The sequence below is a fragment of the Cuculus canorus genome, chromosome 12 (genome assembly GCF_017976375.1).
Source record: "Cuculus canorus isolate bCucCan1 chromosome 12, bCucCan1.pri, whole genome shotgun sequence".
Lineage (NCBI taxonomy): Eukaryota > Metazoa > Chordata > Aves > Cuculiformes > Cuculidae > Cuculus > Cuculus canorus.
Window position 1 is genome coordinate 13,473,552 of NC_071412.1, and position 61,818 is coordinate 13,535,369.

At 48.6% G+C, this 61,818-nt stretch overlaps 1 protein-coding gene across 1 annotated transcript; it reads left to right on the forward strand.

The window, feature by feature from the left end:
• The first annotated feature begins 18,179 nt into the window (after window positions 1–18,179).
• PLEKHO2 (pleckstrin homology domain containing O2) lies at window positions 18,180–43,856 on the forward strand. Its single transcript, XM_054077728.1, has 6 exons — window positions 18,180–18,314; window positions 23,572–23,724; window positions 30,347–30,463; window positions 37,468–37,572; window positions 40,038–40,136; window positions 42,605–43,856. The coding sequence occupies exons 1-6, from the start codon at window positions 18,306–18,308 to the stop codon at window positions 43,841–43,843; spliced, it is 1,722 nt and encodes a 573-aa protein (XP_053933703.1). The 5' UTR covers window positions 18,180–18,305; the 3' UTR covers window positions 43,844–43,856.
• Window positions 43,857–61,818: the final 17,962 nt, after the last annotated feature.

A 61,818-nucleotide genomic window follows, 5' to 3' on the forward strand; every position in this document is an offset into this window, starting at 1 on the left:
CTGCACCCTTCCTCCCATCCCCAGGGCTTCTCCCCTGAGCTATCCCCATCCCCCATATCCCCAGGGCATCTCCCCTGCACCCCTTCCCACTATCCCCCATATTCCTGGGCATCTCCCCTGCCCCCTAAATCCCACGGGCATCTCCCTTGCACCTCCATCCCTCCCTGTCCCCCATATCCCCAAGGCATCTCCCCAGCCCCCCCCCGCCACTGCTCCCCATGTCCCTGGGCATCTTCCCCGCACCCCCACACCCCCTCCCACTGCTCCCCATATTCCCAGGCATCTCCCCTGCACCCCCAGAAAACCACAGCCAGCTCCTTATGGGCTCAGACCAGAAGAAAGTGGCTGATGGGGAGGGTTTGGGGACACAAGGGGCACCCCGGGCAGCTGTGGGCGTGGGCAGAGGTGATGGTCTTTGCCTTTCACAGCCAAAGTTCAGGGAAGAGCTGAAAGCTCATGGGATATTAGAAAATAGGCTTTGTTAGGGAGAAGGCAGCAGCACGTACAAAGCCTGAGCTCCGGAGCAGGTCAATGATGCTCTGTTCCACAGCCATCCCTGCCAGCGCAGGCAGGGGCTGGCGGGAAGCAGACAACCGCCCCAAACGAAGCAGTGTTTCACTCCCATCACATCAGAGCTTCAGAAATGGCCCTGCACAGCCCTCCCCAGGGCCTCGCAGGGCCCCAGCGATGAGCCATGAGCTGTGCCAGGCTCTGTGGCTGCAACCACAGGCTCCGTCAGGGATGGCCTCGGGGCGGCTGCGATTCCCGAAGCTGGTGTTTGTTTTCCAGGCCCTGAACAGATTTGAGAGAGATTTGGGGCACAAGTCACCACTGCCCAGAAAACACTTACAATATGCCCCTTGTGGCTGCCCCAGCCTCATCCAGCTGAATGCAAACCCCTTGCCATGCCCCAAACAACTTTGCAAAACCCACCTGGGTTTCCATCCAGAATGTGATGCCAACTACAAGGAGATGGGTGGAGGGCGGCACCGAGCGCATCCTACATCCCATCACCAGAGCTGGAGGGGAAACCCACAGTCTCATTGGCATCAGTTAGTACTGGCCTTGCCAGCGACAGGCGAGCTAGTGACAGCCGGGGTTAACAGGGGAGTTCCCCAGCTCCGTGGCAAGGTTGAACCAAGGGATTTGGTGGCGTTGTGTGCACGGACAGAGGGCATGGTGCCACCACTGGGATGGGACAATTTGCTGGCAGAGATGAAGGGGAGTTTGGTGACTCTGCATTCGCCATAAGCTGTCGCTCGTGGGAAATCTCTGCCAGCTTCAGTCATAGAGTGCAGGGATGTCACAGCCGTGTGCTTTCCATCCCAGGAACCCTCAAAAGGCTGCTCTGTGTGTTGTGTAGGCAGAGCGATGGGTTTGTGCACGGTCATTTCTTCTCATTAGGTCACGAAGGATGGGTTCCATTGGTACAAGCACGCTGTGAACCCAGTCCTCGTTTCCTATATGGCTTCTGGGCTTTTCCTCCGGTTTCCCGTAGGTTAAGGTGCATGAGATGGATGAGCAGGGCTGGCGGGTGCCGTGCATGGTGTGTGTTCAATGCACATCAAGAGAGACACAGAGCCGGAGTAAAGGTGAGAGCAGATGAAAAAAACCCCACCCCTTCAGTCTTGCAACATCCACCTTGCTCTGCCCAGACAGGTCTGCGGGGGCTGCCCACTGCTGGCAGGGGCTGCAAAAGAGGGAAAAAATACTGCCACAGGGAACAGAGGAAGAATGGGCTCAGGTGGCAGCAAGGGAGGTTTTCGGGTTTGATGGTGGGAAAAGGTTTCTCATAGCAAAGACAGTGAAGATGAGAACAGAGTTGCCGGGGGTAGGAGGGATGCAAAACCTCATTGCCACTGCATGAGGTGATAAAACAATGCACTAATCCCAGGACTGCTGTGCCAAATCTGCACCCAGGAGCACCTCTGCGTCCTGCAGGCAACACAACCTGGCTGTATCCTGAATCCAAAACCTGTCCAGAGGCCACTGACCACAACTGCTGATGTATCAGCTCAGGGGAGAGTTATTGTCACTGCTGAATCCTTGTGCCCCTTCACGGGTCCAGCAGCGCCCAGCACAGCCTGCAGTGGGGGGCGAGGTGGGTGAGAGCCTTGCTCAGACGCTGACTGCAATGCTGGAACCCGTGGTTTGGTGGCCACCAGTCCCCGCACTCCTCCTGTCCCCTATATTGCTGGCACGATTGTGAAATTCAAAGCATATCCTCTTATGTCCTGCGTGGCAATTTTCCCAGCTGAGCCCATGGGATTTACCACCAATGTCAGGGAAGCCAGCCTTTGGCCCCACACGCTTTGCGTTGAACACACACTAAGGCAGGGGCTGTATTTTAACTCTCTGCTCTGGGATTATTTGAAAACCCAGAGAATTATTGCGAGGCATGGGCCACGCAATAAATTTTGTGAGCTGAGCGACTAAACGGAAGCTACTGCAAAGACAGCGTGGAAAGAGGCGCTGCTGAACCAGTAATGTTCAAACCCTGCCAAGTAAAATTTATAATAAACCTGGCAGTTTTAGATCTATCCATGAATTACAGTTAAAATCCCACTACGTACCATGCACGCTTCTTGCTTCATACTGCAATAAGACTACAGCGAAGGCAGGGGAGAACGTCAATTAAATGCCAGTTCTTTGAAAACTGAGCCTTCTATATCTTTTTAAGGCAAGTTCAGAAAAGGAAAGTGCAAATAAAGCACCCGAAAGCTGCTATTTTTTGCAGGGGAGGGCTGGCAGGGCTGGCTCTGGGCTGCCTGCCCTGGGTAGCGGGACTGTCACCCTGTCCCGTCCTGCGGCCACGGGCAGGCAAAGGGAACAGGGCAGCAGGAGCTGTGCCTCTGCTGGCTGAAGTGCAAGAAGTTAAGCAAATAAAAGCCATTTTGCAAACACACACGGCCCGGAGGTGCCCCTTGGGGTGCTGGAACGGGGCAGCTGCTTGGCTCAGGGACATTGTCCAGCCGGACACTCAGCGTGGCTGTGGGGAGCTGCCCCGTGAAACCCTGCAGGGCTCTGGCTGGTTTTATCCTTTGCGTGATGAGGGCCTGTCAATGCAGAGATTACAGCAAAAATCAGGTTAAAACCCATTTATCTGACCCAAGCAGAGCCCGTGTGTGTGTGTCCCACGGATGTGCAGAGGCATGGGTGGGACCATCGCAGTACTGGTGGCTGCAAACCTGCGCCAGCCAGGGAGTCCAGCAAACCCAGCCGCATGGCTGCGTGCAATGTTAATAAAGGGCAGGCGGTAATTAAACCAACGCACCTGGAAATAGCTCTTTCTGTAGCTCCCAGGCTTAACCAAATAAGTGAAATTTGCACTGGCATAATTAAAGTGATGTGGTTCATGATCATGTCTGCACCAGGGAGTTACTCTGCAGCTTGACTCTTTGCTCTCCATTTAGAGCCCAGATGGAAAAAACCCGGCCATGTCCAGCTCTATCCCCCCTCCCAGCTCCCGCGCTGCCTAATGAGATATCTCACTATCAGGGTACCCATTAACACAGCCCATTAACACCAGTCTTCCAACCGGTTGGGCAGCCCCGTGTCTCCAGCACCCTCCAGCACACAGCAGGTGATGGCAAAGCACAGGGCCCTCAGCTTCTGTCACCACTCTCATCCAAGGACTTGTAAATCAGGAGGAGAAATCAGTATTTTTGCTTTGATATTCCTGTCAAATAATTTATTTTTCTCTGTTTGTCCTTTTAGGTGTTAACCCCAGACTCACTCACAGGTGGTTTGGTTGTGTTGTACTAATAGTAAAATCCAGCACACGAGTGAGCTGCCGGTGAAGCTTTGCCAGCTGAAACTAAGATTTGGAGCCACTGTGAAGTGGCATCCGCACAGCAGCACGCAGGCACTGGCAATGCCACCTCCACTGCCACCACTCGGGAAACCAGCCGCTGGGTGAATTACCAGGAGATTCACGCTTAATGGAAAAATATTGCCCCTGCCTTTTTCCTTTCCTTCCTAAATCTGGATTAAACCGTTTTCAGACCAAAGGGGCAACGTAAAAATGTGATGGAGAGGAAGGAGGGGATGCAGTCGAGGAAGGTCCAACGTAGTACGGGATGAGTGGCAGGGGGATTTAAATTGGAGATTAGAGAAGCTGCCTGCCTGTGATGATACTCAGGATACGGAGAGCAGAACATCCCCAGCACCAGAGGTTTTTGCTGTAATTAGACCAACATCTGTCTGGTGACGGTCAGGGCCTGCGCAGTTACTGTGCTGCTCCAGGTTGGGTTGGAGATTTCCTGCAGGCTCCTCCTGCTCTGCTTTTCTGTAATTTCAGAGAAATGTGGAATTTTTTTTTTTTTTCTATCCAATACATTCTTTCTCTCCAGAAAGATTAAACCTTGATTGTCAGGAATAGGTGTAGTGGGCAAGAAGATTTCTCAGACTAGTCTAAATGTCACCCTAGTAAAAATGCTAGCAATAAAAAAATTAAAAGAAAGAACCCACTATGGACCCAGACCTGTTAAAATATCCAAAAGATGGATCTGGAAGTTTAGAAACCATTGAAGCTCAGTGGGAAATGGGTACTCCAGGGACTGCCAGGCCCAGCACAGACGTTCACAGGGGGGGTGAAAAATCAATGTTGAAAAAAAATTGCCTGTGTGCTTGGTCTTGAATTAAAAGAATGGAATAAACCCAGAGTTTTTCACTCATGTCAAATATGTTTTTTGTTTACTGTTATTATTGGAAATTAGAGCAAGGAAGGAAATGCCCAAGTGAGAGGTAATGGGATGGGGAGATGCTCCAGCTCGTGCTGCACCCCTATGGGGCTGCACTGGGGCTGTCCTGGCTCCCATCTGCTGTGTTTTGGGATACTTGGGGTGCAGGAGGGTTTATTGCCAAGGAGGGGTGCTGGGGTAGGAGGGGGACCCCGAGTGGGAGTCCTGGTGAAACACATCCTGTATGACACTGCCCGCACGTGGGGTAGGAATCCTTTCTCCTCTCCTGGTCCCCACCGCCATCCCGCTTCATCTGAGATCACTGTACCGGAGCCAAGAGGGAGCTGGTCATAAACCCAGGCCAACCCCACCCCACCCCTGGAATAGCAGGTCTTGGAAAAGCCGGTTATGCTGGCGCCACGCTGGGGCTGTGTCGTCACCACGCAGAGCAGGACACTTCAGGTTGCCCCCAAAGGAAGCACGGCCACCGGTCACTGTTAGGACGGCAGCTCCGGGGCTGAAATTGGGTTCAAAAACTGGAACCTTGAGAGGGCTTGGGGTCACCAGGCAGGGACAATCTCCAGCCTCTCACTGCAGTGGCTTTTGCAGATCAGATGCAACTCTTTTACTTCATCCCCAGGTTGGGTGATGTCTCTGAGGACCTGGCTGCCTCTGGCACAGGATGAGATTCCCCCAGTGCATTTTCACTCCCCAGGAAATGCTGCTGCATGGGAGCAAGAACCCAGAGCAGGAACAAGCAGGGAGAGAGAGATGCAAAGATCAAACCAGCAGCGATTTCAAAATAAAATCTGACAGCCCAGGGAACACACGGCGTGCCCTTGCCGAGGCTGTCATTTGTGCCAATTAAAAAAAAAACAAACAAAATTGGCATGGCATGAAGGAGCGTGGTGTGGTATTTCCTGAAAAGGGCGTGGGGAGCATCCTTGGAAAGCCTTCCCTGCACAATGCGCTTGCTGTTTCCAGAAAAATAAAGTTTACTGTGACCCACCTGTCCTTGAAAAGCAGTTATTTAGGGCTGTAACATGGGCAGCCCGGAGCCGGTGGCTGGGTCTGTCCTCACTGCAGAGCAGCTGGCACCTCCACCAGGCTCCAGGGTTTGGCTGTTTACCTGCAGCTCTTTAATTGCTGTAAAATGCCTCGGAAAAAAATGCAGGAGAGCTGCCCAAGCACCAAGCACTCCCAATTTAAGGTGTTTCCTCCCCAGCTTTTGGCTGGTGGCCATTTACCCACCCCCTGCCAGCCCCCAGAGCTGTGCTTGGCAGTGCCACGACAGGAGGGGGTTTTCTCCTTCAGCACTTGTTTTGGGGAGAGTTTTGATTCAGTTGGGAATCTAGGGGTTCAGAGCCTGGTGGGCAGCAGCTTTGGGGTTTTCCAGAGGGATGGCTGTGGGAGCGATGAGTGGGCACATCCCCATGTGCCATGCAGGGGCACTGCTGCCTCTTCCTTCAGGAACAGACAGGTTTGGGCAGAGAAGGGGGTGTCCTGCGTGTTAGTGTCATATGTGCCCCCACATCCCAGGGCAAGACAGGGCCAGGACTCTCCATCCATCCCTGTAGCAGGGCATGCTTCGGGCTCACCACAAGCGTTCCTGGAGGTTTGGCAGGGTAACAAGACCTGGCAAAGCCTGATCTCCAAGAGATCTTATCTTTGACGTGGTATTTCAAAGTGGGAGCACGGAAAACAAACACAAACCCACAGCCTGGGTGGGTTTCTTTTTTTGCCTGAACTCTGCTCAGAAGCTGCGGCCAAGCAATATTTGGGTAATCAAACTAGATCCAGCATTTTCTGGCTGGATGCGATGCTGAAGAGAAGCAGCTCCACCTAGGCAGGCACTGGTGCTAGAGCAGAGCCGACCTCAACCACCAGTTCAACCATCAGCCATCGACCACCAACCATCACCTGTGCCAGGGAACACGCCGGCGGCAACATCTGCTTCACCAACACCAAGGTTCCAAGTCATGGGGTCAGTTTGGGCTGAGAATTCAAAGTTTCCCTTTTGCGCATTCAAAACCCTTCCAATGTTGATTTTCTTGCCTGATAATGCTGGAAAACTGGGGGTAAAAACACCTGTCTCCAGCAAATCACTATTTGCATCCTACAAAAGCACCCTGAGACCCATCATGGGGGGCAAATCCTGCAATAAACAAAACTCTACAGCAATAAAAACCTATCCCAAGTGGAAAAAGACCATTAAAGAAAAAGAGTAGTCAAAGGCAAAGCAGGGTTTTATGAAGCTCTGGACGTGTCTGGATTAGTCCCATAAAAATCAGCATCAGCCGCTGGTGGTGAATATCGGCTTTCCCGTAGCAGACAGCGGGAGAGACGCTCACCTGGTCTCATTTTGAAAGCTGCTTATTAGTCCTCATCAAACATAATTATCCTTCAAACCAAAATGAGGTGCTCACCTAAATTTTGAGCACACGTTCATGTTTTTAAGGGAGGGGAGACAAAGCCCCCCAACATTTATTGAATCCCAGCCAGGCTCTAAGTGTTAAAACAGATGTTGTTAAGGGCTGTGGGAAGGAGGGGGCTGCAGCTTCTTTGCAGCTTTGCCAATTAAATGCTTATTACTGACCAATTAGGCACAAAACAACCTGGTTTTAAGTGATACTTGATTAAGTGGGTCCTGCAGATCAGCCTCAGTTGTTAACCGGGGCAAAGAACCGCTTTGTCCTTGCCAGCCCCCTGGGATGCTCAGGCCAGGCAGGGTTTCTGCCCACCCCGCCCATGAAAAATCCCCTTTTCTTTCAGCCCTGCCACTCTCCTGGGGGAAACACATCCCAAGGACCAACCTGAGCACAACAAAACCTTTCAGAGCTGGGAAGGAAATGGGAAGGAAATGAGTGAAAAGGGGAAAATTAGCCACACACAGAGGGTGGCTTCTCTCTCTGCTCCACTCAGCAGGTTGCTACTGCCCGGCACACGCTGGGCCATGCCCATTTACAGGCTTTTCTAAATATTATCCCAATATTTCCTTTTAGTTCCTAGATAAATGGGCCTCTTCAGCAGATTTTAAGCCTGCTCTGTTCTGACATTTTCTTTAAGGCAGCAGAGGAAACACTTGGGTCGTGCTGTGCCGAGATGCTGAATCCCGGTTTCAGGGCTGAGCTGTGAGGTTTTCCAAGACAAAATAGGGGCAGTGTTAGGTTTTTCCCTTGTTTCATTGGGAAACACAAGGGAGGCCACATCTTCCTTTCTTTCTGTCTCCTTTCCCACACTGTGTTCCATCTTCCCCATGCTTTCCTGTGGTCTTCACAGATTTCTGAGCACGTTTCCAGCTTTCCAGCTCCATTCAGAGAGGACACTTTGCAGTGGCCACCCCAAGACACGCTTTCTCCACAGCGGTCTTTGGTGCCTGAAGTTAAGTAACACAAATAAATCCCTCAAACACCCCCTTGAAACATCAATCCAAAATGTCTTCCCTTGCAGTTGCGTTTGTTCGGGTGTCTCTGAGTTCAAGCTCTGAATTTTCTGTTTTGGCTGGAATGAGAGAGGAGAGGTTTTCAAGCCCAGCGAGACACAAACCACAGCCACGGACCTGCTCCCAGCCTGGTTTGTCATTGCAAGCAGCAGATCCCGCTGGAATGGCCAGCACTTGTTGGAGGCGAACACGTGATGCTGTGATGTGAGTGAGCAGAACATCCTCCCCTTGCAGAGCAACCCCCCTCCCAGAGCATCCCCAGGGGAGCCTGCATCCCTCCTGTGGGCCTGGGGCAGCAAACCCACAACATCTGAGGAAGCCAAGGTGAGCATCCATGAAACAACCAAAGGGTTGAAAAGAGAGGGCAAAATAAGCCAAATTTGGGGAAAATTCAGTGCAAAGAGCAATTATATAAATAAGACTCCCCAAGGACTGGGTGAAGCAATCTTCAAAGGCTCCTTCCAATTGAAATTATTCTGGATGGTGCAAACCCAGGAAGTGTGGTGTGGGTGAGCAGGGATGATTGCTCACTGCCTTGTCCCAGGCGAGGAATAGGTGTCACCAGATGACCCGGGGTGGCTCAGCTACTCCAAGGGAGGTTGCACTGTACCCGGGCAGGCTGAGCAGCCCTCAGCCATGGGAGGGAAAAAGGGTCCTCTGAGGCTTCCCTGCGGCTCAAGGGATGCTCTGTGGGGGGATGCTCTGCAAGATGTCCTATTTGCCCACAGGAGAGGCATCTTCAGGGAGAGCATTGCTGGGTCCAGAAGTCAGAGGATTTTTCCAAGCCATTCCCGCAGGGACCAGGGATGGTCTTGGCCATCAGCATCCTTGGGGAAACTTGGAGGTGCCTCCAACAAGACTTGGACAGGCAGACGGGCAGGTCTTTTCTTTCTGGGGAGCAACAGGGTGAAAGAGTGGAAGGAAAATTAAAAGATGTTGTGGGTCTGGGAGTCTCCGTTGGGCCGTAGAGGGGCAAGGGGAGATTCGGTACAGAGGGGTGATGCTGAGGGCTTTGCCTGGCCTCGTACTCTGCCCTACTACTGGTCCTTACAGGGCTTGGGGGTCAGAGGAAGGCAATGTTCTCCAGGCACTGAGACACATAGGGTCCATGGGGATGTGTCTTTGTGAAATGCCACCTGAGGTATGCAGAAGCATCCCTGGAGCGTTGTTCAAGGGGGTGCAGCCCCAGGGCTGGGATAAACTCAGTGGCCAGGGGAGGATGTGGCATCGTCCCTTGTCCCCAGATGGGCTCCTGCTACAGGAGAAGAAGGCAGGCATGAAGGAGGGCATGAAGGAGGGCATGAAGAGACAAAGAAAGCCCCACGGGATGTGGGTCTCCATGGTGGTCCCTGCCCATACCCATCCTTCAGAGTGATGTGCATCAGCCTGTTTCCATCCACCGCCCACTCATCCCGGAGCATCCTTTGGGACCAGGGCAGGAAAATCCCCGCTCCCCTGGGGACCTCGGACACCCCAGAGCCCTGACCCTGCCGAGCCCGAGGGCTGCAGCCCTGCCTGCACCCCGACACCCGCCGGGCCGGCTGTGCGCCCGGCCGGCACTAGGTGGGGATGGCAGCCCGCAGCCCGGAGGAGGGACCGCACCGGGGCTGCCGCCGGGGAGGCTGCTGGCGGCTCTCCCCGGGGCAGCAGCGGACTGCGAGGGGCGGAAGGGAGAGGATGCCCGAAGGGGTGAAGTGGGGGCTGCAGGTGGAGGTGTGGCAGGGATGCAGGAGGTGGTTTGGTAGGAATGCAGGTAGTGGTATGGAAGGGATGTGGGTAGGGATGTCGATAGGAGCGTCGCAGGGTTGCAGGCAGCGGCATAGCAGCAATGTTGGAGGCAGAAAGGCAGCGATATTGGAAACAGAGCGGCAGGGATGCTGGAGGCATTTATGAGCCCCTCTCAGGGGCCTCAAGCTAGGGCGAGCATCTGTGAGCCCTTAGGTGTTGCCTACTGATACCTCCTGGGACCAAGGTGCTTCCTTGGAAAGAATCAGAGAGGATATGGTTTATAGTTGATGCTATTGGGTCCCCTTTAGGAGAGCCCACCCACTATGCCACCCTCCCCATCATCACAACCAAGGGATGAAGGCAGGGAATGGGCTTGTCCTACCTCACTGGCTCTCATTCAGCAGAGACTGCAGAATGGAGGCTGCTGCTAGCCAGGAAGAGCCCAGCCCAGGCTCAGACCTAATGAGTTTCCACATTTATTACTGGCGTTAATTACATTTTACAGTTTCAGAAAGGAAACTTTTCCTATGAGTGCTTCTCAGCTAGACCTTCTCCCAGGCCCACAGCTTGTTTCGTCACATGCGTTTGCTCTGGATCCTCACGAAGTTGGGACATGGGCGAAGCAGCAAGCCAGGCAGTCAGCTGCCAAGATCCCAGCCTCGTTGGAAAGGCTGGGACATGGCAGCAGCGAGGGGAGAGGGATGTAAAGTGCTCGTGGTCCCAGCACTGCCTCACTGCAAAGTTAAGGAGGGATGAACACATGGCTTGAGAAAAACTCTATTGCAGGAGTGTGTTTCACACCCGCCTTCTTCACCTTGGCAGCTCAGCCATGGGCAGTACCTTCAAAACCTGTCTCAGACACAGCAGGCCAACGCAATAAAACCTTCACGTGAAAGAGTTTAGTTCCCAGCACTCGCTGTAAATCTCGCTGGAATCCACTTGATCCAATCCTACTTCCTGAGTCACCACAAAAACCAGAGCATGGCCAGGAATCTCACCGCCTTGCTGCTCATGCCAAGGCTCAGCTTATGTTCACTGCCTCTGCACAAGGCATCTTCAGGGAGAGCATCACTGGGTACAGGAGCCCTGCAGGGATCAGGGATGGTCTCAGCCATCATCATCCTCAACAAAACCCAGAGGTGGCTCCAACACAGCATGGATGGGCAGATTGCACCCACATCCCACATTTCCCTGGATAATAAGTTTGCACATCATAATAAGTTTGCACCTCTGTGCACTCACCTGGGATGCTGTGCTCCCCCACCACAACCTTTCCCCAGCAGCAGGACATGGAGCTCAAAACCTGTGGAAAGCACCCGCCAGAGCCAGATTCAGGAGCTGATGCTGCTTGAGTGAAACCACTTCGCAACCGCAACGACCTTGACATGTTCCACCACCCACACATCTCGGTTCAAGTGGGGTGAGATTTTGGAAGCATGCAGTCAGCTCATCGGGAAATGAATGATTTGGAACCCCCGCAAAAAAAGCAGAGGTGGGAGATCAGTCTGTTTCAACCATGGAGCTCTCCTCTGGGCACAGGGCAGAGGATCAGGACCCCCACGGCAGCTGGTGAGAAGGTGGTCAATCAGCAGGGGAGTCCTGCCTGGATATGAGGAGCTGGTAGGACCAAGGTGGGTTGAAGGCAAGAAGCAGGGACCAGGTATGGAGGCAGGGATCAGGGATGGAGGAAGACCCTGCAGAAGTTATAACACAGGGAGGTGTCCCAGGGCCGGCTATTGTCCACCCGCGGCATAGCAGAAGCACATCCAGCATCTCTGAGCCAAAGATCCCAGTACAGGGACCATGATGCACCTGAATGACCAAGGCTGGGAACTAAGGAGCCAGGATTAAACCTTGGGCCGAGTGGCACTGGGAAAGGCAGAAGAAGCAAGAAGTGGGGCCAGGAAAGAGCCTCCTGTGCCCCCAAAATAAGACGAGCAGTGAGAAGCAACTGCTGAGACTCCTTTTTACACCCAGACTCAGGTAGCCGGTCTCAATAGCTCTCGGTACACAGATCACAGCCACAGTCAGAACGTTTCTTCATTATAGCTTCCTCCCCTCTAAGTAAAATCAGCCCAAATCCTGCAGTACATCTGCCAAAATTCATGTTCACAGCAGAAACAGTGGCTCAGACTCAGCCACCAGGGTCCATGCCCTCAAACTGGAGGGCAAAGGAAAAGGCATTGCTAGGACAGGAGCTTAAATCCAAGTATTGATTTAAACATAACTATTAATTTAACCCCTTCTGGTGCTTTCCTGCATTCCCCATGTGCTTATCCACATGACAGAGAACATCATTTTAGACAAACTGCGTGGTCAGTTGCTGTGCAAGTCATCAGTCCCCAAATCCTTTGGGTCCCTCTGTGCTCAGGGATGGTTGACATGTCCCTGGCTGTTCCCACACCAGTGTGCACCGAGGGCATCTGCTGGCCTCAGAGGTGTTTTGCTGGGCAAACTGGGAGGATTTGGCCCCTGGAATCGGGCAGGGTGGCAGATAGGGATGGCAGAGTTACTGTCCAGGAATGTCCTTGAAAGCAAGAATGTGCCCAGCAGCATCACTTTAGCTGGAGACATCAATGATGCTGGTGCCAGATTACACCCCTTTGAGGGCTTGTTTCTTGCCATAGCTAGGAAAATTCAGATTCTGAGGGTATTATCGCATACATATATATACACATTATATGTATATATACATAGAATCATAGAATCATTAGGTTGGAAAAGACCACCAGGATCATCGAGTCCAACTATTCCTATCAACCACTAAACCATGTCCCTAAGCACCTTATCTACTTGTCTTTTAAATATCTCTAGGGATGGTGACCCCACCACCTCCCTGCGCAGCCTCTGCCAGTGCACAATGACCTTTTCTGTGAATTTTTTTTTTCTGATGTCCAGCCTGAATCTCCCCTGGTGCAGCTTGTTCTCCAGCCCCCTCACCAGCTTCATTGCTCTTCTCTGGACATGCTCCAGAGCCTCAACATCCTTCTTGAAGCGAGGAGCCCAGAACTGAACACGGGATTCGAGGTGAGGTCCCACCAGTGCCCAGTATGCCACTGGCCTTCTTGGCCACCTGGGCACACTGCTGGCTCATGGTCAGTCGCTGACAAGCAACACTCCCAGGTCCTTCTCCTCCGGGCAGCTTTCTAGCCACTCTTCCCCTAGTCTGTAGCACTGCACATCTACCAGTGGCGCAAAGAGGACCCTGCTGGCTGCATGCACAGCATGGAGGAAAGCTAGTGGCTGCAATGCACCCAGAGATGCTGCCTTACCTTAAACTCTCCCAGAAAAATCCCTCCAGCACCTCTGTGGCTGCAGCCTTCCCATCATGAAGCAGTGTAGGCACGGCAGAGGTATTTTGGGGAGCTCCTCTGCCTAGACAGAGCAGGGAGCCAGTGGGAGATTGGGGCTGGGGTGCAGGAAACACCTGAAACTTGGAGAACATCAACACTAACAAAGAGTCAGTGTGTTCATATCCCTCCTTCCCATGAAAGTAGCAGAGAAGAGGGATTATTTTGGGCATGTTCGGTCACTGTTGGAGATGCTGGTGAAGGTCAAGAATGGTGCAGAGCTTTTGGGACAGGCCAGAGGTCACTGACCTAGGCACAAGGCAATGCAGTGAGGGATGCAGGAAGTCACTCCTAACCCAATTACACAGGGACTGGGTTTAGCCTGCAGGATGTGTGGCATATCACTTGCTTTGAAAGACCCGGAGATTAAAAGCAGCATGGACTGGGATAACCTGTCTGAAGGCTGAAGAGCCTTTCTGAGTCCTCACCCACCAGGTGCTTCATCCCTTACCACCCATCCTGCTCATAGACCGGTGTGACTGTCACCTGGACACCAGCATCACTGGGCACCAATTCCAGCCCACAGCCATTGCCTTTCCACAGAGCTTACTGCTAACGGCCAAGTACAATAGGAAAGAAGAAGAAAACATAGTGTAGCATTGCTCATTCCCCACTTGCTATCACGCCACAAGGCTTGGCCATGTTACACCAACTCACTGCTGGTTTTAAGATAGACTGCTCATCCTCCACATTTTGTCCCTGCAAGTGACCTTCTTTCCCACAGTTCTGGATCTGCTTTGTCCCTCCTGTGAGCCCAGGCTGAAATCCATGGTCATTGTGGCATGCCCAGATGTCCTCTACAGCAAGGATTTCTTTTCCTTGCAAGATCAGCAAGGAAAGCACATGAGTTCTTGCAACAACTCACAGGCTTCTGGCTTTGGCAGATAGCTGGGTCTTTTCTTTCAAGCATATCACTGAAATACAGAGCATGAGTGGCAGGAAAATCCAGGTTTGATTTAGGCAGAAGCTTGGACTAGTATCGGCCAGGAGGAAAGCAGGTAAGACCAGGAACTTTGAAGGTCAGAATCTGCTGGGTAAACCCCAGACAAGGTGTGCTAACTCTGAGTGCCCCACTGCAGCAGGGAGTGTGGCTGGGAGCACCATTCTTTCACACGGCTTGTCCGTAAAATGTAAGATTTAAGCCCAGAAAGCAGGCAAGGATGTGAGAATAGCCTTTTTTTCCATGCCAGCCCCACAGCCTTTGCTATTGCTAATTCCCCATGCAACACTTTAGGTTGGGGTGACCTGCCCATTTCTTGTTTAGCATGGGTAGTTTAGAGGACTGCGCTCCACCCTAGAAGTGTTTTTTTTCCCCACAAACACGCTGCAGCCACAGGGAGAAGGGGCATGTGCTCTACATGGCATCAATTCATCCCTCGCCTTGGGCATCCACTCAGAGCCGGTGATTTCTCGGGGCTTCTTTATTTTACTGGATCGATTAAATTAAGAACATCCATGTTAATCTGCTGTGCACATGAAGAGGCTGAAGCCCCCTCCTCCAGCTGAGGGCAGGAGCACCACGACTGCTCTGAGCCCAGTGCTGGGTCCTGGCCTTGCTGGAGTGCCCCCCTCCTCCTCCTCACTGTCGAGTAGACAACAGGGCAACTGAGATAACGAGCTCTGCCCTTCCAGCCCTGCTCAAAGTGTTTAGTGAAGACAGGCACTAATGAACTAGGCTCACAGGCCCCAGAGATGGGTTATTGCCATCTGAGGTGGAGGAGAGCAGAGGTAGGAGCAGGGGGAGCAGCTGACTCTGGTGACAGGGTACTACAGACTGGATGTAGGAGCTGAAGCTGCCTGCCCAGAGCAGGGAAAGGATGGCAGGAAGATGCGATGGTGACCACAGCTCTCTCATGTGGTTCCTGTGGCTGGAGAGACGGGTTTGTCCACATTTGGATGAGCATGGGGGACTCCCCACCCATCCCAGCCCCGACTCAGCCCCGAGTGACTCCAAGGCAGCCCTTCTTCTGTGGCTGGAGCTCCCGACCCCAGGCACCACTGTCCTCTGCATCCTGCCCCCCCCGAGTTTTGCAAGATTCTGAATGCAACTGCTGAGGTGCAGGGGTGAAGGATTCCTGGGTCTCTTTGCAAATGAATTTCCTCAGTTTGTGACTCACCTGCCCAGCCTCCTCGGTGCCACTCGTGGCTCTGTTTCGCTTTGCCGGGGCAGAATTGCACCACTTCTTATCAATGAAGAAGACAACAGTCTGGCAGCACATTCCACCCTGAAGGAGCAGCCTGACCCTGGCTGCAGACACACGTCTTTTGCCTCTCCCCACAGCATTTTTGGACCAGTGTGCATGTTCTTGTGCAATGAGCATCCTCCTTCAATTCCTCTTGCAGACAACAGGTCTCTCTACAGCGGTTGCTCCCATGTTCCTGCTGGTGGGATCACGGTAGCTCTCCCTGGGTCTGCTGGCAGTGATGAGTACAGTGGATAAATCACAAGGATGCAGCTTCTGCATTGTGTGTTCTACAGTACTCACATCCTCACACGTACATTGATTGCATGCTAAAAATATTCACATTTTCACTGATTAAAATTTTCCAGGAGAGCCAGAACCACAGCCCACACCCTATCTGTAAAACCAGAGGCTTGCCCCCCGAGCCCTGCCAGGAAAACAGAGAACACTGAACAACGTTTCTGTTACTTTGGGGTGGGTTTTAGTCATTTTAAAAGCCTGGCTAAAATATCACCTGTTTTCAATGAATCATTTTGTGATGGCTGGCACCATCCCACAGCTGAGCTTGGCACTGCCGCACCCTGCCTTGCTCTCATGCACTCACTGCAGATGCCTATGGGTGAGCCAGGATGCTCCCACTCTTCACTCAAAGCCCCATTTTCATGGTTTGGAAAATTAAACAAAGAAAATAGGTTTTTAAACCAGTTCCTACCTGGTGTTGGGCAGCAGAGAGCTAACCCTGGCTTGGTGACAGCTCTGAATGGACAGTTTTCTGGTGAATCCTTTAGAGGTGTCTGTTGTGCCAGGCAAAGAAACAATCTGAAGGATGCTCACACATCCCCAGCCACTGGCCAGGCTCCTCTGTGCCATTGCCAGTGCTCATGGCAGCCTTTTCTTTGCTCAACTTGGCTCTCAGCTGCAGAGGAGGAGCAGGGGGGGGCCACAGAAGGTGTTTATACAACAAGGGGATCGTCTTGGAGAGATTGGAACCTTTGCCAAACCCAGAACTAAGCTGACACAAAGGAGATGCCATCAGCGTGCTTTTCCTAATTATCACTAATAATTACTTGGGCAGAGTTGCTCCTAGGAGCTCTGGTCCTGGCCCAGCCCCTGCTGTTCTTGCAGCCCTGTGCAAGAGGAACAAACAGGAGGGATCTGCCCCAAACCCCTGCAGGTGAGAGGAGAAGGAGGGTGAGAGTGGTGCCTGGGCAACAGCTGACTCTGGTGGTGAACATGATGCACTCTGCCATGCTGTCCTCTCTCTGCTCGTACCTGTGATGGCCAGTTAGACCCCATCTGTACTCCCTTTGCTTTTCTGAGTGCAGTCGGTGCCTCGGCCTCTTGTCAAAACCCAGACTTATCACAGCACATCTATTAGATGCTTCCTCCCCCCATGCGGGATGTCTTTCTGCTGACATGGCAATCATTTCCCTGTGTACTCGCCTTGACAGCCCCAGGATTTCTCATTTCAAGCCCTGGTGTGTCCCAGGGTGATTCCCAGCTCCTCCATTAACCCCTAGCCCTGCAGGATGGGAGCAGCCAGCCCTGATGGATGCTCTGGTATCTCTGCCACTTCTGATTAGCAGAGCTATCTCCTGCTTACCCCCCCAGTGCTTGCCATACCTATGCAGAAGAGCATTTAACCTGGATGCAACGGGTGTCGACACTTTTCTTCTCCTTTCCTTCTTATCTTCTCTGCTGAGAACAATGGAGGCAAGGTTTGCAGAGGGAGGTACTATCATTTTTTTTAGGCTGACTGAAATAATTAGAAGAAAAAACAGGCAGGCTGTTGGGTACATGAGCCCTCCAGCAGGCCTGAAATAGAAGCAGAAGTCTGCAAAGCTGAATACCAGTGGAGAACAATGGCTCTGAGCGTGACTGGTTGCTTTAACCAGTTCTGCCACTAAAGACCATTTCCCAGCTGTTTCCCTCGGGCTGAGAAACTGCATCACCCCTCTGACAAAAACTGCTGTCCTGTGACCATCCCAATGCCAGGAGCCACTGCCGCGGCTGAGGGTGGCATGTGGGCCTGGGCATTGCTCAACATGGGCTTCATGATGCCCAGAGTGCCATGATGGTACTCATGAGGGCATCCCTCGCCCCTCTGCAACCTGTGCCTCATCCTGCTGCTCCCGGGGCCCTGCCTGTCCCATCCAATGCCCCAGGACCCTCCCTGACCCTGGGGACCCTCTGATTCCAGAGACACTGTCCTACCATGGAGGCTGACCTGATCTCTGGGGACTCTCTTGGGAATTGGGGACCCTGACTGACCCTGGAGACCCTCTGTTTCCAGGGACACTCTCCTGCCATGGGGGTCTGGCCTGATCCCTAAGGACCCTATCCGGCCTTGGGGACCCTGACTGACCCTGGAGACCCTCTGATTCCAGGGACACTGTCCTACCGTGAGGGTCTGGTCTGATCCCTAGGATGCTGCATGACCCTGGGGACATTCTGATTCCAGGGACACTGTCCTACTGCAGGTGTCTCACCTGATCCCTGGAAGCCCTATCTGACCCCGGGGAGCCTGACTGACCCTGACTGACCCTCTGTTTCCAGGGACACTGTCCTACCGTGGGGATCTGGTCTGATCCTTGGAGACCCTATCCTGGGGATCCTGCCTGACCCTGGGGACCCTCTGATTCCAGGGACACTGTCCTACTGCAGGGGTCTCGCCTGGTCCCCGGGGACCCTGACTGACCCCGACCCCCCCCTCCGAGCCCCTTGTCCCCGTCCCCCCGGGCTCCCCCCTCGCGGCGGGTGGGGCCGGGGCGGGGGCATCCCCGCCTCCTCGCTCGCAGCCGGAGCCGCCGGAAACCCGGTGTTTGCTGCTGCTGCTGCCGCTGCTCCGGAGAAGTTGGGGCGGAGGTGAGAGCCGCGGGGCACGGCTCGGCTCGGCTGTGCCCGGCATGCCCGGCCCGACATGGAGCAAGTGAGTCGGGACGGGACCGCGGCCGAGGGGACGGGGTGTGCGGGACCCCGGGGTGGGACAGGGCTGTGCGGGATCTCCAGGCTGGGAGAGGGCTCTATGGGATCCCTGGGATAGGACAGGGCTGTCCGGGATCCCGGGATGGGACAGGGGTGCTCGGAGTTCCCGGGATGGGACAGGGCTGTGCGGGATCCCCGGGCTGAAACAGGGCTGTTCGGGATTCCTGGGATGCGACAGGAGACCTCGGGATCCTCGGGATGAGACAGAGGTGCTCGAGGTGGGACGGGGCTGTTCGGGACCCTGAGGATGGGGCAGGGCTGCCCAGGATCCCCAAGATGGGACAGGGCTGTGCCGGACCCCGCGATGGGACAGGGCTGTTCGGGATGGGACAGGGGTGCTCGGGACCCCTGGGACGGCACAGGGCTGTGCAGGACCCCTGAGCTGGGATGAGGCTGTTCGGGACCCCTGGGATGGGACAGGGGTGCTCCGGACCCCCAGGCTGGGACAGGACTGGCCAGGATCCCCGAGATGGGATGGGTCTGTATGGGATCCCAGGGATGGGACAGGAGCCCCTTGCTGCTGCTTCCAGCTGGAAAGTGGGGTGGAGGGCAGCACCAGCCACTTTGGGATTTTTGAGGGTCTCTGCCTGTTGCTGTGACATCCTTACTTGGCCCATGTTCTGCAGTGGGGCAGAAACTGAGACCCAGAGGATGGGGGTCCCTTTTCCCAAGCAGCCCCCCTTCTGCGTTCACCTGGCAGTCACTGAGACAGAGCATCCCAAGAGCTCTTTGGGTTTTAAACTTTCTAACCGGCTGGGTGAGGCTGACGGGCGAATGTTGGCACTGCAGGAGGACGAGTGCTGGCAGACTTGGGCTTGTTCAAATGCCACGCTTGCTCAGGCCACCTTGTGCTGACTCTTGCTGGGGTGTTGCACTTCCGTACTGGAGCTGGGCCCCGGTCAGACCGCAAGCTTGGCTGTGTCCAAGCAGTCTGTCCTCCTTCTCCGTCTCTGCCTGGGGTGGGTTTAACTCAGAGAAGGGCAACACTGCTTTACTTTTACTTTCTTGTGTAGGTTTTCACGTCTGTGGGATCACACCCCAATAATCTACCCCCATGCGGATTGATTAAGATGCCACAAATTTGTTAGCAAAATTGGCCACGCAATTATTTCTCCTTCCCTTTCTTAAATGAGGTTTTTCTGCTTGTGCACAAAGAAAGCTCCTGGAAGGGCGAACTGCTGGAGGACTTCAGGCTCTAGTACATGTGATGCCAGTAGCTGTGGCTTGTCTTCCTTCTCTGCCCCTTATTTCAGCTCGCAATGTCTTGTGGCAAATATGAGAGCTTTTATAAAACCGCGGGTAGATGGCAAAGCAGCCCAAGTTGGTAGTGGTTGAGAGTTGTTATTATCCGCTGACATCCATGAAATTAATCCTCAGCAGAGAAACTGCTTCCAGCTGGCACTCACCAGCCAAAGGGGCTTCACATCCGCCCCAGCCCTCAAAGAGGTCCCTGGGGTCTGGGAGCAAGGAGGGCTGGCAGGGCTCTGGCTGTCCCGCTGCCTCCTCAGCACTGACCAACCGACCCCTCTTTATTAAAGATAAATGAACCCTCCAGTGATTGCTTGCAAGAAGGGACTTCAGATGCAGTTTTCCAAGTTTCATATGTGCCCGAGCAGTTTTATCTCCAGTGTGGTGGTTTTGCTTCTGCGGGTCAGGGAGAAGTGGAAGTGCTGACAGCCAGGCTTGGAAGATAACGTGGAAAGGGACAAAAAGAGTGGCGGTCAGGAGGTGCAGGTTGTCTCCTGGGAGGTGTTCATCCATGCCTTGCTAGAGAGAAACATGGGATAAATAGGCTACTTGCTTCAAATGAAATTATTGTAACTGCACAAGACACTTGTGTGCATGAAGTTTGTAAAAGCACCACCACGATTCAGCTGTTGGGGTTTTTTTTTGTTGCAAGACATGAAAAGTATGTGGGTTTGCGGGCCCTTAAAAAACAGAGGTAGGGAGGAGAGAAATAACTGCCTAATTGTTAAATAAAAGCCATCCTGTCCCCTTGATTTGGCATCTCTGCTGAGCTGCAAAACATGAGTGTAAACCAGGCTGTAAGAGTGAAACTCATGTTTCAGTTCTAATGGCACCATGATATAAGTTGCAAAAATGAGTTGTTTGGATTCGTTTTGGGAGTGATGCCTTTGCATGAGCCAGCAAGGGATAACTCAGTTCTTCCCTCATTTATGCTGGCTTGCTTGGCTGATGCAAGTGGATTTTTTTCTCATGCATTTACACCAGCGTCAGGAATGAATTCAGCCCAAGAACATCCCGGGAAGGGTAACTCAGTATTTCTTGCAGAAGGAATCCCCACATAAAGCTGAATTAACAACAGCAACTTATCTCTTTGTGCTGTGCTCCAATTTTAGTCATGGAATCACAGACAGAGAGCGCAGGACAGACACAAAGCCCTGCTCTCAGTGCCCTTCCCTGGCCGGCCTCCCCTCACTGATTCATGGCAGAGGTGGCTTGAACTGGCCATAAAATTTGTCCACAAAGGTATCGTCCCCAAGACTCCTCTTGCTTTTGTGGGAACAAATGGGTTTTTTCACACCCTTAACCTGCAGGTGAGGGATTACAGCAATCTTGTGATGTGCTGGGTGCCTGTGAGGTGGGAGCTGCTGACCCAGAGCTCAGCAGCTCAGGAGCCCCCAGCACCGCGTTGCACAGAGTTGCATCCATCATGCCTATCTTGTAGTGGGGACTGGAGGAGGCACCAGGCAGCTCAGGCTCAGGTGACTCCTGCGCAGCAGCTGCTGAGACCAACACTCTCCATCTCATCCCACTTCCTTTCCCCTGGGCTGCTCAGTTGGGCAGGCGGGGGCTCAGAGTCACGGATCCTCTCTGTGGATGCTCCCGCTGGCCAGCACAGCTGGGAAGTCCTGCTTGGTGTAGAGGGAACCCCATGCATGGCTTCTTCTAGGGAGGTGGCTCTAACCAGAGCTCCCAAGTGGCCCGGGGAAAGGGTGAGCTGCCAGGCTACCCTGCGATGCCATGGAGGGGAGGTACGGTCCCTGGAAGGCTGTCGACCTGGCCAGCCCGTGGGGAGCAGGCAGCACGGGAATATTAATCTGCAAAGCGGAAAAACCTTAAGGAATAAAAATATTTGGTCTGGAGTCACTCAAATAAACCCTTTGTGCAGCTATATCCATGCAAAACTGCTATAAGGGAGGTTCAAGTCCGTGCCCAGTTCTCTAAAAATGACATCAAAAGGGTGCTCGATCAGGAAACCGGCAGGTCTATATTTGTGCAGCAATTGATGTTTGCTGAAGTCGCAGATCACAACAGAAGAGTGCAACTTCCTGGCAACCTAAGAAGTCAACTTTAAAGAAAAAGAACCACGCTATACCCCTCGTTTCCCGGAAAACTTTTTCGTGCTTTGTCATCCTGTATTGTGGCCATTTCAAATGCGTCTCAGTACAATTAAAATAACTTCTACCAAGGGTGCCAAGGATGTCACGAGTTTCTGTCTGATTTTCTTTTAGGTAATAGAGGGTTTATCTGAGTTTCTTGTTCCTACTTTGCACCTGAGCCTACCTGCAAAGCCAAGCCTCTTCCTAACCTTAGCAGGGATCAGAATAAATGTGGGTGCATGGGATATTTAATCTGTTTTTCCTATTTTTATGGGTGCGAGTTCCCTGTTTAGGATAACAGCTCACCCCAATGGCAGCCGCTGTCCAAGGGTGTGTTCACTGGGAGTCTGGTGCATGAAAACAGATTCATTAGCAAGGCTCTCCTCCAAATTTTTTGGAGTTCATCCATGCGCTTTCGCTGTGTTCTGGCCATGGGAGTGTCCGGCTCCAACTCCTTTCCATGCATATGGGATTTCCTCGTGTTGTGAAATATGAGGTCTGAGCTCCAGCTGCTCCAGTTTGTTTTGTTTGGGGTTTTTACCCTACAAGAAAAGGTTTCATTCAGCAGTTAGAGGGTTCCATTTGAATATGGTTGGGGGTCTGCCTTTGTCATACATCCTTGATTTGTGCAAACAAGCTACCTTTTTGCAGCAGCACTACTGTTACTACAAATAGGGATGCGAAGGAAATGAAGTCTGGTGGGACAGTGGGGTTCCTAGGAGGAGGCTGGTGGATTTGGGGTTGGCCTCTCCTTGCAAGTCACAAGGTTGGTGAGGTGTTTGTGTAAGGGGATTTGGCTCAGCGAGGGATTCCCCTCGCCTTGCTCTGGGGAAAGAGGCTTATTGAGTGGTCCACAAAATGTTTGGAGCAGTGGGGCACTCCGAGGGAGGTAAATGGGGATTCTGCCTTTTCAAAGGCTCTTCCAGTGCAGCAGAGGGGAGGGAAGCTCTCGTATTTAACCGAGTCTGCTGGTGAAGGCACTCAGCTAATAAGCCTGACTGCCCCCACTCCTTGTCTTAGGTTTCCTGTCTCTGTTTGACGAGAATATTGATATTGGATATTTCTGATGTTTTTTCCAAAGCAGGAAAACCATGAATCTCGTGATTTTTACCAGGCTTGGAAAGCCAGCAGCCTCCCAACGTAGGATGCTGGGGCTCCCCGTGCTGCTGCGGGGGGGTGAGAGCAGGCTGTGACAAACAGCAAGGAACTAAAGGCAGGACTAAAGCCCCCCACTTGGGGCTGCCTTCTCTGCTGGTCCTTCCCTCTGCCTACAAACTACACAGAAGACTGCTGGGAATATTTTAGTGCAGATGTGATGAAGTCCTGGCCTTTGTACTGTGGATTTGCCGATGAGAGTTGGTTTGGGGGCAATGACCAAGTGCAGAGACCTAGAGGAGAAGCTTACAGAAGTGACCATGGGCTAAAATATGAGTGTTGCTACTGATGGCTGCAGGATCCGTCCCACCAGCATTCATCAGACAGCTTGGAGGCCAAAGCATAGAGAAGAGTGCTTGTTTTCAAGGAGCACTTGGTACCCAAGTGATCAGGGATTACCTCCACAGAGAGGGAAGCAGAGCCAGTGGGGAAGCAGAGAAACAAGGTTGACTTGCTACTCTTCCAGCAGTATCCGCAGGGGTGCCCAGGGCCCATGCCCCCTCCCCAGTCCTGTGGCAGCTCTCAGGTGGGAGCCAGTTGAGTTTTCCTCCAGAAGATGCCAGTCTTTTCCTTTGTGATTTGGTGGGGAGGAACTATGTGTGGTGGGTGCTGAGGTCTTGTCTGGGCAGGCTTTCTGCTGACCTTCATTAAATGGATGGAAGGTGCTTTTGATGTAATTCCTTCTCCCTTCTGTCCTTGCAGGATACAAAGGAGGAGGTCTCAGAGAAACCAAAGTCTGCTCCAGCTGCAGAGAAATATGGCTGGATTAAGAAAAGCAGTGGGGGACTCCTGGGATTGTGGAAGGATCGTTACATACAGCTCCGGAAAACACAGCTCGTGGTCTTTGAGGATGAGGTACGGTCACAGTTAACAGCCTTGAATAATGGGCAGAATCAGGCCCTTGGTGACACACCTTCTTGTGTTTTTCACTTTTCTCTCCAGCCCATTCCTTTCCAAAGGACTTCTCCCGTTATCGCTGGCAAGGGTAAATGCTATAAAGAAGAGACAGCAGCTGCATTTCAGCTGCATTTTAGTATATATTATATATCGTAAATATTTTAGCCTGTTAATATTTTGACAGTACTGTTGCCAAAGAAAAAAATGGAGGCAGGACATCCTGTGAGAAGGCAGAGGGAGTAAAGCTTTGGGCGGAAGCAGGATACATGCTCTGCCTTTTTGGTGTTTAGAGGATAAAACTGGATTGTAGCAGGCTGACTTCCCACCTGCCGCTTGAGGGAACGGCAGGCAACCTTGCAGCTGTTTGGCACCCCTCAAGCAGTTCAAATTGTTGCTAGCCAGACTCTTCAGGGTTTTCTTTTAGCCACCAATGGATGCAGGGTGAGATTGTGAGTGCTTGCTGTCCTCCTTAAGCAGGGACACAGTCTGGATTTGGCTCATCCTTTCCCTTTACTTGAGCCAGTAATGAGCAAAGGACCCCTGGGAGCCTTGTCCTGGACTTCCCTAGATAAATTGCTTGTCTTAAGTTCATGGCTTTATTTAGAGCTGTTTCCAATCAAAAGAGAAATAAGAGCCAAGCCAAATCTGTCCTACATCTTCATGCAAGAATGATAAGTGCAGGGCTGGTCCTGCCGCGCTGCGAAGGTTGCTTTTTCCTGGATTGGGCCCTCAGTTCCTGGGCTGGAAGGGGCTTCTGCAAGAGCAGAGTTTGCCCCAAAAGTTAGAAATTACAGTGCAGAGCACAAGCTACGACCCAGAGAGGTTTGAGATTAGGCGTGGGTAAGTCTACGCCCTGCTGGTGTGTGGTAGCTGGCAGTTTGTGTGCGTGTTGGGATGGAGGAGCTTTTCTCACTGCATGTCTGCCCACGAACCACATGCCTGTGTGGTGTCTGACACCAGGGGATCTGGGCCACTTGTGAGCATCAGGGTGATACAAACCCAAAATGCTGTAAAGCTTCTGTGCAGTGTGTCAAGGGAAGAAGAATGGGGAAATGTTTCAGCAGCCGCATTGCTGCGATGGTTTCAGGAACAACGGGGATGACAAATGAGTTTAGTTCTCTTTTTTTTAAAAAATGCGATTGCCTAATAAAGAAGATTTGTTATAAACAGATGAGGTTGAAGGGTATTACCTCCCCCCTTATGCTGAACCCTCCTGCTCTTCCCAAATCCCAGAGCCTTCCAGAGGCATTTATTCTCAGTTTGAAGTGTCATGAAGAGTGCAAGAACAATGAAATGGGAAGTCAATGTCAGATGATGAGCAGCTTGGAAGGCTGCAAAGCACTGTCTCTCTACAAATTGCTTCCCAGTGCCCTGGATACCTGTGGCTCCAGCTGAAGCTCCAAGAACTCACGGATATAAAATCTATAGATGTGACGTAGAGTTGTTTTAAAGGACATGCCTTTAAAAACAAGATATATGGAGGCTCTCATTACCACAAGGGAAAAGGAGGCTTTTAAAGTAAGATTAATTTTCACAGACGTTCAGAAGAAGGAAAAATCCCAATCATTCAAAGGGTTATTTTATTATCTCAACAAGCAAAATGGCATTTGTAACAACTGGGCATAATGTTTTCTGGTAGCCTGCGGATTGTGGTAACATCCTGTAATAAATTGCATCTGTAAGCTACAGTAGCTACAAGGTCCCATTATTGTAAATAAGGGATCATGTTAATATCTATAGGCTATTAAACTGGCTTACAGTGAAGTCAAATGTCTTAGGAGAGGAAATTGCTACAAAATTATCTGGTAGCACAATAGGATAGCATGTCATTGTGCAGACAGACTACAAGGGAACTAAAGGAGATGGCAATTTTCTGCACTCAGGAGGGGTCCTGTTGCTGCAGAATTGAAGCAGTTCGTGTTTATTACTGTATTTATCTTCTTTTAATGTGAGTTAGGGCAGTGTTGCTGTCTCTATCTAAAAATTGGGGAACCGAGTTTTTTGAGATGAGGAAGGCCTTGCCCAATGTCAAAGCAGAGTCTGTGGTGCAGTGTGCTATGGTGGGTTTTATTTCTGGAGCTCAGGCTGCCCCATTCCCCACTGGACCTTCTCCACATACCTGCCCTGCTCTGTGTGACCCTGGAGATGGACACAGCATCCCAGACCATCATCAGACTGAAGCATATTAAAATGAGTTTGCTCAGTGCTTGCTGAATTGGAGACCTAGGAAAAGAAAGGAGATAAAGCCTCAGGCTACAGAGATACCAACATCTTTATGTATCCAAAGTTACACCTGCATGGGTTAAATGAGAGGGAGGTCAGCTTCCATCTCGGAGGGCAGGTTTAGAGGCTATTTCAACTGTTCTGAGCCCATCAAATTTCCAGGAACTGAGCTAGTGACTTGTACACGTGGTGGTTTTTATCAGTCCCTCCTGTGTTTGAGCCCTTTACGAAGAGGTGCTAATATTGCCTTTAGCAGTTGTTTCATAGGCAGACACGCTTGTTTGTGCAGTTGCAAGAGGCTGGCTGCACTCGTAGCTGAGGTTTGTGTGTGCAAAACAAGAGCAGAGGATGGCCAGCACAAATACAGGCAATAATATTGTACCGTGTCACTGGAAAGTACAGCCTGAGCAGAACACAAATACTGCATTTATCATCATAGAATCATAGAATGACCTGAGTTGGAAGGGACCCACAAGGATCGTTGAGTCCAACTCCTATCATCAAGAGCAATCTCTTGGAATGTGCTCCTGACCTGTCCTGGGAGTGTGTTTCCCATACTGCGTCTGTTAGTCAGGCTTTGGGTTTGGTTTAAGGCAGAGCTACCTCCCAAAGGCAAATTGCAAACAGGTATTGTATTACCTGGAGCAGATGGGGGTGAAAGTCATCCCACTCAGCTTCAGGTTTCTTTCAGCGGATGTGAAGTGGAGGGAGATGGATTTCTTGTTATCTGCTGCACCTCCATCTACAGTACCCCACATCTGCACCCACACATAAACTAACCAAGAACCAAGTAGGCAGCTTATTTTCTAACAGGGTTTCTTGTCTTCTTCTCTCTGCATATTCTTGCTAGAATAAATATTAAGCCTTGCAAATCTACAGAGAGCATCCTAAGAACAGGGAATTCTGTGCAGAGAGACTACACAGATCAGTATCAATCACTCCATGGATTAAAGAACATCAGTTTTGGTTTATTTTTTTTCCCCTAAACAGTGCAGCTGGTGCTTAGAGTTAGATTTTTTGTTGGTTTGTTGTTTGGGTTTTTTTAAAGTGTATTATTTGACAAGGAAAAAATCTATTAATCAAAGCTGCTTCTAGAGGCTGGAGGATCCACTCAGCATTTAGCAGTCATGCAGTTAACTTCTGCATTTTGCCCCTGGTAAAATGATAGCAATGCATATCCAGAAGTGATTTATTAAAGCACTTTGAGATCCTCAGATGGAGTAGTAAATTATCATTTGAGGCAGTCTAGACATTGTGCACTGAATAGGGGGTCACAACCCATGAGTGGGTGTCAGCGGAGAGGTCTTTGCTGGAAATTATACCTTCATAGAAATAAAAAAATCTGGGTCTTTTTTCCACTGCCTTTAACAACTTTTCGCTAAGGAAATGATTTACCAAGTGTGATTCTTTGCTTAAGCACGTGCATTAATATGTTTACGTGTTCAGTAATTTTCTTCCTAAGGGCCAAGTTTACAGACATACATGTTTAAGTCGCAGCATCTGCTCCATGACTAGCTAATGGAATTGGTTTTCTGCATTAAATCATGAATGTAGGAGTTTCTGTATGAGGATTTTAAGTATCTTATTGATTGCCCCTTACAGCAAGCACAAAAGCAATTTAAAAAACAAGCCCACAAATCTGTAGAGGAAAAAAGAAAGGTAGCCTGAAGGGAATTCCCTGCCTTGATCCAGTGCAGCACTATGGGACGTGCATGCTGCAGGGTTGACTGAGTGAGGACTCAATTTTTGTGTCTCAGGATGATGTAAAAGGATTGCTTTAACTTCTTTGGGACACTGGAGACCAAATGGAGTGGGAGCTTGTTCAGAATGCTTTTCTGAGACCAATGTATTGGGGCAGAATTCTGGAAGCAGTCTTGTCCCTGCGTGATGGTGAGTGTCCTCAGGTTCCAGGCGGTTGTTGGGACCTGGAGACCTGCAGCAGCGTCAAGCCCTTCGGTCTTAATCTTAGTGGTGCAGGGCAAACATAAAGGATCTCTTTGTGACCCAGGTAGGCTCACAGAGAGGAGATGGCCGTGTGCCAAGGGTAAAAGAGAAATAAAAGCCCCATTCTGGTGCTCCCTGAACTCAGATGCTTTTCCTTTGCCTCAGATGTGGAATTTCTCTGGCTGCTTTCTTCCACGCTGTCCCTGAAGAGGATAACTTCCTTGAGGAGTTCATGTTTCTGAGAGGAAGGAGCTATAGCTTTCACAGTCAAGCCAGTGCCCCTGGGGGCCGGGTCCTGTACATCCCCATCCTCACTGCCCTTGTTCCCATAGTTCCCAAAGCCTCCCCAGGGACGAGAGGGCAGTTGGATGCCAAAAGGCAATGCCATGGTGAAACCTCAGCTCTACACCCCGCCAAGTCTTTCTTGTCCCCTGGCTCCTTGCTCTGATGTTCTTACGAGCTGAAAAACAGCTTGCATAGGATCAGAGGGAAGGATCCCCTCCAAGAGGCAGGAAGGGTGGTGTGGACAAGGAGGGTGTCATGGAGCCAGTCTTGAGAGCAGGGAGGGCGTGCAGGAGTCTTTGTGCTGGTCTTCGATTGGAGTGCTGCCAATCCGCCTACATCCTGAGCCCAGCAAACTTTCTCGTTGGAGCTGGTAACCGCACCGGCCGTGCAGCAGTGCTCTGATATGGGCGGTCGTCCACCAAAGGCCAGGATGAGATCACCCATCCCCAAGGCATGTATTCCTGACCTCACCCTTCTCTGTCATTTGTTGGCCACTGAGGGGTTATTATTTCCATCCCTGTCCTTTTGCAGTGACATTGTGATACCAGGATTGCAGCAGGAGCCTTGTGCCTTCAAAGGGCTCAGTAACGTCAGCAGGATTTTATCTGCTAGGTTTTAGGTTTGGGCAGGATTAATCTCCTCCTCCTAGTATATGTTTTCCCAGTTCTCTGGTCACATTCACCTACTCAGTATTAAATGACATAAACAGTAATGTCATTAAAATAATAAAACTAAATTAGATCCAGACATCCCTCAGTGGCTCAGAACTTGCTCTGCGTACCGACATCGGCTCTGCCGGGCCCCTATCCCCAGATAGGAAGGTTAAAAAAAACTAAACAGAGCCTGAGCTCTGCACAGCGACTTATATGTCAGGCGGTAAGGGGAGGAAATTCCCCACAGCCCACTTCCTTCTGAACTCTCCATTCCCTGCCTCCAGCCACGCAGCAGCTTCCTGGCTACGACACATTTCCTCATCCCTCACCCCCTCTCTGCTACAGGAATTGCTAAATACAAACTCATAGTGGTACGAGGAGCTGCCTAGGGAGTGGGGCCTGAGCTGGGGATGGTCATGGCGAGTGATTTTGATTTAGGATCATAATAGAGAGGTTCATGAGGCATGCTGACTGTAGCACTTTATCGGCAAGAACTGCTCTGCGATTCTCACTGCTTATTTGCAATACTTAGCTTTGGTCTCTTCTGGGCTACGGAGACATGAAGAACATTATCTGCCCAATGTTAACGCTGTGATTCCTATTAGGGATGCTGCTCCGCAGCTGAACTGAGCCACGCACCACGTGTGGAATTTTAGTTATGTTACTAGGAGAAATGAGCCAAGATCGCAGCCGGCAGTCATCAGTGGAGATAGACCAGAGATAAATATTCCCCACTGAGATGCTGGCCCTGACAGTTTTGCTGGCTATACAGGACCATTATTTCCAATCTCAAGCATTTTGACAGCTCAGAGCGTGGCTGCAAGAGGAGAGTGTTCCATTCGCACGTGGCTGCCACTGACCCTGCTGAGGCTTAGCATGGCGGTAGGGCTTGGCCCTTATCTCCACTCTGCCTTGGGCTTCTTGGAGGGCTGCTCGGACCTTCCTGATGCTTGCACTGTCTTCCCTGTGAAAAAGCAGCATAACATCTGCTTTCATTGTGGGGAGGAGGTAGTGTCGCCAAGCTAAAGGGAAGCCTGGGGAGCACTCTGAGATCATGCCAGGAAGGCTTATAAAAGTGAATGATGTTATTCCTCCTTCCTGTGCCATGACTGACAGCACATTCTCAGCCTGTGGCTGAGGCAGTATGGTGGACAAAGACCTTCCTTACTTGTTTCTGGCTGCAGAACCCTGGATGAGGCCAACAGAGATGGCAGAAGCTGGTGTTACTGTCCACAATATGTTATTTGCTCAGCCACTGTGGACCACTAGTCACATATTAACCTGTAGCTTAAAGACTAGGGTGTTTTCTTAGTGAGATGCCAGCCTGATTTATGGGGGCTTGCTCTCTGCATGTAGGTTATTTTTAAGGCAGAAGAGTTTTTAGACAGATGCAGGAGGAAGACATGCACAGTTTGATGGTATATGATGATTTCAATGCCTTCTATTCATAATAATGTTTCATTCCCTCTCTGCAGGATGAACAGAAGTGCATAGAAACTGTGGAACTGGAGAGTTATGACAAGTGCCAGGAACTGCGTGCACTGCTAAAAAAGAAAAACCGTTTCATTTTAATCCGCTCCCCGGGTAAGAAGGTAGGATTGCCTTTCTCATCACCCTCAAGTCTGCTAACTCCAAAATGAGTTCCCAGGCAGCTGCGGCCAGAGCAGATGAAAGGGTCTGAGATTCAGCTGTTTGGCACTTGGGAGAAATGACCTGCAGCTGTGAATGGTCTGCAGTGTGGAAGGAGGAACACTACTGTCTTGTAGACTTTCTTCTTGTGGTAGGGAAGAGTCTTTCTGCCACTCAGCTTTTTCATCTTGATATTTTTCCTGCCTTATCATTTTCTGTCTCCCAGTACTCCCCTGAGTAGTGGCTAATCACTGTTCCCCGTGGTTTCCCCTTGTGCTCTGAGCGAGAAAGCGTCCCTGTCCCAGATGCACGTGCTGTAGGTTTGCCTAAGTTCTGGTGAAATCAATGATCGCGATCCATGTACTGAGACGGTGCTTGGAGTTGGAATCATTGATCAGAGAAACTCCAGTACAAAGTTACTTTCAGCCAAACAGTTTCTAGGAGAAAAAGAGTTCATAAACCTCCACATCTTTAGCATCCCGCACAGCATCTGGGTAGAACCAAAAACTACCAGCCGGGCTGGTGTTACAACAAAGTTCTGCATTCACTGGCTGTATGCAAGGACACACTTGACTGACTTCCTATGTTGAATAATCATCACTAGACACCTTTGGAAGTTCTTAGTTCCTACTTACAAGCGATCCATTTTAGCATCTTTATGGGCTAGGATGCTTCTACTGTTGCTCTGAGGCATTCATTGTGCTTTGACCTACATTCTAATTTAAACATGATTTTATTGGCATCAGAGTTCTTACTAAATCTGAGAGACTGTAAGGGACAAAATGTATTAATTTCCATAAGAATGTGAAGAGGCAAAAATACCAACTTGCCTCTTCCCTCATCTCCATTTTGTTTAAATAAATGGAGATTGTTTAGTCATTGTTGTCATTATTGCTTATTCTTTCACTCTATCCACTTTGTGTTTATTTGTATAAGACCCCAGCTGAGTTCAGAGAGAGCATTGTTGTGCTAAACTTCATTCAAAACAACAAAACAAAGACTGTTCTGCCCCAAAACACTCACGTGGACCAAGGTGAGAGTAGATGTAGGTGCAGTCTGTGTAAGGGAGAAAGGTGGTATTAAGCACCATGTACCAAAGTGACGGTAGCCTAGAGATTTACACCCTGGGCTACTGAGTTCCTGCTCAGCACCAGAAGCCAGAGCAGCGAATCTCTCCAGTCCAAATGGAGGTTTAGCATTTGTTTTGTAATTTAATTAATCAGAAATAATAACAATTTTAGATTGAAAGTGGCAGACCCCGGCAGGCTTGTGTTTCCTAGACGTTGGCTTAATAACTACAAGCTATCGCTTAAAGGGTTATTCCTAGTACTTACAGCAGTTTCTCCAGGACTTAAAGGGGGCTTACAGGAGAGCTGGAGAGGGGCTCTTGATCAGGGAATGCAGGGATGGGGCGGGGGGGGAACAGTTTTAAGATGAAAGAGGGGAGATTTGGATTACAAAAATCCAAAAGTAGGAAGAAATGTTTTCCTAGGGTGGGGAGGCACTGGCACAGGTTGACCTGAGCAGTGGTGGCTGCCCCATCCCTGGAGGTGTTCAAGGCCAGGTTGGATGGGGCTTTGAGCAGCCTGAACCAGTGGGAGGTGTCCCTGTCCATGGCAGGGAGGTTGGAACTGGATGGGTTTTGAGGTGCCTTCCAACCCAAACCATTCTATGATTTTAAGTGCACACCTATTCCCAGGCAAGTGAGTAAAATCTGTGTGCTGAGAGATAGGTGTCATAGTAGGGATTATTATTATTTGCAAGTACATTACTTAGAGAGAAGCATGTAATAGCTGCAGATGTCTCTGCACTGCTACACGAATCAACACTAGGTGTGAGACCTGTTCCCAACTTTAACTTCTTGCTAGGAGAAAGATAGGCCCAAACTGTGCCCCAAAAGGGCAGCTTTTATCGTTTTGGCATGCTGGCAAGTTTATAGCTCTCCTGTTTTTCTTGCCACTGATTAAATGGAGACCTAGATAGAGGCTACTTTTATAAGGCTCTTTTGGTGAAAGGAAAGGCTTTTATAAATGAAAAGTTCCCTGTTTGTAGCTCCCCTCCCACCCTCCTTTTGGCTGGGAATCTGGTGAGGGTGTTGACACACAACATACTTTGGCAGATGTTAGAGCAGGCTTCACTTATGAGGCCAATGTACACAACTGTCCTTCTTCTGTTTTGAAATTGCAGCTGTGGCGATATGTATCAGCTAAACATTTTCCATTTGGGAGGCTTGCTGCCATCCACAATTTAAAACCACCCCATGAGCTGCTCTGCCAAACCCTGCCAGATCTTGCTAGGTTTCTTTCCCCCATTCTCCTGAGCATGATGCTGAGAAATGCAGAAATGTGGGACTTGGAAATAAACTAGAAGAGGCTATTTCTGTTTCAGAGCACAAATGGGATTTTCCCTATTGAAAAAAAGAGAGCCCAGTTTAGCTGTAGGGGAATCCAAGTGTAAGTCTTGAGTGGGATATTCTTTAAGAGCATGATTCAGTCATTTAAAACTACTCTGTAGCAAGAGTTGCACTCAAATAGATAAGTTGCCTTGCTAAACACTGGCCTTTGATGGATGTACTCCACATTCTGCTTGCCCTGTTCACAAGGATGACATTTTTGTTAAGCTCTGAAGATATGAGAATGTTATACACCTGCAGTGGTGAGAAGCTGAAATAAAGTGTTGCTGGAAGTGTGCAAAAGACCACTTCTGCTTAGAAATCTCAAATGCTTCGTTCACCCGCAGCAACTAAATGAAAACTGTTGGACGCAGAGAGCTGAGCTTGTAAGAAAGGGCAGCAGACTTGGCCTGGAGACTTTAAAACGTACTCACGATGCAAAAAGCAGTGCAAATGATCCTTGGTGTAACTGCCTAGAGACTACAGAATTTGGCACAAGCCTGGTATTCAGCCAGTCTGAAAGCCTTCAGCTGCAGGGAAATCTTAAGAATGGGAAGAAAAAAGATGGTGGTAGTAAGGGAAAGAGTCCATGAGTAAGCACTGCAGCTCCCCACGCATCCTTTCCTAGCACAGCCAGGCACAAACTCCACACCTGCAGTCAGGGGTGAAAACTTCCATTGCTTATTTTTCCCTTAGTGGACTTTGGAGGTACCTGCAGCTGCTTTTACCAGGGTCTCATCTGGAAGCAGCAGTAGACTGCAGTGAGGCATGTTTGCCCTGTGTGTGGAGGAGTCTGCCAGTTTGGCAGAGATGCTGTATTATTCCCAGGGATGAGGTAGCTCTTGGTTCAGCTGCAGAAAACCACAAGAATCCCCTAACTGACAGTCCCTTGGCTTCCATTTTTCCCTCCATGATCTAGCCTGACAAAGTCATATAGAAGAAGGCAGGAAATGACCTCGCATCTGGCAGACAGACTCTAGTGCGCTCTTGGTGATGTTCCTGACCCAGCTCTGCTCTGGCTTCTGCTGGAGATGACCACCCCATACCAAAAGTAAGCAGAAGGGAACATAATCCCACACCTAAAGCAGCCGTTCACAAGCAGGTCACAGTCTGGTTTAGCCCAACCCCGCTGGACTGAACCCAACACCAGGCTTTGCACTGAAACAGCTGAGGAGCAAGCATAGGTTTCAGTCACTCACCTCTGAACCCACATCAGCAGCATCTAGGAGAATGGCTCAACAAAGAGCTAATGTTGGTAAAGGTCTTCACCTGAAGTTATACAGTTCTCTAGAGCTTTTCTGTTAAATCATTTAGAGCAGGTACAACAGGCTGACCCCAGGAACACTTTCCTGGAAAGCAGAGTCAGCATAGCCGTAAGACTGTCACTGCTTGAAGAGACTTCTGCAAGGAGACGTGGAGCAACTGAGGAGACTGTGCTCACTGCCATCATGGACAGTGACCTGTGTGTGAGTCTCTTGCCAGTGATTCAGCAGGAGCTGACTGGTCCTGCTGTGTTCTGAGTTAACCGACAGTAAATTGTGTAGTCTGTATTCATGGCTTACAATGGTCACTATCACATTAGGTTTAACCAGGACAGCTTTTCCTGGCACACCAGCCTGCTGTTTATGGCATGACTCAGTCTCAGCTGGCTTAGCAGGAAGGAGAGCAAATGTGACTGCTGCTGCCCTCTTAGATTTGGTGTCACTGACTCTCTGCCTTGGATTGCTACTGGAGAACAGACATTGCTTAACATTTTGTGAGGAGTGTCCATCTTCAGGTGCATCCTCTGATATCTGTGAATACTCAAATGAGTAAAAATACAGACAACATAAATTCACTTGTTTCTTGTTTGTAGACGACCTGGGGGTCTCTGACTCATTTACAGAGCCCCAGTGGCAGGCAGGACTGAGATCAACTCCTCCAGCTCCTTCCTACCTCTCCTTTGCAGTTGTCTGCTTTATAGAGAGCTTCCCTCCCACTTTGGGTTAGCCTCCTCTTCCCTTTGCTGTAGCCGAGGATGAGCCACAGATGGATGCAGACAGACAACGGACTGCAAGGCAACAAAGAGTCTCTGGCTGGCAGCAGCCCAAGGCCCGGCCTCAGAGCCACAGCAGCATGACTCTTCTTTGGTTTTTCAAGCAAAGATAACTGGGTGGACTGGGAGGAACATGCTGCGAGCCCTGAGGCTGCCCCTCTGTGCCACAGCCTCAGGAACTTGTGCAGGCAGGGAGTAGGGCTGCATTGGCATGAGTCTGGCATTGCCTCTACTGCCCATCGCAGGGAGCGGGGTCCCATACAGAGTGCTGCTTGTCCTCCCTCACTCAGCCTTTACGGAAACTGGAGAACTCTTTCTGCTGCTGCCTTGGGAGAATCTTTCACAGGTTCCTTTCCCTCACCATGTTTGGTGGCTGCAGTGGTAGGTCAGCATTACACCATACGGCAGTAAGCTGCATGCTGGAGAGACATCTCAACTTCTCATGAATGATCAACCATCACCCCAAGGCTTCGCTCTGCTCTGCTGCAGGGTTGCTGACACCAGCGCTTACACACAGTCTCAGAGGCTTTATTCAGGGACTGAGAATGAGGCAGAGAAAGTGGCATTGGAAGAGGAATCTTGCAGTGAGGCAGGAATCTCTTCCTTGAACAACATGTACAGAGATTTCTAAACCCTAGTGCAGGCTGCCAGGTCTTTGCCAGGCAGTGCAGCAGCTCAGCTGCTCACAAGCAGAGCTTTCTCATAAGCTTTTATAATCACAAAGCTTTGGGGCAAAATCGTTTCCGAACAAAAAACAGTTTTTAAGCAGACATAAAAACAGGCCTGCTTGGACTAAAACAAAATCTGGCTGTCGTACTGTTTTGGAGCCTTGCCTTCCCTTAGGTTCCCTGGTTAGTGCAGCCCTTCTACACCACAGACAAAGGGCTCTTTTTCCAGAGGTCTGTGCTTCAGGCCTTAACCTCTCTTCTGAGCTCTCAGGAAGACATGCAGTCCCATCACCTTATGTGCAAACTAATGGAATAAATAACTTTTCCCCCACTTGCTTCTTAACTTCTTTCTTGCCATGCTGTGAGGGTCTGACACTCTGTTGCTGTGATGTGCAGATGTAAAGCTGTGGCATTGAAGCGAGGAGTAAATGCAGAAGGGAAGGACAGTTGGTTTCTAGTTAAACAGCAGGAGAGTAAGGAGATCAGGCTTTAGTTCTGCTGAATTTCTGATGGCATCTTCAGAAGTTGCTGAGACCCACAACAGTTTCTGCTTTGTTGTGCCATAAACAAAACAGGGAGCTGTTAAGAGCATTTGACTGTTGGTTACCATAAGCTTCATCACCCTCATTTTATATAGTCCCTGTTTTACATAGACATTGTTGTGATTTCAGACTGTGGGACCTTATTTACAAAAAGGCTGGGGCTACAAGTGCTCTTGAAGGCAATGGGAAGCTGCAGGATACCTACAGGATGTTAAATACTCCAATAAACTATTCCAAACGAGACCCTGCTAGTATGTGTTGTGGATGAGCCTCTCTGTATCTCACCTCCTCACCTGCAAGAGGAGGATAATTTCAGTTGCTCTGAAAAGTAGTTTGGGAAGCCCCTAGGTATTGTAGTAATAAGCAGCAAAGAAAAGATCATTGGGAGAATCAGTAATTCTGTTTCCAGGACAGGGCTTGAGCAGAGTACAATCCATAAGACATATTTACCCATGAGGATAAAACACACGATAGGATACATAACATATTGTTATAACTTATTGTTATAGGATAAGTAACCTGTTGTTCCTGCTGCAGTCAATAAGAGATTTGAAACACCAAGCACAGCCACAGGACTGGCCTGGAGGAAGGGAAGACCTGGCTGAATGGAGAACAGGCCATACAATCACCCATCACTCCCTCCTTATTTGTGTCCCATGCTTCTTGCCAGCTCCATCTTGTCTGGTCAACTCTTCCCTTCTTCTTAGGATAGCTGTTCAGACCCCAGAAAGTGTATGTCTGTAGCATTCGCTGCTCTGTTTCTTCATTTGCAAACAGAAAAAGATGTGCCTCATCACATCCATGCTCAACTGGATGGGCGTTAGTGCAGCCAACATCAGAGCTTCAGATCCCTGTATCAGTTCTGCTCTGCAGAGCCGCAGGAACAGGGAAGCAGGCAAAGCCTGCTGCACGCAGCCTTCCCGTTGCTTGCAGCCTAGGGGAAGTTGGAATAAAAGTTCTTTATTGCATGTGAAGCAGTGCAAAATGACTTGGACTTTCAGTGTGACGCTGCACACACGGTGTGACCATTTGCTGTACACACAATGTGGCACTAAGAGCTATTCTGAGTGTTTTGCAGAAGGAAGAAACTCTTACTTTCTTACTACTTTAGCTACTAGTTGCAAAAATAAAGCTACAGCAACAAGTAGCTCAGCACAACAAAATACTGTTCATGGGAGCTATGAAGTGAAGTACTTGCCAAAGCGCAAAGGAATCTGTAGTTTAAACACAGGCTGGAACTGGATGTTATATAGAAACTGAAATGATACACAGAGAGCTGCTTCTCTGGTCCTGGCAACGAATGCTTAGGCAAAAATCATGTCTCTTGCAGGTTCATGATATCAAATTTCAAGCTCCAACTTTGGAAGAAAAGGAATCATGGATAAAAGCTCTTAATGAAGGGATCAATAGAGGGAAAAACAAAGTATTTGATGAGGTAAGAGGAACAGTTTTCAAACTCCTGTATTTCTGTGTCAGTTTTCATCCACTGCTTTTTTAGCTAAAAGCAGGACTTGCCTGACTCCTCGTGCTCCTTGTCCTTCCTCTGTGCCAGCCATGGTCGAAGGAAAGAGAAAGACAGTATTCAAGGCAAACCAGGTCACGTCCCTGCAGGCTGGGAGCTTTAAGCCACTGCAGTTCCCAGCCTAAGAAGGCAGAAGATGCAGAGAGCTGTTTGCACCATCCTACATCTCTCTGCTTTTCCCTTTCTTCTCACTGGGGTTAGATGCAAGGATGCAGGGGCAGCTGGTTGAGTAGACGGAGCTCCGGAGAAATGATATGTGCTGCTCGGAGCCAACATCTCATCAGGAGGCCCACGAGACACAAGCTCACCAAATACAGTATGAGGTGGTCTGTTGGCTTCAGTGCGTTTGTGATCAGTGAATGCAGGGCTGTTGCTTCCTGATGGAAGCAGCTGGTGCAAAGAAGCAGCTGCAGTACTGAGTTGCGTGGAGCTGGGGCTGCAGCCTGCAGAGACCTGTCTTCCCCATGCCACCATGATCCTCAGCCCCAAGCAGCCTGGAAATGGAACTATTTGGTTAGGACATAGCCCAGTCTTTACGACTGGAAAACTCTGAAGTGACTCAGTCCACCAGCTATTCCGTCTGCAGTCTGGAGAGAAGTCTGGTGGAAAGTTACTCCACGGTCCCAGCAAAACCTGCCTACTTCTCAGCTGGCCCCAGCACACCTGCACTCCCAGATTCTCCCAGGAATGAAAATTGCACATTCTAGAGCCTGACTAACTTTGCTCTGTTCCCTGTTACCTTGTAAATCAGCCCTAAACTAAACCAAAGGAATGGTATCTGTTCTGCAGTGGTTTCAGTAACTGAAATGAAGTGCACAAAACCACCATGGGAATGACTCAGGGAGAAACGGACAGGGTAACAGGGGATGAAACAATCATCAGGATCTGTTTTGCAAAGGAAACCAAAGCAATCAGTAAAGGTTTTGAGAAGAAGAATAAGCACGGCAGATACGGTGCTGGAGATGTGAACTCTGAGTGCTTGGGCTTTGCTTTTATTCAGCAAAGAGGGGGAGAGGCTGCAAAATGCTTCTTTTTTTGCCAAGGCAAATGACAGTCAGTGTGAGGGTTTTGCTAGGAGGGAGGTGTAGCAGTTCCTTGGGCCATTGGACCAAGTGGAAAGCTGCACATGGAATTAAATGGAATGACTGGGACCAGTAGCAGTCTAAGAAGATCTGCTCTCGTGTTTCAGGGGGTGGGAGATGTGGTGTTCTGTAATGCAATGCTGCTCATCTCAGAGCTGCCTGGATGGGCATGGCACGTGGCTCTGTGCTCTCTGGTGGGTAGTGTGCTCTGCACACCCCCTTGGCAGTGCAGCAAGGTGGGATCTCAGGTCACTTTCCTGCCCTGTAGCCAGGGGTTATACTTACAATGACCTGGGTACTCAGAGGGAGCCAGCCTCTAATTCTCATTCATTCCAGTAAGGATCAGACCTCAGATTTAAAGTGTTTCTGCACAGGCCAGGCACAAGCTAGCAGATAAAGCACTCAGCTGGCTTGGATTAGCTGTTCTGCGCTGAAAGAGCTGTAAAACCACTCTGGCATATCAGCCAGGGATTGGGACCCGTTTTCCCACCCTCACCAGTTTTCCTGTTGTACAAACTTATGGTCAGCAAACCAAGGACGCACTGATGTTTCACCATCCCGCATCACTGGTGGAGCAGACTCCAGCCCTCAGCCATCGCAGCATGGGTGGGTAGGCAGTCACAGAGCCAGCACAGAGAAATACCTGCCAACGGGCTGGGACCTCCCTTCCCACGTGTGGGAGGCAGTGGGTTTCTCATCTGATTCCAGGAAATAAATTTGTTAATTCAGCTAGAGCTGCAATTAATCCAGGTCACTGCTCACACCTTCCCTTCAGCATCCTGCAGTCATTAGCGCTGTGGAAGGGAAGGTCTGTAACAAAGCACTGCTGATACAGTTCACAGTCAGGTCACGGTTATTAATGAGCTTTCACCTCTAAGATGGCAACAGCAATTTTGTCGCTGTGCTCTGCCACATGCAGGAGCAGATCCAAGCCCAGGCTGCAGCAAGGACAACAAAGCTGCCTTGTCTCCTTCCTTCCCTGCCCTTTACGTAGACGGGAAGAGGGCCTCTTCTCAAAGTGAAGGTTGGATGCTTTTCTTTGCTTTGGAATGTCTTTTATATGGCTCAGTATAGGACAGATACCTTCAGTATCCATCATTGTACATGCAGGGCTTTGCATGCAGGCTGTAACTAAAGTCTGAGGCAAAGACTAGTAGTAAAATATTAAAACCCTCCTGGACCCAAATGCTCCATCTCTTCATGTGTGACAGTGAGAACTTTATAGACCTATCTTGAGAAATTAATGACCCTCTTTCGTTTTGGGTTTGGGGTTTTTTTTCTGCTCTTTTTCATCAGGTAAAAGTAGATGAGAGCCTTTCCTTGGACCATGTAACTCGAGACAGAGTGAAAATGACCCAGGGGCGCAGGCCACCCACGAGAAGTCACCTAAAAGAGGTAAGTGCACCCCCCTGGGCTGAGCCATCTCTCCAGCTGGGATCCTCAGGAGCTGCTTCTTCCACTTCAGTACAAAACCCCAGGGAAAACTCCATCCCTGGAGAGCCGGGAGAAAACTGACAAGAGAAACAGCTTCCTCCAGGAAAGACTGCACCAGCACCTCTCTAATGAAGCTCCACGTTCCTATAGATCTGTAGCTGCTGCAACATGTTACAATATATTTAGCTGGCCATAACTCATGGGCTGCTTCACCGTCTGGTGAGAGCCATTGTAGTTTCACTTTAATCAGAAGAGACTGAAGCTCCTATATTTATTTCTTAAGAAGCAATGATTTTGTAGCCACAGTGGTCTAAAGGTAGAACTGCATGGTCTGTGGGGAGAAGCTGCATTTTTTATTAAGCTAACTCGAGAAAGCAGACAAGCTTTCAAGCTTACAAGCCCTTCCTTAGGTCTGAAACAGAATTATTCTCCCAGGCAGTTTTATGGACTAGCCTTTCTACTTGTAACTGATTTTCTGGGTCTGTCACTTAAAAAAACCTCCAACAAACAAAGAAAACCCACCACAAAATAAACCTGCAGTTCATTTCTATGGGAGAGGTTCTCACTGCTGTTTGATTCCTGTGATTTATGAAGAAGTTGTCACAGACAGAATGATATTTTAGCAGAGCATTAATCTCAGCCAAGGAAGGTTTTTAAATCAAACCTTCTTTATTCAGACTCCTAAGACTTTGACTTATGTGTCTGCACAGCACAGATGACCCTCACGCAGAAAATGAGATGCCCCGAGACATTTTACTTTGCAGAGAAATGGAGGAAGAGTGTCTATTCTAGAGAAATGCATGGGGATGAATTCCCATCCACTCCTCCAGAAAACCGCAGAAGAAAACATGACAAAAGTCACAGCAGCAATAAAGTGTGGAATCTCTGTTGCCTAACATGGGTTCAGGAATGTTGAAAGCCCTTCTCCAGGCACTAAAAAAATCTCTTTCTCTTACTTGGCTCACTAAATTCAGAAGATGCCTCTGAGGTTAATACCTATAGGACCTCTCACCTTCAGCCAAATTCAGGGGAAACTGGCTTACAAATCCAGAATGAGAAAGAAGGGAGAGGATAGAGCCTGCAGAAAGATGTGTATCACAGCTGCTGGCTGCAGTATCATGAAGGAAATGAGATGAATGATGATTTTCAATGTCATAGCAGGCCAGGTGAGGACAGGTCAGGGCCAAGCTGCCAGGATGCAGCTTGCCTCCATCTCTCTGATGGGCTGGAAAGGCAAAGAGAGACTTTAACTAAACCCCCTGCACTGCAGGAGTCTGACCTGGCTGCAGCTTTGCCTTCGTGTGGTTTTGGGTTCCTTCACACAGGAACTGTCACCACAGTTCTCCCTCTGGGGCACTGAGCTTACATGCTGCAATGTCTTTACTAAGTCCACCCTTTTTAGGAAATCCCTTCTACTAGAGTGATTTGCTCACAGCCTGTGGTTTGCAGGAGGTCTAACCAGCTGAGGCTTGGCCCAGGCATGCCATCAGGTTGGAGGAAGCAGGCAGAAGGCAACGGAATTACAGTAGTGTCCCTGGCCAAGCATCTAAAGATCAACTTCTTTTATATACTCAAGTGAAAATATAACAGTCCTAAAAGCAGAAAGCAAGTGTGCTCTAGATAGGCATGCTGTAAATGAAGAAGGATCCAGCTACCACAGGATAAAGGATTAAAATATGGCAGAGCTGATCACTTAGCACTGACAGGAAGACCAAGACATGAGGTTATTGTGGAACAGGCTTTGACACCTTCTCAACGGAAGTAGTAAAATAAGTTCTGTGGTTTTGTCCTAATTCTTGACTGCTTATGGTTAGTGGCTTTGATATTCATGTGCAGGTTGCTGCCTTATCAGGCAGAAAATAACTGAGCAGCAAAATGCTCATGGTGTTCATAGAACGTGTTGGTCTGGGGAAAAAGCAAGGTTATGACATTGGATGGACTCGCTTCACTCAGTACATTCAACAACTGCTGCAGTATACGAGACTTGACCCAACTTTCTTCTTTGTCGGGTAAAAAGTTTGGGACTTTAATTATCATAGCTCATTAAATGTTAGCATAGCAGGTGACATTGGGTTTCACTCAGATTAATGCTGGCAGAGCTGTCTACAGCTGTGGAAGAGCTGGCTACTGCTGTTAGAGGGTAGCACAGGGTGATGCTGCATGGAAGAAACACAAGCTCCGTAGGTTGCTCTTAAACTGTAGAAAAAACTGCCTTTAAGAGCACCATTTTTGTTACCAGTCAGATTGTTCTTGCAGTTTCAACCGATGTAAGTATAAATGGGGTGGATGTATGAAGCAGCAAACCCTTGCTTGCCATGCTGGTTGTGAGGGTCTTGCACTTTAAAGTGCAGGCCTTTTTGAAGTTAATGGATGGAGCACATAATCGATGATGGTGATAGATATTGAAAAATTTCTCTCTTATATTCCAGGCTGCTAAGTCTACATCAGATGGTATTCTACGACTTGATCTGGATATAGTAGACTATGGACCGCCAAACTTTGATTCCACCGTCAACGAAAGTGACAATGCATCACCTCAGAAAGAAACTCCAAAGCCACCTATGCCACCTACAAAACCCACTGGTACAAAAGAAAACCAAGAAGCAGAGAACGATGTTTCTGACCAGGAATATAAAAAACCTCTGTCTCCTCCATTGCCTCCAGATAAAAAGCTTAAGGAAGGCATAGCATCAAAGGACAATGTAAATGCCAAGGAAGAGGACTCTGTAAGCCCAAAGGAGAATGTAGAAGAATCACAAGCACCAAGTGAGGAGAACAGAGAGAACCTCATTGAGGTCAGCAACAGAGGCATAGCAAAAGCACCAGTTCCTCCTCCTAAAAGCGTGCCAGACAAGCTAAAAGTAGCTTGGGACCAATCAGTCCCTGAGCCTAAAACCACAGAAGACTTGAAATCATCAGGAGATAGTAGCGAAGTCAACCTTGCTGAGATTGCTGCTGCAGATGACACAAAGCCGCCTGTTCCTCCTAAGGCTCTGTCAGAAAAAATGCTAGCCACAATGAACTCCAGCCATGGTGACCTGGAAGCTGGGGCCTGCGAAGACCTGGAGTCTGGCAGTTCCAAGCCCCCAGTGAACGGGATCACAGGCAGTGAGGTAGCAGAGTTGACATCCCCAGTGGTTGAAACTGAAGAAGGAAATGGGAGAACCTCTGCTGAGAAGGAACAGCAAACTTCAGCAGAAGAGAGAGAGACTTCCTTAGCTACAGAAACAGACCATGAGAGTGTAAAAGCAACTATTGAGGAGAAAGAGTTTGTAGAAAACACTTCAAGTCTCAAACTTCGCAGTTCGTCTCTGGGAGACTTGCTGTCTGATTCCAAAAGTACACAGAGAGCACTTCCAGGCCAAGGTTTCCTGAAGGATTCCCATCAATGCTTAGCTAAAATGGAGGAGAAGGTTGCTAATGAAAGGGAAAAGGCAGAAAAACTTCTGCAGAAGGTTTTACGTGAAGGGTTGGAACAGGCCCAGGAGGGGAATGGACCCCCAGTGATGGCAGAGACATTGCTCAATGAGGCAGTAGAACAACTTCGGCAAGCTACACAAGTTTTGCAAGAAATTAAAGGTCTTGGAGAACTGAAAAAAGAAGCAACACAGAAGCAGAAAGAAAAGCAAAAGGATCTAGTGACTCTTTATAGGAGAAGTGCTCCCTAACATACTTTTCAAAGAGACTTCCTTCTCAAAATCAAAGCTAAACATTTGCCATTTATGATTCGTATCATTGCTAGGCCAGTGTTTAAAAGGTGGTGTTTTGCTGTGCATACACCATGTTTATGGGACAGAATCAAGCTTTCAGTTATGGCATCTTTCTCTTTCTCCATGCTGTACATACCAGTCTGGTTCTAATCCTCCTAGCACAGCAGAAGGTTGCAGGGCATTGAATGGTTTTGAAAATGTGAATGCTGTCTAAGGACTCGATCCAAAGTCCTTTCAATGGATCAGGCCTTAAAAATTACTGATAATTAAACCAAGCCAGATCTCTGAAAGGAGTAGAATGGCTATTCTAGCAAAAGCCCCTGCATATCTGTATGTACAGACAAGCAGATACCAGGTTGCAGTGGCACCTATCTGGTTTTCCCTGTTAAATCATTTAAGTATCAGTGTAATCAGTGTTCACTCGCTGGCAAGGTTTCACAGACCACCTGGCCCAGTGACATCTAGGAATGTAAAGATAAATGGTTTAATTTTCTCCAAAGATATTCATAAAACCACATCCACAGTTTAAAAGTGACCTCACACAGAGACAAACGAAACTGGTCAACTCCTGACTGCAAGTAGTGTCTTCAGATCTGGAGCAGCTGTGTGAAGGCACTCTTCTGAGGCTGGCTGTGCAGAGCTTTAGGTGTACTAAGAACGGCATAAGTGAACACAAGTCTCAATGCATTGTAGTCCAGCAAGTATTAATTGTTCCTGTTTCATTAGTAGAGAAATTGAGGCAAAGAGCAGATTATACTTGGCCTTTGAAGGAGTGTCCTCTAGCAGCACAACGTTTGGTATTGAGGACAGTACCTATCTGGTAACTCTGAATTCCCTCATCATTGGGAACAATTAGCCAGGCATTTGGAGCACTTGTGTCCAGGAGATTCCCAGGACCTTCCTAGTAGAGCTGTCATTAAGAAACTTTAGGGATGTGTGTTGCCTTTGCTGTGGGGTTGCTCTCTGTGTCATCTTTGGATGTTAACTGACAGGAGCATGCACATCAGGCAGCAGGTCTGGATGAAAGCCCTCTTCCATTTAACACAGCTCTACCTGCTGTGTCCTGGCTAGCCTGAGAGCCATGCTTTGGGACAGATGTCTGTAACTGGAGTACATGGAGGGAAAGGCATTTTGCATGCACAACTTTGGGGCTGGTCCCAGTGGCTTTAGTATATTAAAATAAAAATGCATCGCTACAGAAGGGTCTGAGGAAGGCATTGCAGAAGGCTCCAGCATAATTCCCACAGCTTCCATTCCCAGCTGCTGAAAGCAACCACATTTTCCATGTTCTTCAGTGATAATAGCCGTGATAAAATCATGTCTTTGCACCACTGCTCTATAGTCCTGCACCTGAGCTGGGTCCCCTCTCTGATTCTCTATAGGTGCTCTGAGCAGAATCGTGACAGCCCCAAGGGCTTCTTCTTTGCTTAAGCCAGACTCTGGAGGCATGGAGAAGTATGATCTTTGCAGTCTGGTTTTAACGAATGACGTGCTACCTAAGCTCTTTTCTCTTGTTTGACAGCACCTGCCTCTTAGTTCAACTATTTCTTTTTCCTCTGTTTTCTTTTCCCAGGTTCCACAAGGCTGCAATGGGCTGCAAAAAAACCCATAGCAGCAGCCCATTAAAGCTTCATTTGAGCCTCTTCTAGGCAGTGGGCACTTAAGGTCTGAGCACAGAAGTGTTGGCTTTGGGCTTCCAAATATCCTGGTTTTCACCACCCGGAGCCACCAAGACAGGTTGTGACTAGAACTGATGCTTCTGCCTCTTTTGACTAAAGCAGCCTTGGTTTTGGTGGTCTGTTCCCCTCTCAAGACAGCCATAGATATTGCATGGGAATTCACTTGTTCTTTCATGCAGAAAGTTCTACACAAACACTCAGGTGCCAAAAAGCTTTGCTTTGAGACAAAAAGGTTCCTACGTCCTAAGCCCACTTCCAGGCACATAGCCTGGAGCAAACTCTGTGTCTGTGTCATTTGCTGCTGTAGATTGAATGTGAACCATGGGTCCTATTTGCCTTTCCAGACATACTTAGGACAAGGGCTAATAACACAGACAATATTCAGTGCCTATCAGCAATCTAAATGTTTCTTTTCTGCATGTGCACTTTGGTTTACCAAACACTGTGTGGTATGAATGTGAGCTGTCAGAACCTGGTGTGCACTGGAAGTCGAAGGACATCAGCTACAGAGAGCAGGCAGGCTTGTGCGAGATGCAGTTCTGTAGCAAGAGATAAATGAGATGGGGGAAAAGCAGTTCACACTAACATGAAGACACGCAAACCACGGTAAACTGCGTACAGGTTTATATCCCAAAGCAAAAGCCAGTCCTAGGCTCCAGGATGGGCATATGAAAGGCTGGAACTGAAAACCCAAGACAATGGAAACAATTTATGGGATAGCTTTGTCCCCTAATTTGTATACAAATGCTTTTGCTCTCGCAGGTGTTTTTGTGTGGTGATGTGTTCTGTGGAAACGTGTCTGGCAAAGTGCTTGTAAAAATACTCAGACATCCCTGTCTGTTACAGCCAAACTACAGGATGTGCTTATATTTACCGTATATTTTTATATTATCCTGAATATTCTAATGAATAAATGCCTGACATTTTACTGAATACCCACCAGTAGGAATCTTAACAGATAAAAACCCCTTATATCTGTTAGGAAATGGGCAATTTTATAAGCTACAGCTAATTACTGTATTTTCTGTACTAACAGAACTTCCTAGATCTGTATTATGTCTTGTAATTAGGTATAACTTAAATGGAATCTCCGCAGCACTCAGTAACTCTGCTGCTGAAAACGCTACATTAGAGACTTTGGTTTTAACTATTTTTTCTAACAGGGTTCGCAGTTTCATCCTATAATGTCTAGCCCGGCCTGATTCACCTGGACTTTGCAGGAAACAACACATCACGTTCCTTCTGCCATTTTCCCAGTTGCTGTTCTCACTCTGGTCATGAGCCAGGTCCTGCCTAGGGCTGGAGAGAGGGTTCTCCTGCAACTGCCTTTTGGAGTCTTCTTACAAGCTCTGAAAATGGCGGTGCTGGGCAGTCAGAGACAGAATCCCGATCTGCTCTGACCTCATACAGCAACTCCCATCCTCAGCGTACAACCTGCCACCATGCACTTTTTTAAAAATCTCCCTTTAAACTTAGATTTAAACTTGTATCTAATCTCTGGCTGCACTAAGGCTGGGGGTTTTGTGCCTGAAAACCCTCTGGGCATGGAGCACTGGGGTGTGAGCCTGTGTTTTGGGCTGTGCCACCAGGTTACATGTCTGTGGCAGGAAGGAAGTGAATTTGCAAGCGAGCAAATGTGGATGACTATCTGAAAAGCAGCTGCTGCAGCCCATGGGAAGGCTGCATCTTTACAAGCTCCTGCTTGTAAAGAGCTTTGAGATTTGGCAATAAACCCCCATTTTAAATATCAGCTGTTTAAGAGCCATTTGTCTGAAAGTGGAGCAAAGAGGAGCCACCAGGAGCTGGACGTTGAGGCTTTGCTTTGGAGGAGGATGCGTTGCGCAGGCTGTGGTCAGGCTTGGGTGAGCTCGATGCTCTGCTAACCACAAGCTCAGAGGAAGGAGAAGCACTGGGGGCTGCAGCTGGTGCAGAGCTGTGCAGTTCCGAGTCATCCTTGCCTGCCAGTTTGGCTGTCATGGACAGAAAGCGCAGGCAAGGCCAGGATCTATTTCTGCTCCTTCTGGAAAGCAGTAGGAAGCTTCCTCATTCCTCACAGGCACCTCACCAAGTGCAATCTCCAGCAATGCTCTCTGCACTGCCCTTAACATCTTTGTCTGGACTCTGGTGTCTACCAAATGTTGAGTCCTCCTCTTGGTGGTGAGCAACACCAGACTCTCGTTCTTCTGCCCAGATGCCAGTAAGCTAAAGAAAGAAAAGCTGGTTTTGTAGTGATTTCTTCCCTTCTGCAGAAACTGGGTAGAAACTGGTCAGTAGGTTCAGAAGTTATGAGGAAGCAGGGAAAAGAGCCATACAAATGCCATCCTATTGCACAAGCTTAGCTTCATTTGGGTAGAAGAATGTGCTTAGGAAACGCTCTAACCCCGTGCTGGGAAGGGGGCTGTTCCTCAAAGGAATCTACAAGTCACAGGGTTGATTTCTACAGATACACTGCAGAGAAAGGCAGTCTCTTCCTCTAGCACTATGAAAATAGACAACACATCATATTTTGGCCTTAAATTGATATTGGCAAGGAAGGGAAGTGTCTAGCACTACGTGAAACATGATAAAAAAAAAGCACCCATCAATGCAAACATGTATAGTATTGGCACATGAAACATTTGCCTGACTACTTTTAATTCAATGGATAGTCATAGATTACTGGTTTGAAGACACTGTGTAATCTGAAATAGAAAATGCAGTACCTAGGTTCTATCCACTGAACTCAGTAATCTGCAACTGAAAAAGAGCAGAAAGAGCTCTTCTCATCCAAGGGTGCTAAAGGATTTACTACAGCATTGGCTAGTTTACTGTAATGACTAATTATTCTTGCTATTAAAAAAAATGTGTTTTATCTTAAATATGAGTCATCAACAGTGAAGCTCCCCAAGATTTCTTCGTTCCAACTTAAGAGACAATTTGCAGGCACAGAGATATCCACCATATTTAGAGAACGGAGGTCCCTGTTTTGTTATGCTACACAAGTTCACGTACTTTAGAAAGATAGTGCTTAATTTATTCCAGGAAACTTGGTCACCATGTTCTTCTAGCTCCTTACCTCACAGCTAAGCAACCCACAATATTCCTGTGACAATTGCCGATGTGATGTTACAAAGCATTAATGATTTCATTCTCAGCAGCAATCCTGCTGTCTGAGGTCAACGTAAGGTACTTTAAGCCATGTATTTTCCACCCCCTCCTGAGTATCACAGCCCTAGTCCCACCAGCTTCACTTCAGAGAGCAGCTGGAGGCTTAGTCCTTACCCCTCCTCCTGTGCAATGTCAGTCCCCTCTGCCTGAGCAATCTTGTGTTGTCAGTTCAGAGGCTGTAAAACATAAAAAACATTAAAAGGTTTTTACTTTATGTAAAACATAAAGTGTGAGCAAATGGTGAATAAATCCTTAGTGCATCTTTGTTAAAGATCATCTGTAAAGTACATGTACTGATAGCGAAAAAAGAAAACTGCAGAATATTGCAAAATCCTGCTTGCAAGAAGTTATTACAGGAGGGCATGGCTGTTGACAGCTTATCACATCCACTGATTAAAGAGAAAAAAACAAAGTTGGCTTAATTTGCAGCAAAAAAGATGGAAGACTTCTATTTAGGAATGTCTTCCAGGCCCAGGGTTAATGTATTCTAGAAAGAGATCCACAGAGGGACCTCCATCACTGGGATTTCTTACAACTAGATATGCAGGGAAGGTGGGTATATCTCACCCTATTCTGCACGGAACAGAGGATGAAACTATTGCTTAAGGTCCTTCCCAGCCATATGGTTTCAACATAACACTGGCAGAAGCCTCAGTAACCAGACTCAGTGGCTAATAAACCCCACAAGCTATTCAGGTCTCTAATCTTGTTTTCCCTCTCACTGGGGAGCTGCGGGATTATAACTATGGTGCCCTGGAAGTTGCCCACAGACTCTGCTCCCACCTCCTGAGCCTGGCCCACTCTCCTCTCCTTTGCTCCAGGCCTAGTTCTCATCTCTCTCCACTTTCCCATCTCATGCTCCTTCTCTGCCAGAACAACTGATTCCTAGAAAGCTCAGTGCTTTGCTGATAAAAGCTGTCCATAAGTTGTAGTTGTTCTGCTGCCAAGAAAACCTCCTTGCTCCTTACCCCCATTGAATTCACAAACTAGTTTCTATACCCCATGGGGAATATGTTTATGCTTGGGAACATAGGCATTTCTCAAAGTCGGGAAATTATTTTTAATATGTTTTGCCTAAAATAAATGAATGAATGGAATCAAAATGCTAGGAGACCAAGCTGGAACTAACTCTATTTTTTGATTAACAACACTACTGGCAGTTCTTTTATAACACCTTCCAGTATGAAGACCTGAAGCTGTTTTGTGGCCATGAATGAATTCTTCCTTGTAGTGCAGCCAGGAGAGGCAGTGGAGCTTCTCACCCTGCAGAATGAAGGTAAAGGCAGAGAGCATTGAAGAGCTGGACTCCAAAGCCATTCTGCTGCAGCAGATACTTTTGGTTTTAACTGGTGCAGTAGCAAATTTTTAGATGACCCAAACATTAGATGACCAGACGAAGTGTTCCTAAAACCAGCAACATTCCCTCTCAAAATCCAATTCTGAGAAATTGTCCTTTGATGACTTTTCTGACTCTCAGCAGGGATAGGAATTGACCCCCAAACCATGCTTTCTTTGGGCTATGTGACAATTAAAAAACTATTATTCCTAGCCCCTAAGTGGATAAGGCATAAGTGCAAATACTACAGATAGCTGTTAAAGCTACCTTGTTGATATTAAAATCAGAAATAAGGACTTGAAGTATTTCGGAGATGTTTTGGGAGAAAAGAAAAATCCATCTGGAGCAGACTCTGTAAGGGATGTGCTGGCGAAAAGGTCAGTGGTAGGAAGAGGGCAAGACATGGGACGGCAGTGCTAAGTACTAGCTCCTATTTTTGGGCAAGGATGTAATATACTGCAGTGCAAACCAACCCAAACTCTCCTTCCTCTCAGAACTACACAGCAGGGTCATATCCAGAAATGAGGATATTTGAAAGCTGGTTACTGGCTTTTATTTACTCCTTATTGAAACATTTAATTCCCTCTTGGTCTCTAAATGGGTTTCAGGTGCTTGGTGAATTTTTTTATATAAGTATATTTTCCTCCCACCCAAAAATACTTAAGTAGTTTTGGAGAAAAAATATTTTTTCCTTCTGGAGAAACCTACCTTGAACAGAAAGAAATGATATTTAAGGAGAAATGCTAATCTAGTACAGAACTGCACGCAGGCACATTTATCACTGAAACTGATAAAAGACTTGAAGATCTCCAAAAGTCCAACAGACAGGCAAGCCAGCATGACTAACTGGATGAATATCTGTGCAAACAGAACTGCAAGTTCCTCTGCTATTTCATTCGCAACAAGAAGTCAGTTTTGAAATACTGGCAAAATTCTCCGGGTTTGTTTAGATCACATCACCATGACAGCAAAGCGCTGCCCAGTTCTGCATGTATTGTATGTCTGCAAGAAACAGTGGTGAAGGGGAAACAAAGCTCAAAGGAAAAAACACAGCCAGATGTCATATGGCAGATCACGGGAGATACAGATTTGACCCTATGTTCTCTGGTGCCAGTCCCCAGCACGTGGATAACACAGCTCTGATCAGCTCCTTCTCTGGAGCAACACTGAATTTTCAACAGCATGGGTTGAATTTCCTGAGTGAGGCAAATAAATTCCACTTGTTTTCGACTGCCAAGAACTAATGAACTTCTGAAGGGTCCTCAGTTCAAGGAATAATTATGTATTCAAATGGCAGGATTGCTCTCAGCAAAGCCACGCTTCTGCTTTGCTGTCCAGGCGGATTCAAAACCACCCACCTCCAAGGGTGGAACCAGGGCCTCACAGGAATTGCTGGTTAGACATTTTCTGGCAAAACATTTTCAGGGCAAAGCAGCAACCTGAAACTGTTAACAGTGGACTAGAGATTTGGCAAAGTGTGTTGGTGTAAAAGAATTATACAAAAAAAAAGGCTTTGAAAAGTTGACATTTCAAAAGGGGGCAATTTTGCTCTGCAGCTGGAAAACACAATTTCAGCCCTTTAGTCAAGCTACCATATTTTTAGGTAATTTACCCCACGAGATTTTTCCTTGCGTTTAACAGGGTAAGAGAATTGAAACCCTTGGGAAGTCTGAGAAGATGAGAAAGCTCTTTCAGTCTGGCTCTAGATGGACAGAACAGGATTCCTGTGCATTTTGGTCCTCAAATTGGGGCAGAGGGATCCAGTGTGGCTCCTCTGTGACTGTTCCCTCCAAGAAACATCATTTCATCCTCAGGTGATCCAGTCACACCACAGGCTGTCATCCATTTGTTTTGGCTAAAGACAACAGTAGCTCTGCAGGTACAAGGTTTTAATTGCATCTGTTATTGCTCAGAGATAAATTTTAGAATCACAGAATGGTTTGAATTGGAAGGAACCTTAAAGATCATTCAGTTTCAACCCCTTTGCCATGGGCAGGGACACCTCCCACTGGACCAGGTTGCTCAAGGCCTCATCCAACCTGGTCTTGAACACCTCCAGGGATGGGGCAGCCACGACTTGCCTGGGCAACCTGTGCCAATGCCTCAGCGTGAAGAATTTCTTCTTAATGTCTAATATAAATCTCCCCCCTTCCAGTTTAAAGCCATTCCCCTCATCCTATCACTATATATGCTTGTAAAAAGTATCTCCCTGACTTTCTCGAAGGCCTCCATCAGGTACTGGAAGGCTGCTAAAATGCCCTTTTCTCAATCACAGTAAGCTAACAGATGTAAAAATAAGCAGTCCCTAAGACTTCTCTAAGGAGTCTGGTCTCATGCCTGTGACAAGTTTATGTTCAAGAGTGTCATGTTCTTCTGGTAAGCAGCTTGCTTGGAATGAAAGTATTTTCAGCACTAAACACAAGAGATGTAAATTCAGGGGCTTGCAGCCAAAGCCACCATTCCTATAGAACAAAAAGAGCACAGGCTGTTCTCTATGGCTCTGCATGCTCCTGCTCTGCTTACTGTGACAGAGGCAGAGGGCAACCTCTGCAGCAGCCCTGGCCCAGTTAGTCATCACCCCTGTGGACTATGAGACATGTCAGCAGAATAGATGGAATTTTTCAGCCTTGGAATCAAGACCCTTGGAGACCCCTCCCATTCACCACAGTGAATAACAGCAAATTGAGATGCAGCCATTGCCTACCCCAGTTTCCTGGCATTTAGCAGACACTTGGGTCGGCTGATTAGCACCAGCCTTGTGCTACCCAGAGCTCTAAAATCTTGCAGTGTACTTCTCTAGGGCAGAACACTGTGCCTGCATATGATCCCATTAATATTGTGGGAATAGCATCTCGGTTTGAAGATATGATGTCCACAGATTTGTTCTGCACAAATGCACTTATAAGGGGAGCCAGCCCTTGGGTTTTGATCCCAATTTCTAGATGCAGCAATCACTTGAAAACAACAGGGACCAACAGAGTTTCATTTGGGAGGGTTTTTTTGAGAGTCTGGGTGCTCAACTGAGTTACTGTGGCAGTAACTCAGCTGTGTTACAAGCCATCTCCAACAAGAAGGCACTGGAGCAGGAGATAATTGAAGGCTGGCTCCCAGAGGGGAATTTTCCCTTAAAAGGATAACTACATTGTCATGATGAAACCAGCTTGCTTCCACTGCCCGCAGAGGTTTTTTTGCAAACACGGCTGCCAGAGCTGGGGGCGGTGGTGAGAATCAACAGCAGGCAGTGAGGAGCAGCAGGACAGTGGCTGCTCCTTAAATGCTACAGAAAATCTAGCCCCTCCAAGCCATGCTCTCCTCTGAAGGGCAACAGGACATGCAGGCAGCCCCAGAAAGTCACTTCACTGCCACATCACAAGAGGCCAACACCCACCATCTGCCCAAGGTAAAAAGAAACCTACGTGAGCGATTGCAACCAAAGAAACCAGCTTCACAAGAAGCTCTAGCACTCAAAATCAGCAGTATTTTCAGAGAGGGGCAGGCAGGATGCCAGCTGAAAGCATACCAACACCACACAGGAATTTTTCAAATTAAGTATTTTTCCACTAGAAAATAGCTGAAACCCCAGCTTTTAATTTGAGAGTCCCTGGAACAATTCTGATTAAATCTCTCTATATGATATCAAGGCAAATGATGAGAAAGTAGAACCTCAGAGTGGACTCTTGCCCAGCAGCAGGCACTGCTGAGAAGGGAGAGCCAGGTTTGAGACCAAGCTCCCCTCTGCATGACAGGCTGCTGACTTGAACCTCAGCTTCCCATAACACAGAGCAAACTGCCTTGACTCTGCCACAGGTCCCATGCCAGGCCTGAAATCCCTCCTTGTCCTCTGGACAGCCCACCCACCTGGAGCTTCGCACTGTGCTCTCCTGTGCAGCTCAGGAAGGGCTGCACTGTGGGTTTTTACATGGAATGAGGCTAAAAAGGGAAAGGCTGGGTTTGGCCCAGCTGTAGTGGCAAGCACCGATTCCCACCTCCCAGTTAAAAGCCTTCCTATGCAGATCTTGGGTAAGGTTTTCAAATCTGACTCATGCTCATGCGGTCTCTAACACAGAATTACCCACCCATCATGCTGCAAGAGAAGGAACCGGGACACAGCGTTTCCCTGCAGCCTGACGAGTGGGCAAAATATGTGCAAATGAGCAACAGCCAGGTCTCAAGAGCAGAAATTCTTGAGCTGGCAGTACAACAAAGGTTTATACCAAGTAAAACATCATCCTTTCTTCTGAGGACAAGCAGTCTACAGAATCCCATGCAGCTATAGGCCTTCTATTGCAGTGGTGAGTCGAGGCATGGCACAGAAGCCCAAAGAGCTGGTGAGACAGATTTCTGGTCACCAACAAGCCGTTGTTGCTGGACACGGGATCTCCTAGTACTGAGCACCTTTAAAAGGCAGACCACCAGCACCTCCCTCCAGACCCCAGGGGTCAGCTCAGGAGCTACAATGGCTTTTCAACCATCATCAACTCTGCCTGGTGTTTGCTTCATCTGGTTGCAGCCTGTTGCTACCCTTGTGAAGTGCCTGCTTGAAGTAGTCCTATTTCAGGAACTCCACAAGCAGCCATGAAGATTTAGCACACTTCCTCTTAGCTTTAGGGGTATAAAACTTTACTTTCTAATCAGTCTTTCTCTGTAGAGAGAAGTATTAAAAGGTTCAGCAGGATAATTATGTTAGTGCCGATAAACAGAAACTCAGCCAGAGATTAACAGCAGAAAGCTGGAGAATTACAGGTGTCTACAGGCACAGACTGGTTGCCATTTGGCTTTCCCTTTCTATGAGTAATAGCATGAAAATGAGTCAGGCTTTATAAATGAGTCACAGCAAGTACATATAAACTTCCTCTGCAGACCAGGAGAGCCTGGGCAGGTGGAGGAAGAGCTCTGTATGTTCTTCTGCCCTAGATAAACACAGCATGGTGCATCCATGGAGCTGCGCAACTCCAGCTTTGGGGCCTGGGATCTGCAAGCCTGTCCCAAAGGAAGACCTTGTGGTGGAAACATACGATAAACATATGACAACATCTGCTTTCTGCTTCCTCTGCTCTGTACAGATTATCGCTCTCTACAGATAACCTGGTCCTTCTCACAGAGAAAGCCAGGGTTTGTGTTTTTTAAACACTGGTTGCTGAGACCAGCTACAATTTGAATCAGCTCATTCTATATCTGTTCTCAGACTGTGTGCATCACCACATCTCAGCGTCATCCACTAGACACTCAAGCAATGCGATTACACATCTGCACGGGGTTCTTTGTTCCCTCATCTCTCCTTCTACAAGCACATGGCACTGAAGCCAGAAACAGGGCTGGCAAAGTTGTTTCTGCAGTCACGTGTGCTCTCTTCACAAACAGAAAGGAGCCGATGCCCAGCTGAGCTCCCCCACCTCCTGTCCACTGATGTCATTATTTTCCGTGTTGCTGCTTGTGCCCATAAGTGAGGAAGCCCCAGGAACACAGCAGCTTGTGTAGGAATTGTTTCTGCACTGATCACCAGCAACTCCAGCAGCAGACTTTAAAGGGAAGCCTGGTGGGCTGCTATAAAATAAAAGCCATGAGGCTGTAATTTGACAGCAGCAGAGCTCTTTGTATAACACAAGACTCCAGCGGTTTTCCCAGCCCCTTCCCCCTGCCTTCAATTCCAAGTCCATGAAATTACTCATTAGGCTTGGAACAAAACTCTTTTCGGTGCACTTGCATGTGGCTGAAGGCAGAGACAGATGTTTCGGGCTCTGGAAGAAAATTGCTGAGAGAGAAAAATGAGATCCTTCCAAAGCTGCATTGCTGCCTGTGCACTCCCTGGTTTACCACGGAGTCAGAGAAGACAGAAGCAATGGCACCACAGCTTAGTGACCCTATGCTTCCACTTTACTTTCATTAAATATTCAAAGACAAGATTTTTTGTTTTGGCTTCACATTTTGCACTGAGCTTTGCATGACATAAGAGCAGCTTGGGGCTGTGCCTCTGGCAGTGGGTTTCAGCACTTCAGGTTTATGGTACTAAACCCCTACATTTCAGCTGCACTTTTGTCCTACAAAAGGCAGGGAAGAGATTGCCTTTAGGAGCCAGACAGGCCTCAGAGGCCCAGGAAGGAGGGGATCCTCCCTCTTTACATATGCAGTAAAGTGAGAATAAAAACATTGCCTGCAGACATGTCAGCAAGGGGATTAGGATTCAGTGTCCGATTATTGCTTGGTTTAGACAGATGCAGGTGTTCCCACCTCCCATAATCAAACACTTGCTCAGCTAACCATCACATTTGAATCAGGGAGGCTCAGGATCCCAGTTCCATCACACCATTTCTCTCCTCAAATTCAAGAAAGCATACAAGTCTTATATTCCTGGTTTTGAAAGACCAGCCCCTACTCTTCCAGTAAGGTGCACAGCCCAAAGCAAGGTCAGGATGACCACTGTGACCTGATCATCACTGTCAGAGAGCGGCTGTCACACCAGTAATCTCCCAGCTGCTGGTCAAATCTGGGACTCATGCATTAAGAGAGTTTGAATACAATGGGCTCGTATGGACTCCTTCAGCAAATCATCACAGATATGACAAATTTCTCGCCCATACAGTATTCTTCTAAGGTATCATTCAGTATAAATGATACTCAGCAGGTAATTTTTTTCTCATGCATTCCTGCAGGACAGATGTCAGCCCAGTTCTCCACAGATGGAAGCAGAATACATGAGTTGGAAGTTGTATTGAACTCATGTTGGTAAGCTCTGTGTGAAGGTCAAAGATCAACAGGAGTGACCTGATCATCAGGAACGACCCTGGTCACAGTGCTAATTGAATGTAGCTTCACTTTCAAAGCTACGTAGAAGCTTAAGCCCATTTATCTTTTCAAGGGATTTAAAGGCCTATCGGCTTTGGGAAGTGAGAGTGACAGGAGAGAGGTTCAAAATCACCAGCTGAAACTTCCAGTTGCTGTTAACAGGGATTGAACTATCTGTGTCAACCTTGCACAGCAGCATCTTTCCAGGCAAGACTCTCACTCACCCTCTGACATCTCCTGGCATCCTTGAGACTTTTCCTTCAAACAAACAAACAAACCCTTCAGTTTCTCTAACATGTGATTTCCTCCCAATCCCATAATACTGGATTAGTCCTAAGCCTTAGACAGAGAACATAATTTTGTGATACATGCTGCTTCCTGAGCTAGGAGCAAGAGCTGTGCTGAAATACCTCATTCTGCATTGTCTGAAATGCTACACAGGATGAGCAGAGTCTGGGAAGATAGGAAAAACAGAATTATAGGCTCGAGAAATGGACACTGACAAAAACCTGAAGTGTCGAGCTCACTCACATGCTGTCTGTGTTTAATCCAGTCATCAGACAGTCTCTGTTTAACTAAATATTTGACTTCAGAATTGGGCCTGAATTATTATTGGCAAAGCTTCCAAGGTCCACAGGTCCCTCTAACAAGCCGTTCCTCTGTGGAAGCCTTGCAAGAAGATGAATACATCCTTTGAGGAAAGTGCTGGATCCCTTCTCAGGCTTCCAGAGTGGGTTTGTGGAGTCATGTTAGGTGTCCAGTGTTTCTGAAAGCTTCATATGTTGACTGTTAGAAGCTAGAGGGTTGATGTTTGTGTGCATTGCTGGGATGTTCCCAGAGGAGTTGGAGTTCCACAGCATGTCATAGCAGCAGAATTATCAAAGAAAATAGCCTAGTCTACAAGATAACTAAATGCCTGGCCCAGACAAAAAACCAAATAGGATGGAGCCACACACGAAGCCACATAGCCAGAGCTCTAATGTGGTCCAGTGTGTATTCCATTATAATGCGACATACCTGGAAGCACAGTTTGCAAGCCAGGACATAGAGCTGGTACAGTTAATCCCTTTCATACCCACAGGAGGAACATAAAGCAGCAGAAATGTACAATTCCTCAAGGCATCAATGGCAGCCACGTACAATAGTGCCCAGAAGATCTGGTTTAGGTGCTGCCATGCAGAGACCATGGCTGCTATATCAACACATTGTGCCATTTACCACCCAGTCATGTAAAAACAGCCCATCAGCACTGAAAAAGGAACGTGGTCATCCCAGAAAAGACAATCCTCCAGGGCTGGAGGCTGTTCCCTGAGCCAGGCTCCCCCGCTGTGGGCAGCTCCAGGAGTGCAGAGGCTTGGCCTCGTGGACTACAGGCAGCTGCATCCAGGAGGAGTCACCTTCCAGTTTTGCTTCCAAAGGAAGATTATAAATTAAAGTCCAATTTGCTAAACCTTTAGGTAAGCAACTGTTTCTGCATAAACACATACTGGTTTGTGGACTGTGTTACACAGCTAGCTACAAATCTGACTGACTTTAAGTCACAACTAAACCAGGGAGCAAACAGAGACACATTTGAAATTACATGGATTTAAGCAGCCTGACTCATGATTTTTGAAAACTGGAGATTGAAAACAATGATTATCCTAAACTAACACATAAAAATTGTGCATGCAAGGTAAGAGCACAAAATGCTGTGCCAGAGAGCTTCACTCCTAAGTGAAAAAGAACACGTGGCTGGCTTAGCTAAAATTATCCTTCAAGTGAAATAAAGTCAATGACTTTAACACCTTTCTGAATCTGGGGTCAATATCAGGGATATATTGCAAAAAGAGTTGAAGATCTTTTAGGTCTGCTAGCTAATAAATGGATCACTAGGCAAGTATTCAGTGTTGTTAATAAATCCTTGCTGCATTCTGTACTTGGTATCAGCAGAAAGTCCACCTATTTAGTAAGGACAGAAGGAACTGCCTACATTGCTTTTCTTCTGCCCTCTGGAAACACCCAAGCCCACGAACAGATGCAAACTTTCAGTGCATCTGCACTACTTCTTTTCTGAGCTCAGCATTAAGCAGTAGAGGAGCTGTAAGTAACCGGTCCTGGCTGATTCAAGCTCTGGAAGAGGTGCAGACAATGACATTAACAGGGGCAGGTTAAGCTTTCCATCCAAGGATGTCTTATATCATAACAAAAGACTAGCAAGAGCCAGGCTGGGATGCACAGAATGTCCCTAGGAGCAGGGATTATTCTCTGCCGTATTCAGTGCTGTTTCCTCAGCCCCCAGGCAGTGGGATACCCAGTGGGAAGGGCTCAGCCCTTCTCAGTCCTTCCTGCTGGCACCGGTCCAGTTTGTCTGAAGACACTTAAATATTCATTGGGAGCAAGACTCTGTCTCGCCGGGTGCACAGACGGCTCTCCAGGGAGGTGGGACACCTGCCTTCTCCACTCCCTGCTCCATCAAGTCATTAATTATTTAAAATAACAGGAAAGAGCAAGAGAAACTCTCCAGACTGACATGCTCACAGCCTGCTGTTTATAGTACTCTCTGGGGTCTTGTGGAGACCAGGGTTTGCATCTCCCCTCTGGCAGAAGCAAGGATCAAACCTACTTTTCCCCCTTCTTTGGGAAGGATGCTCTTCCCACTGAGCTATTGTACAAAAGAAGGCTTCCCCTTTATCCAGACAGACCGTATGTTTGCTTTTCCTATGAGAGGGGGTTGTTGTTTTTTTTTTTTAATTCAATTTGAATAAAAGGAAAACAAAACACAAATCCAAAGCTCCGAGACCAGCAGCTAGACACAGATCCACCCCTAATCTGCATTCATCGAAGTGCTTAGGGTCTACCTCCCTATTTCACAGCCAAGCAGGCCAAGCCCTGCTCGTGGTCCCTGCAGGGGGTCAGTTGCACCAGCACAGCTCTGGGCTACAGAGACCCTCGGCAGTGGGCTTTGGTGAGATGGAAACCATTGGCTCAGCGTTGCTGCTCCCATGAAGACAGCCCTGGTGTCCTTGTGCAAGGTGTAGCTCAGCCCATGGAGGAACATTTCTGAAGTAGCAGAGAGTCCTTGCATCTCAGCATCCCCGTGGGGGACTGCCTGCATCTCCCACCACACGCAGACACCCTGCACTTTCTCGCAGGAGCAGCACAGACCCTCCTAAGGGTCCCTGGGACTGGGGTGTTTCTGAGCCCAGGGATCAGCCCTGGAGCTGACAGCTCGCTGCAGTAAAGCGTGCAGATGAACGGCACTGGCACCCTCATGTGGCTGCCGGGATGAGCGGGTGCTGGCAGCCAAACCCAGGACCAGGAGCATCTGGGGAGCCCTGCTGTGCGGCCCATCACGAGGACCATGTCTGCAGGGAAGCATGATACCGGGAAGGAATACAAATCCAATGTCACCTCTCCTACCCTGTGACCTTTCTGCAGCCTGCTCCCTTTTGCTGTCTTGGCCACAGGAGACACCAAAGTCCTGCCCTTCACGACTGAAGCTCCTGCCTCCCAGTCCTACCCATCCTGGGTCTGCAGAACAGGTTATTCCTTTCTCCTCGGACCACCTTCCTGTGCATTTGAGGAGCAACAAACAGCATTTACTCAGTCAAGCCAAGCAATCACCCCACATCCACGGCAAGACTAAGTGCAAGTGAACACAAGGAAGGTGGCAAAATGCAAGTAGGGAAGACCAAGGTGCCACACTCACCCTGACAAACTGTGTACAGGGAGAAAGCTATGGGTCCAGACCCATGCCAGAGACAGTGCACAGTCTGAGTTTAAATGGCTGTGGCAGGACGAGTAGCCCCTGCGTAGCTCCAGGAAAGGTTTGCTGCCAGGAGAGCCACTACCTGGTCCATTGCGAAGAGGCAGCAGCCTCTCTCCAGCTTGGAGACTGACAACACTGACAGGACCAAACATCCAGCTTTGTCATTTTTTTGGCTGTAATATTTTCACAGAATCATGTAATGGTTTGGCTTGGAACAGACCTTAAATCAAATACAGTTCCAACGTCCCTGCCATGGGCAGGGACACCTCCCACTGGATCAGGATGCTCAAAGCCCCATCCAGCCTGGCCTTGAACACCTCCAGGGATGGGGCAGCCACCACTGCTGTGCACAACCCGGGCCAGGGCCTCCTCACCCTAACAGTAAAATATTTCTTCCTAAGACCTCATCTAAATCTCCTCTCTTTCAGCTTAAAATCCTTTCCCCTTGTCCTGTCCCTGCACTCCCTGATAAAGAACTCATCTCAGCTTCCCTGTAGCCCCTTTTAAGTACTGGAACGTTACTTTAGTATATATGCTTTTCTGCCGACCTCAGACCTCTGTGGTGAATCAGATCTGATCCCGTCCCCAGCCTCAGCTCAGTCACTGCCTGGATCCCTCTTCCATGTATGAACAAAGTGGGTAAGAAAATTAAAAGACAAACCCAGACCCATACACCAAAATAGGAGAATTAACTAAAATTCTGGGTGAAGCGTTTTAAAAAAAAAAAAAAAAAATTGAGTGAAGAGCATTTCTAACCTTCCTGCACCCACTGCCATGCCCTGGCTATGCGGGATGAGAGAACTCCATTCCCAGGGAATGCCCGACCCTGGATGCTGCCTTTGAGAAGAAAAAAAATCAACCATACACCCCATATTTCATACAGAATAGACTCATAGAATGGTTTGGGCTGGAAGGGACTTTAAAGATCATCCAGTTCCAAACCCTGTGCCCTCCCAAACTGGTTTGGAAACAGAAGTAAACTGTTTACAGCCCCAAAGCCACAGTGGTGAGGAAAGACAGAGTGATATAAGGCCCCCTCACTGAAATGGCAGTAGCTAGATTTCCCCCCTCAACTCATCCCCAAATGGCCCCAAAACACCGTGTTAGTCCAAAAGAGGATTTCTTTTCATAGAATATGGTTTGGATTGGAAGGTACTTTAAAGATAATCCAGTTCCAACCCCCCTGCCATAGGCAGGGACACCTTCTCCTCCCAGATTGGTTTGGAAACAGAATTAA

Excerpts from the sequence above, each read along its gene's own strand:
- PLEKHO2 (XM_054077728.1), top strand. Across the intron at positions 30,464-37,467 it reads TCCGCTCCCCGGGTAAGAAG|GTTCATGATATCAAATTTCA; the intron begins GTAGGATTGCCT and ends TGTCTCTTGCAG. Across the intron at positions 40,137-42,604 it reads CGAGAAGTCACCTAAAAGAG|GCTGCTAAGTCTACATCAGA; the intron begins GTAAGTGCACCC and ends CTTATATTCCAG.